The sequence below is a fragment of the Heloderma suspectum genome, chromosome 16 (genome assembly GCF_057233095.1).
Source record: "Heloderma suspectum isolate Gila_16-S chromosome 16, 16-S_ref, whole genome shotgun sequence".
NCBI lineage: Eukaryota > Metazoa > Chordata > Lepidosauria > Squamata > Helodermatidae > Heloderma > Heloderma suspectum.
In genome coordinates this window covers 8,790,989-8,861,980 of record NC_139473.1, presented here as the reverse complement: position 1 = coordinate 8,861,980, position 70,992 = coordinate 8,790,989, and the positions used below count along the sequence as shown (strand labels likewise).

The 70,992-nt window shown below is 46.8% G+C and overlaps 2 protein-coding genes across 2 annotated transcripts in view; both read left to right on the top strand.

Annotated features, from left to right (window-relative positions):
- DYNLL2 (dynein light chain LC8-type 2) overlaps positions 1 to 8,685 on the top strand; it is a 15,591-nt gene extending 6,906 nt beyond the window's left edge. The window contains exons 2-3 of the mRNA XM_084822435.1: positions 3,148 to 3,286; positions 6,623 to 8,685. Of these exons, the coding sequence (XP_084678561.1) occupies positions 3,155 to 3,286; positions 6,623 to 6,760 (270 nt within the window). The 5' untranslated portion in view covers positions 3,148 to 3,154 and the 3' untranslated portion in view covers positions 6,761 to 8,685. The remainder of the gene's footprint in view (positions 1 to 3,147; positions 3,287 to 6,622) is intronic.
- A 25,097-nt stretch (positions 8,686 to 33,782) lies between these two features.
- Positions 33,783 to 68,730, top strand: HEATR6 (HEAT repeat containing 6). The gene is made up of 20 exons (XM_084823076.1): positions 33,783 to 34,046; positions 35,815 to 35,922; positions 37,738 to 37,878; positions 38,911 to 39,026; positions 40,245 to 40,359; positions 41,432 to 41,533; positions 42,638 to 42,775; positions 44,752 to 45,035; positions 46,932 to 47,109; positions 48,046 to 48,252; positions 51,712 to 51,811; positions 52,466 to 52,821; positions 53,521 to 53,643; positions 54,489 to 54,575; positions 55,576 to 55,710; positions 58,237 to 58,359; positions 61,895 to 62,019; positions 62,484 to 62,580; positions 63,302 to 63,506; positions 64,473 to 68,730. The coding sequence occupies exons 1-20, from the start codon at positions 33,813 to 33,815 to the stop codon at positions 65,024 to 65,026; spliced, it is 3,528 nt and encodes a 1,175-aa protein (XP_084679202.1). The 5' UTR covers positions 33,783 to 33,812; the 3' UTR covers positions 65,027 to 68,730.
- Positions 68,731 to 70,992: the final 2,262 nt, after the last annotated feature.

Sequence of the window (70,992 nt, the reverse complement as noted above, 5' to 3'; positions counted from 1 at the left end):
GATGAACTGTTCCTTCTCAGCTGCCACACACATGATAGACGGCATTCATGTTTTGTTTCTTTTGCTCAGCCAAAAGTACACACTGCTCTCGCACGAGTACTCTAGATGCATTAGAGAGAGGGGAACAGCTATTTCCCCCCTCGATGTACTGTTTTCCCATGTGTAGGGAATCTCTCCTCCCTCTCCAGTGGGGCAGCTTTCAGACATGCCAACTCTCACCTGCAGCGGTACAGTCCAGGACAATCCTTACAGTTTGATTCTGCTGGGCATATAGATCAGCCCTAATTCTAGGCCAAGCTGAAAGGACCTTTTTGTCTTGAAATTTGCTGGCTTGGCACAGCTGAACACGCGGATGCTGATGTGGGCTGGACTTGGAGGGGGATGGTTTAGGCTGATGTGGCACGTGGGCTTCGGTGTAGTTGTGGCCTTGGTGGCAGGCTTCGGGTGGGTTCTTGCCTTGGTCTTGCCGCCCCCCTTACCAATGGGTCAAACTAGAAATAATTCTTTCTGCAAACTGTCTCACTTGCCTTTCCAGGTGGCGGCGGCTTTGGACAAAATGCATGAAGCACTTGCAGCTTGGCCAAAGGGTGGGATTTATTATTTATTTGAAGTGTTTTTATCCCACTCAGCCAAAAAAAGGGGGGGGCTCCCAGAGCAGTGGGTGCGTAGTTGGTAGAACAAGGCAGTTCCTGCTCACAGGCTTATAATCCAAAAAGACACAGCACATGAGGAAAGAGGGATGGGGAGGGAAGAGGTAAAAATGAATATGTCCTTCAGCAAGGTGGATGGAATGGCCCCACTTCCCCCGTTACCTCCCTCTGAACGGCCTGTGAGTGGTGATGGTTGAGGGAGGATCATGCGGCAATCCCGTGTCCAACCATGTGCTCAGCTTCGGAGACAGCTCCACATAGCTGTTCCTACTTTCTAACCACCTCCAAGGCTTTTCTCCCAGCGTGACGGTACTGCGCTGTTTGCGAGCCTGCAAGGACTGGCTTGGCTTATGAACTGGCTTTTCCGCGAGCCTCCTCTCCTCCCGCTCGGTCCTCCAAAGCATATAGAGTCTGGGAGGCAGAAAATGTAACGTCTTTCAAATGCTTCCTGAAAACGCGCCTTTGCACAAGGCTTTCCCTGGGCTGTAACCGCTGTTGGGTTTTACCTGGTATTTTAAAACTTTTAGAAGTTTTGTATTATGTTTTCTCCAAGTTGTGAACTGCCCAGAGAGCCTTGGCTATTGGGCAGTATACAAATGTAATAAATAAACATAAATAAAAAGAGGGCTGGAGGGGTGGGAAGGAGTTGGGGAGATCTCGCTTGTGCTGCGGTTTGGGGGTGGCAGGATGGGGCTGCTAAGACCCTGCTGTGATTTGTGCTGCTAGAAATGGTTGTGCGGGCGCTGCCTTGGGAAGGGGAGCGTGCGCTCCAGAGCAACCTTCTGTCAGGGTGGACACTGAGCCCATAGAATCCCAGAGTAGTTCTGATTCCGAGGAAGAGCAGTCGCTCCTGGGAGAGGAGCGTGCTCCTTTTCCCCAGGGCCAACAGCTGACGGAGATTCCTCCCACCGGCATTCCTAGCTTAGATAGCAGTCCTGGGAAGCAGATTTGATGGACGCGCGACGCCGACGCAGAGAGCGGCGCCAAATGGAGGGCGTAGAAAGGAGGCGTAGTGCCCGGTTGGTGCGCAAACAACGGTTGCGCCCAGAGGATCCAAGGGAAAAGGGGAGGGACTCTCTCTAGTCCTTAAGTTCAGGGGTCTGCCAGTAATTCCCTTTCAAACAGGGACCAACTGTTCCAACTTAGGGCATAGGTACTCTGCTGCTCAGATCTAGTTGCAAACGGTAGAGTTAAGTTGTAAAAGAGGAATAAAGCTTTGAAAAGAATCCCTTTGTCTGTGTCTGGACTTGGCTACTGGATTAGACTGAGAGAGGCCTCCAAGGAGCCCCTGACACCTTCCACTCAGGCATCTTGGCCCCCGGCACAGAGAGTTGCATCACGCACACCCAGCGCTGTTGGGCTCAGCCTGCTTGATGTGTGGCCCATCTGGCTGCGCCTAGGATGCATCCTCCTCCCCAGTCACAGGTGGAGGCCCACTTCATAAAACCATCTGCTTGGGCTGTGAAAAATGGTGCAAATGTGGCGAGGCGGTTAGCTGGGAGGCCGGAAGAGGCAGCTGCCGGTCTGTCAACCAATGACTGGCATTCTGCCTAAAGCAGGCGTGTTGCACCTCAGGCCAGTGGGGCAAATCCGGCCCACCTGGGGGGGGCAGATGGCCACACCCCTTTTCACATGGCCACACCCCTTTTCACATGGCCACACCCCCTTTCCCTCTGAGCTGATTGTTTGGTGGCTTCCTGGCCTTTGCTCATTCCTACCCTCCCCAATTCTGAAAGGTTGAAATGCCTCTCCGAAGGCTGAGTTCCTGGCAGGAAGAGCTTTAAGCTGAACTAGGCTGGTGTTTTGGCCACCGCCCCTTTGCTGTTGGTCCACCACTGAGATGCAGCCCCCAAGGGCTCTGAAATGGAGTTCAGCCCTCGGGCCACAAGAGGTTCAACACCTCTGCTATTGGCTGTACGAACAGCAAATGTTTACCCAGCACAGGCAGCTGAGTTTGGTGGCTTCCCACCATTTTGTTTTCCCAGAATGCGCCAGATGCTGCACTGTTCCAGGGAGGAGCATTTTGGGTATGCGATGGCTGCTGTCCTCCCACTCATATACCCCTATGTGCCACCACCTCCAGGGTGTTTTTTTTCCTTTGGCCCACCATTGGAATGCGCGCCACCCGCGAAGGCGTCTCCAGACTGGAATTTGGCCCTTGAGGTTTAACGCCCCGTGTGTACTTTCTTGTGGACTGGTGGCTTTTGTGGGCCTGTTTGTAAAGCTGATGGAGTGAGGCTGCCTGTCTGCTTGGGAAGAATCGCTCTTGGGTTCAACGAGAGTTTAAACTCCCACACCGGTGCATACAACTGTAGCAAGAGGATAAATTGCACAAGTTGGGTGATGAACCAGTTCAGACTCCTCAGAAGTTCTTGAGCTGGACAACCTGTTATGCGATGATGGAGACGGCAAAACGCTGAGCTCTGGGTGCGGCTGGAAGCAGATCTGCAGTGGTTTGGTTCACAGCTTGGGCTTCATCTCTGTTCCCCTCCTGCAGGTCCATCATGTCTGACAGGAAGGCGGTGATCAAGAATGCGGACATGTCTGAGGACATGCAGCAGGATGCTGTAGACTGTGCCACGCAGGCCATGGAGAAGTACAACATAGAGAAGGACATTGCAGCATACATCAAAAAGGTATGTTCAATGATGGCTGGTCTGGGAGATCCCAAGAGGAGCCCTGCTGCGTCAGACCAGGGCTTCACCTCAGCTGGACGTAGCGGAGGAGTTCATCTAAACTTTGAAGGCCTCAAGCAGGAGCATCTAGACCAGGGGTCGGCAGAAAGTTCTCCAGATGGTTTGGACTTCAGCTCTCAGCATTCCTGACCATTGGCCATGCTGGCAGGGGCTTCTGGGAACTGAAATCCCAAAACATCTAGAAATCTCCCTTCTGCCCACTCCTGTTCTAGAATCATAGAGTTGGAGGGGAGTCTTGTGGGCAATCTCCAGATGGTTTGAACTTCAACTCCCAGCATTCCTGAACGTTGGCCATGCTGCAAGGGTTTCTTGGGAGTTGAAGGCAAAAGTATCAGGAGATCTACCTTCTGCCCACCCCGATCTAGATAACAGCAACCCCCTACAACTGGTACCTCAGAATGTGGAGGTTGTTTCTCTCTATTGTGGCTTAAAGGGATTATTATTATTATTAATAATTAATTATATATAATTATTAATTAGAAGGTTTATATACTGCCTACCCAATTTTTAAAAAAATCTCTAAGCAGTTTCCAGAAAAGATTAAAATACATCATAATATATACAAGAACATTAATATAAAACATTATTAAAACCAAGCTTTCACAACAATGTAATTAACAAACTGGCCAGTACAATCAATTAGGGAACACAGTTATTGTGTATTATAACCTATTGTAAACTGCCCTAGACACTTTTTTTAAAATTGAAGGCTGGCTATTTGAAAAAAAAGTGAATTAATAAAATAGGACTGTCAATATAAAGTAGGACTATACTTGCTGGATTTGTCTAATCTGGGTTTATTTCTAGGTTGCCTTCGGCTGGAAACTGTATCCAAAGCAGCTTACAAGAATTCTTTTAAAATAAAGCCCCTTTGAAAGGGTGGGAGTACTGATTGGTTTTGGGCCACGGATGAGCCCTCTGTCTGGGATTGGTTTAGCTGCCTGCCTGTCATATGACAGGCTGGGCAGGAGAACGGCGCAGGCTGGTGGCTGCTGGTGGCTGAGCTGCTGTGATGGACATCTGGGCAGCCAGGAGATTGTAGAAAAGGATTAGTAAAGGGAGCAGGAAACTTTGGAGAAGAAGGCTAAGAAAGAAGTGGTCCAGGTGGGGGTGGGGGGAGGAATAAAAGAAAGTAAAATTGGGAGGTGGACAGGGAAGCACTGCTCATATGCCAGGAGCGGCATTGATAAAGGAGAGTGTATGGATGAGAAGCAACCAACTAAAGTGCTGATTGCAAACCTCTTATTTTTAATATGGACTGCAAATCGCATCATCCCCAACCAGCTAGGCAGCCTAAAAGACAGCCTAGCAATAAAACCAACCTGGCGCCCTCTCGATGTGTTGGATTGCAAGTCCCATAATCTATATTCAGGGCCGTTTAGAATAGGTTATAATACACAATAACTGTGTTCCCTGATTGATTGTGCTGGCCAGTTTGTCAATTATGGTGCTGTGGTTTTAATATGGGACTTGCAGTCCAACATATCCAGCGGGCACCAGGTTGGAGAAGGCTTCGCAAGCCCCTGTTCTGTTGTGGTTTTAAGATTTATGCTTGTTTTGTTTTATGCTGCACTCTGTGGTTTTAATTTTTGTGAACCACCCAGAGAGCTTTGGCTATTGGGCGGTATAGAAATGAAATTAAATAAATAAAACCACGAGTCTGCTCGGTACTTGTGGAACATTTTCTTGGTCCGCGTGGGATAGGGGGCATGAATCTTAATGGCACAAAGGGATCTAGAGGCCAATGCAGAGAGCCAGTGTGGTGTGGTGGTTAGAGTGTTGGACTGAGAGCTGGGAGATCCGGGTTCTAGTCCCCACTTGGCCATGGAAGCACGCTGGGTGACTTCGGGCCAGCCGCAGACTCTCAGCCCAACCTACCTCACAGAGGTGTTGAACCTTTTTCAGCCCAAGGGCAGAATTCCATTTCAGAGAAGGTGTTGGGGGCCACAGCCCAGTGGTGGGTGGGGCCAAAGGCAAAAGAGGTGGGGCCAGAAATACCATCCTATTTTAGCTTAAAGCTCTTACTGCCGGCTGCTAGGCCTTAGAGATGTTTCAGGTGTTTAGAACGGGAGTGGGGGAATAGTGCAAAAACCAGGAAACCACCAAACAACTGGGCAAAGGGGGGAGCGAGGAAGAAGGGGGCATAGGTGTCCGGGGATCTCAGGTGGGCTGGATTTGGCCTGAGGTTCAACTTTCCTGGACTAGATGGCTCTTGGTCTAGCTGTCATCTTATAATCTGCCATAACTATGACTCTTCAGGCTGCCATCAGCGGGAACACAATTAAGTCCCTTTTGTATTTTGTTCTTCCCATATTGCTAATGGGGCCAGTGCTGATGCAATATGTATGGTCTGATGTGTCATAATCGCCATTTCTGAGAATACAATGTTCCCAATCCGTGACACGACAGAACATGCCCACCACATACAGAGATATAAACCTTGCTGGTCACAATTTCTCCAGTGCTTTGTAGCTAAAAGTTGGAAAACTGCAGAACTCCTAACATTGACATCTTGGTATACAGAACTCTGGCAAATAGCCGTGGCAGAAAAATTGATATACCAACTGAAATTAGCTAAAAGCAAAGTCAAAACATCTGACTTCTATAAAACATGGGAGGACTTTACGTTATATACTAATTAGGGACATTCACTGCAGTAATTGTCAAAGCCTTTCTTCAGACTATGAAAAGAAGACTAAAGGTGCAATCCTATGCGTGTTTAGACAGAAGAAAAGTCCTTCAGCTCCCAGCATCCCCCAGCCAGCCATGCTGGCTGGGGGATGCTGGGAGTTGAAGGACTTCTTTCTTTCAAAACATGCATAGAATTGACCCTATTTAATTTTTTATGGTGAAGAATTATAAAGAAAAACTCCAAACCGCCTATAGATTCCACCTATACCTTGCCTTTTAAGATAAAGGGAAAAATATACATATATGTTCAATGTACTACTCTCTGTCAGTAAGTAGACTGAAATCCAGTGTACTTCTAATTTTATTTTTCTTTCTGTTGGCTTGTTTCATCTTGTTTTGGAAAATAATAAAATCTTTAAAATAATAGTAATAATCTGACATAACTAAGCCTATAATTATAATGAATGATAAACACATTGTTTTCTGCTGTTCTACCTGCTAGCTCCTGTGCCAGGTTTTTAGATTGTAACCTCCTTGGGGCAGGGGTCTGCCACACGGCTCTCTATAAAGTGGCTTGGCTTTTGCTGGTGCTGCCTCCGTAACTCTTCCTCTTTCTCCCCGCCTCCCTTTTGCCCATCCCTTCAGGAATTTGACAAGAAATACAATCCCACTTGGCACTGCATTGTGGGCAGGAATTTCGGCAGCTACGTAACGCACGAGACGAAACATTTCATCTATTTCTACTTGGGCCAGGTCGCAATTCTGCTCTTCAAGTCAGGCTAGGAGGTGGGCGACGGTGGGGCGACACGGCGAGCGAGGAACACAGACTGTTAGTGAACTGAAGGCGGGAGCCTATGCTTCCTATACCATGACTGCACCGCTGCATGGACTGTATACTATATTTAATGTGTATATGTTGCAGTAAAAAAAAAAAAACACCTAAAGTTCTTTTTTGTTTTGGTTGCCTGGGGGAAGAAAGGCAGCGACTTCTTTTTCCCTTTTGTTTTCAATTACTGCTTTTTTAATTTAATTTTATTTTTCCTTTTGCACTAGGAGAACTGTAAAATGCTTCAACAATGGCCTTTAAGTGGGAAGAAGAACTAATAAATAATTAAAAAAAGAATCTCTGATTCCACAACAGACATCCTTTGGTTTTAACTTCCTTGAAAAAGTCTCAGAGCTGAACTTGAGTGGGCAAAGAAAAAAGAAAGAAACTAGTGTTATTGGGGGTGGAGTCAGTCTAAAATGAGGTCCCCAAAGCTTTTGAAAAAGATCCTGCCAGACGTTCTCTCCGAAAGTCTACATTATTCTCTTGCAAAGACGCCTTAGTCGTAAAGGGGGTGGTGGTGGTGGTGGCTGCAGAGGGTCCAGTTCTCTCTCCAGTTCGCCCAGTATGGCCTCCAGTACAGATTGGGAAAACAAATCTGGTTATTTAGCTGTAAAATAGAATTAAGCACCATCTTGACTTGTGCTTCTGACCTGGTCCTGCATATGTTCTTGCCATCCACACACCCAAAGCAGGTTCAAGGGAAATACTCTTGTGTTCAGAGTATTGCCTGAGCACACGTGACGTTCCTCATAATCACGGTGATCCGGCCTCTTTCCCATCCCATCTGAATCATCGCTGCCTTATTGCAGTTTGCTTCCGATCGTTATTCTGTGGGCAAGATCCTGTCCAAAATTGGTGGCTTGATATTGCAGTCTTGTTTGTCTGTCTTTACTGGAGACAATCATTTCTAGAGGAGATTCCCAATACCTTGTTTTTCTTGTTCTCCCCTCCCAATGCTTAAGAGTCTTCAGATGTAGATGTGCAGAAGAGCCTGCAACCTGAAACTGCAGAAAAATGTCTCCATCTGGTTTCCTTAGCATCTCTAGTGTACAGTCGTATATTTCAGTCCTATTGCAGAGAGATGTTAGACTGTTTTTTTCTCCCTTTTTTTTCCTGGGTCATCCTTGAAATCCAGTGATGGCTTTTGCAAAATCTCTGGTGGCTTTTGCAGTTAAAGCGTCTACAAATTGAAGGGAGCAGGGAGGTGACGGTTCTCCTTGCCCTCCCTCAGACCAGGGGGTGGGAAGCAGCAAGAAGTGCCATCAGTGGGTTAGTACTGACTCCAGGGCTTGGATCGTGACCACATCGGCATCCATCTATGCTTGCGTGCCTTGGCGTCAGTAGGAAGGGAAGCATGGCAAAAAAACACACCCTTTTTTCTTTTCGGCTGCAAAATAAAGGAAACCCTAGCTGTCTCTTTCTGAAGAACGACGAAGTTCTTGTGTCTGCAAAATCCAAAGTATGCCTAAAACTTTGTACAAAATCTCAATAGAACCATCTTGTTAAAAAAGAAAACAAAACCCCCAAACCAATTTAGAGGTTGGTATAGCTGTTGTATTTCACGTTAGTCTGAAATCTCCCATCTAATGGAGGATGGTGGGGTGGGAGGGAGGGAAGGAAGGAAGGAAGCAGTAATGGGGTGCCTTGGATTAAATGGGGCACTCCGGTGGTTATGTTCATACAGAACTCTGCTCTTGATCTGAAAAAGCGAATGTCTGTTTCTTTTTTCTCTCCCCTCCCCCCCAATGCATGAATCTAACTGTGAATATGCTCACAATTCATGGAGCGCGAAAACAACAAAAGTTTCTTTCCTAACCGCAGTTGCTCAAAATAGACCTTTTTATTTTTTGAAAACATTAAAAAGGAATTGACACATTTAAGAACGGTGTCCTGTTTGGTTCTTTGTGCGTGGTGGGGGAAAGAGCCTTGGGCACAGAATTCCAAGGGGTTGTGGGTTGGGTTTTGCTCTTGATCTCCTCCATCCCCCAGGGTAAACTGGTATGTGGGGGACGTGTGTGGCTGCTTTAAATTGAATTGGCCCATCTCTGGGGGTGTTGAACCTCTTTCAGCCTGAGAACTGAATGCCTTTTCAGAGAAGCTGGGGCCCAGTGTTAGGCCAGGACCAGAGGCAATAGGAGTAGACCTCTTTTAGCTAAAAGCTGTTACAATAACTTAACTGTGTTGCTATACTGCCCAGTAGCCACAGCTCTCTGGGTGGCAACTTAAGGCTTGAGAGAGGCATTTCGACCTTTTAGAATGGGAGAGCAACCAGATGGCACTAGTCTGTCTACTGTGAGTCTGTGGGGTTCAGGACTCCCCAAGCCCTGGTGCTGGACCCTTTTAATTGGAGACATCTTAGAGATCGCGCCTGGAACTTTCTGCGATGCGTGTGCTGTGTTGCAGAACTAGGCTCCCTCTCTGCAAATGGTAGCAATGCTTTCATGGGAATGTAGCAAGCTGCTGTGTCCCGAGGCAGACCGCTGGGGGAATCTTTCAAGGGACTGCCAAATTCTGTCATAGAGCCAGTGTCCCACATGTCTTGGGCAAGGGGTGTGTGTGTTGGAGGGGTAGCATCAACTATTTGCACAACTGAGGTCAAAATACAATCATACTAAGAATATAAGAGCTGTGCTGGATCAGACCAAGGGTCCATCTAGTCCAGCATTTTGTTCACACAGTGGCCAACCCACTGCCCACGGGAAACCCACAAGCAGGGCATGAGCACAACAGCACCCTCCCACCCATGTTCCCCAGCAATTGGTGCACATAGGCATCCTGCCTCTGATCCTGGAGGTAGCATAGAGCCAGCAGGACTGTGGATAGCCTTCTCCTCGAGGAATTTGTACAATTCCCCTTTTGAAGCCAACCAAATTGGTGGCCGTCGCTGGTAGTGGATTCCACAGCTTGACTACATGCTTTGTGAGGAAATCCTTTTATCTGTCTTGAATCTCCCACCCATCAGCTTCATGGGATGACCCCACTCGGTTCTAGTATTTGAGAGAGGGAGAAGAGTGTCTTCCTATCCACTTCTCCACACCATGTATAGTTCTGTACACCTCTATCCTGTCTCCCCTTACTCGCCCTTTTTTCCCCTCAAGCTAAACAAACACAGCTGTTGCAACTTTCCCTCAGAGGGGGGTTGCTCCAGCCCCTTGATCATTTTAGTTGCCCTTTTCTGCACTTTTCCCAAGCCTATAATATCTTTTTTTGAGGTGTGACCAGAACTGTACACGGTATTGCAAGGATGATTGCGCTGATGGACATCTCTTAAATTTTGATATTGACCAGAGCTGGTGCCAAGGGTAAGCACGGTTGGGCACCTACCGAGGGCCTGTACCCCCAGTAGGGACCCACTAATGAGCCCCCTGGAGTTACTCTTGCAGCCTCTTTGTTCACCTGCCTCTCACTCTGGCCCAGACAATGGTGGTGGCGAGAAGGAGAAGCAGATGCCACAGCCTCCTTGCTCGCTGTCTCTGCCTGCCAAGCAAGCAAGTGGTAGCAATGTTGAGAAGGAGGAGGAGGTGTGATAGCAGCTGGTGACAATGGTGGTGGGAAGAAAGCTGATGCTGATATTGGCAAAAAAGCAACACCCTTTGGTGTCTTTCTTTTTTTAAAAAAACACCCCAAAATGGTCTGCATGATGGTTATGGAAATAGCCAAAGGAGCAAATTCCTTAAAACAATGTAGCGTCTGTTTTATTCGTTCTCCTACACAGCCACACCAAACCACATTTCTAAGAGAAAGGGGATGCTACTGTGCTTCTGCCAAAAAAGTATCACGTGGACCTAGTTAACACAGTGGCAGAGAAGGGGACCAAATGGTTCTACCTCCCTCTTAAGCTAGGAAATCGCATTTTTAAATATTAAATGTATTTGATGCCTTTCTCAAAGAAAGACTCAAAAAGACTGGGTTCGTACAACACGCTAACCCATACTCAGTGGCTGAGTTTGGGTTATTTGTTGAACCGTGGGTTAGCATGTTGTCTGAACAGAAGACATTTTCCCCGGTGTGGCTTGTTAACCACACAATGTGGCTTATTTTTCTCGAACAAGCCACCTTGAGACTCCATGGTTTGTTGTTGGGTTGCTCAGGATGGTTAGCAAGCCACCCTGCAGAAAATGTCCTGGGTTCAGACAACACAGTAACCCACAGTTCAGCAACATCTCTCACTCAGCCACTGAGTGTGGGTTAGCGTGTTGCTTGAACAGCCCCAGTGGCCTAGCAGGGATTAAAGCATACAGACATATAAAGCATATTGCAGGAGTGTTGAGTGTTTTAAAAAGAGGCAACCTTACGCACAGCATGCAACTTCATGGAAATATACATAATATATGCAGGTTGCAGAATTCAGTTTTTCAGGATGCAGAATTTCAATTTGGGGGGTTGGGTAGAATAATAGAATAGTAGGGTTGGAAGGGGCCTACAAGACCATCGAGTCCAACCCCCTGCTCACTCCAGGAATCCAAGTCAAAGCATCCCTGACAAGTGGCTGTCCAGCATCGTCTTGAATGCCTCCAGTGTGGGAGAGCCCACCATCTCCCCGGGTCATTGGTTCCATTGTTGTATTGCTCTAACCATCAGGACGTTTCTCCTGGTGTTCAGCCAGAATCTGCCTTCCTGTAACTTGAGTCCATTATTCTGTGTCCTGCACTCTGGGATGATCGAGAAGAGATACTGACCTTCCTCTCTGGGACAACCTTCCAAGGATTTGAAGAGCGCTATCGTATCTCCCCTCAGCCTTCTCTTCTCAAGGCTAAACATGCCCAGTTCTTTCAGTCTCTCTTCATAGGGCTTTGTATCCAGTCCCCTGGTCATCTTTGTTGCCCTCCTCTGAACCCTCTCCAACTTGTCTGCATCCTTCTTAAAGTGTGGTGCCCAGAACTGGACACAGTACTCAAGATGAGGCCTAACCAGTGCTGAGCAGAGGGGAACTCTTCACGGGATTTGGAAGCTGTAGATACACTTAAAAGTGCTTACCTAAGAACTAACAAGAGGTAGCTCAACTCATATTCTCCACTACCCAGAAACCAGCAAATATGAGTAGAAATGAAGGACAGAACAGGTTGGTTGAATGCTCCAAGTGGAAAGGAGCTTGGACAAGAGAGTAAATTCTGGTCTCAGGTTTCAGAATTAGAAGATCTGAACTGGCTGGCAGCAGTGGTGTTAAAGGACTGGGGGGGGAAGTGCAGGACCATAGGACACAACTCTGCATAAAATTTACATATGCTAATTCATATCTATGTATGCAGATTTAGAAATAATTACTAGGTTGTATTTATTTTGCACTGGAAGCAAAGCCAGACAGTTAGTTTCTCACCCCAAATAATCCCCCCCAAAATACATTCTTCATTTGATTTGCCCCCTGACCAAAGAATCCCAAATCAAACAGTGTAAAAAGTTTTTTTTCCTCAGATTAATTGCCATGTGGGGGAGATTTTGGGGGGTGGAGGGTTTGCAGGATGTGGGAAGGGGAGAATCCACCCTTCCCTCCCCAGCTGCAAACTCCCTTGAAAATTGCCCTCTGCTTGGCAATTAAGCTGAGAAAAAAAACCCTTCTTCTACTGGCACCAGTCAACACTCAGGGCTCTGTGGAATAGATCAGAGGCCCAGAGAAACAGATCCGAGGAGCCCTGGTGACAGCTACTCCTGTTCTGTGCAGCTCTAGATGAGCTTGGGGTTTTTTCAAGGTTGCACACTTACGGTGCAACCCTATGCATGTTTAGCCAGAAAAAAGTCCTACAACTCCCAGCATTCCCCAGCCAACCATGACAGGGAATGCTGGGAGCACTCTCCAGCCATGCTGGCTGCAGAATGTTGGGAATTGTAGGATTGTGTCCCTAGGTTCATACAGGGTCATGGAGAGGCCTGAGCAGTGTGCCACAAGAACTGAGTGTGTCCCTGAAACTTTGCCCCACAGTTCTCGGTTCCTTGGCAGCCAAGCTGGTGTAGGAAGGATTCACAGAAAGCATAGATCCTGGAAAACCTCTGTAGCGGCATTTGAAAGCTTGCAAAATGAATGAATGAATGAATGAATGAATGAATGAATTGCAACTACTCAGGCCCAGGAACTGCAACACAGATAAGTCGAGACAAGGAGAATGGAGGGACCTACCTGATGATGGCTGATGTGTTGGCTCTTTGTCTCCTGCCCCTAGCCAAGTTATTCTTGTAGCGTTCAATCTGTGTTGACTGTACCATGTTAGACTGCAGGGGGCAGCTGACATGGCTCAACACGTGTCCATACAGAAACGTAATAAATAAAATAAATATAAAAATATTTCCGTGAGACCATTGGTTCATCCAGCTCTGTTTCGTCAACACAGTAGGCAAACTGGTGACCTCCAGATGTTTTGGACTACATCTCTCAGAAACCCTGAACATTGAGCATGCTGGCTGGGGCTTATGGGAGTTGAAGTCCAAAACATCTGGAGGGCGCCAATTGCCCAAATTCTGGTTTGTACTGATCAGTAGCACCTCTCCAGGGTTTCAGAGAGGGATGGATGAAATGGTCAGTTTTGGTTTCAGTTTCTCCTTTTTCCCATCTTAAGTTTGGTTTATCCAGAACTTCAGGAATTTTTGTTAAAGCTTTCATGAAGATTCATAAGCGTTTTTGTGCATATTTCTCCTAATACATATATTTACGTGTGCACTTTTGCCTAATATACACACTTTTGGCAAGCAATTGTCCTAATATAATGTGCATTTTTAATGTTATTCTCCCTTAGCATACACATTTTTGCATGCATTTTTTGATTGGAGAACTCCATTGCAAAATTCGGAGGAGGGTGAATTTTCAAGGATAACTGAGTTTCGGTTCGCATAGAGGTTCAAAAGTGCTAAATGAGGTATGTTCGCATTTAAATGTGAACCAAACACATTTCTCCCCTACTCCTTGCTTCCCCTATTCCTAATTAGAAATTCCGGGGATTGATCCTGCGGCTTTCTGTCTGCGAAGCAGGTTCTATGGCTAGTCTACCCCCAAAAGCTAGAGAGGCTAGCTAGAATCCTGCCCTCTGTCATGTTAGTGTTCTAGATATCTTGCTTGGGGCACTGTATCAACCAATGCAAAATTAAATCCCAAACTGAATAATGTTGTCTGATAAAAAATACCATTAACAAATGTAACAAAGCACACACACAAGGAATAATAAAGCAACATTGTTGTTGTTGTTGTTGTTCAGTCGTTCAGTCGTGTCCGACTCTTCGTGACCCCATGGACCATAGCACGCCAGGCCTTCCTGTCCTGCGCTCTCTCCCGGAGCGTGCTCAAGTTCATATTCGTTGCATCGGTGATGCTATCTAGCCATCTCATCCTCTGCCATCCCCTTCTCCTTTTGCCTTCAGTCTTTCCCAGCATCAGGGTCTTTTCCAGGGAGTTTTCTCTTCGCATTAGGTGGCCAAAATATTGGAGCTTCAGCTTCATTATCTGTCCTTCCAATGAGCACTCAGGGTTGGTTTCCTTTAGGATGGACCGATTTGACCTCCTTGCAGTCCAGGGCACTCGTAAGAGTCTTCTCCAGCACCACAGTTCGAAAGCATCAATTCTTCGGCACTCAGCCTTCCTTATAGTTCAGCTCTCACAGCCATACATTACTACTGGGAAAACCATAGCTTTGATTAGACAGACCTTTGTCGGCAAGGTGATGTCTCTGCTTCTGACTATGCTGTCTAGGTTTGCCATAGCTTTCCTCCCAAGGAGCAAGCGCCTTTTAATTTCATGGCTACAGTCACCGTCTACGGTGATCTTGGAGCCCAAGAAAGTAAAATCTGTCACTGCTTCCATTTCTTCCCCTTCTATATGCCAGGAAGTGATGGGGCCAGATGACATGATCTTAGTTTTTTTAATGTTGAGTTTCAAACCAGCTTTTGCACTCTCCTCTTTCACCCTCAACAAGAGGCTCTTGAGATCCTCTTCGCTTTCTGCCATTAGGGTGGTATCGTCTGCATATCGGAGGTTGTTGATAATTCTCCCGGCAATCTTAATTCCGACCTCTGATTCATCCAATCCGGCATTTCTCATGATGTACTCTGCATATAAGTTAAATAAGCAGGGTGACAATATGCAGCCTTGTCGTACTCCTTTTCCAATTTTGAACCAATCAGTTGTTCCATGTCCGGTTCTTACTGTTGCTTCTTGACCCTCGTACAGGTTTCTCAGGAGACAGGTAAGGTGGTCTGGTACTCCCATCACTTTAAGAATTTGCCACAGTTTGTTGTGATCCACACAATCAAAGGCTTTAGCGTAGTCAATGAAGCAGAAATAGACGTTTTTCTGGAATTCTCTTGCTTTCTCCATGACGCAGCGAATGTTGGCGATTTGATCTCTAGTTCCTCTGCCTCTTCGAAACCCAGCTTGTACTTCCGGTAGTTCTCGGTTCGCATACTGCTGAAGCCTAGCTTGTCGGATTTTGAGCATCACCTTGCTGGCATGTGAAATGAGCGCAATGGTGCGGTAGTTTGAACACTCTTTGGCGTTGCCCTTCTTTGGAATTGGAATGTAAACTGACCTTTTCCAGTCTTGTGGCCACTGTTGAGTGTTCCAGATTTGTTGGCATATTGAGTGCAGCACTTTAACAGCATCATCTTTTAGGATTTTAAATAGCTCAGCTGGGAGACTGTCATCTCCGCTAGCTTTGTTGTTACTAATGCTTCCTAAGGCCCACTTGACTTCACTCTCGAGGATGTCCGGCTCAAGTTCAGTGACCGCACTATCATGGCTATCAGGGACATTCAGATCTTTCCTGTATAGTTCTTCTGTGTATTCTTGCCACCTCTTCTTCATCTCATCTGCTTCTGTTAGGTCCCTGCCTTCTTTATCCTTTATCATGCCCGTCTTTGCACAAAACGTTCCCTTGAGATCTCCAATTTTCTTGAAGAGATCTCTAGTCTTTCCCATTCTGTTGTTTTCCTCGATTTCTTTGTATTGTTCATTTAAGAAGGCCTTCTTGTCTCTCCTTGCTAGTCTCTGGAACTCTGCATTCAGTTGGATATATCTTCCCCTTTCTCCCTTGCTTTTCGCTTCCCTTCTTTCCTCAGCTACTTGTAAAGCCTCATCAGACAGCCACTTGGCTTTCTTGCATTTCTTTTTCTTTGGGACGGATTTCGTTGCTGCCTCCTGAACAATGTTATGGACCTCCATCCATAGTTCCTCAGGCACTCTGTCTATCAGGTCTAATCCCTGAAATCTATTCCTCACCTCCACTGTATATTCATCAGGGATATGATTTAGGTCATACCTGAATGGTTTAGTGGTTTTCCCGACGTTCTTCAATTTAAGCCGAAATTTTGCAACAAGAAGCTCATGATCTGAGCCACAGTCAGCTCCCGGTCTTGTTTTTACTGACTGTATAGAGCTTCTCCATCTTTGGCTGCAAAGGACATAATCAATCTGATTTCGATATTGACCATCTGGTGACGTCCATGTGTAGAGTCGCCTCTTGTGCTGTTGGAAAAGAGTGTTTGCTATGATCAGCGTGTTCTCTTGGCAAAACTCTATTAGCTTTTGTCCTGCTTCATTTTGTACACCAAGGCCATGCCTGCCTGTTATCCCGGTGATTTCTTGACTTCCTACTTTAGCATTCCAATCCCCTATGATGAAGAGGACATCTTTTTTTGGTGTTAGTTCTAGAAGGTGTTGTAGGTCTTCATAGAACCGATCAACCTCAGCTTCTTCGGCCTCAGTGGTTGGGGCATAGACTTGAATTACTGTGAGGTTGAATGGTTTGCCTTGGATTCGTACTGAGATCATTCTATCATTTTTAAGATTGTACCCCAGTACTGCTTTTCCCACCCTTTTGTTGACTATGAGCGCTACTCCATTTCTTCTAAGGGATTCTTGCCCACAATAGTAGGTATGATGGTCACCTGAATTAAATTCGCCCATGCCTGTCCATTTTAGTTCGCTGATTCCCAAGATGTCGATGTTCAATCTTGCCATCTCATGTTTGACCACCTCCAGCTTACCTGGATTCATTGATCTGACATTCCAGGTTCCTAAACAATATTGTTCTTTACAGCATCGGATTTTCTTTTCACCGCCAGACACATCCACAGCTGAGTGTCCTTTCGGCTTTGGCCCAGCCGCTTCACTCTTTCTGGCGCTACTTGGAAATACCCTCTGCTCTTCCCCAGTAGCATACTGGACACCTTCCGACCTGAGGGGCTCATCTTCCGGCGTCATCTCTTTTAGCCTTGTGATACGTTCCATGGGGTTTTCTTGGCAAGAATACTGGAGTGGGTTGCCATTTCCTTCTCCAGTGGACCACATTTTGTCAGAACTCTCTGCCATGACCTGTCCGTCTTGGGTGGCCCTGCACGGCATAGCTTATGGCTTCACTGAGTTACGCAAGCCCCTTCGCCACAACAAGGCAGTGATCCATGAAGGGGAATAAAGCAACATACCTCTCTCTAAATGACATCAGTGCAACCTACAAAGACAAGATCTCATCCATTGATCAGAGAAACAACAGCTACTGGAAGGCCCCATACTTCAGAGAAGGGACAGCTGCAGCTTTCACACATCCCTGCTAGAAAGAACACCTATAAAAGCTTTGAAACTGAGAACTGGTGCCTGAGTTTTGTTTTTTTCCTCCTCCCTCCCAATTCCTTTTCCTTTTGTGTCATGTCTTTTAGAATATTAGCCTGAGGACAGGGACTGTGTCATGATTAATCTTTGCATAAGCCACTCCGGGACCTTTTTAGTAGTAGTAGTAGTAGTAATTATATTTCTATACTGTCTCCTAGCTGAAGCTCTCTGGGCAGTTTACAGAAGTTAAACCACCCATTCTTTTTCGCTGAAGAATGGGGTAAAAATGCAGTCAATAAATAAGCCAGGAGAAGTATTGTTCTTTTTCTTTTTTTTTAAGGCATTTGAAAAAAAATTGTAAACTAAGCATGTTCCTGACAGCCTTGTATGTACTTGACCAAATCCATATGCTGCTAAAAAGGGAAACCTGGACTACAGCCTTGAGAGACATCAGAAGAATCCAAACCACACTGGTCACGACATATAGGCAAAAACAATGGGCTGGCTGCATAATGGAGGTTATGAAAGGACTCCCAAAAAAGAAAAACACACGAAAGCGTTTAGAAGATTCCCAGCAATAATGTTATATAAGGCACTCTACTGAAAGGAGTCAGATAACTCGCATATTTAAACAGTCATTTGGGGCTTGGACCAAAAGAAGCTACGGATGGCAACCTGACTTGTGCAATCATGCTGAGAGTGTTGGACTAGGGAGAACCAGGTTCCAATCCTCACCCAGCCATGAAGCTCACTGGGTGACCTTGAGCCACTTACTATCTCTCATCCTATCCTACCTCACAGGGTTGTTGTAAAAGCAGTGGGGGGGGGGAGAGAATCACACATGTGATCTAGAGCTTCTTGGAGAAAGGGCAGGAAACAATGTCATAATTCTGCATTTTATTTTATTGCACTTGTTAGTTTATTTGTTGGGTGGGGAAGAAACTCTCCAGCTATCTCTGTTTATCAGGGACACATCCCTATTTCTGCTCCCTGTTCCTGGTAGAGCACAGTCCTTAGAGCATCCCTAATTTGGGCTTTGGGGAATCCTGGCTCTGCTTCTGGACTGCGTAATGTATCTGACTGCTAAACTGAGTCTTGACCATTTGCTTCACTGACCACTCGATTGTTTACATCCATGTAAACAATCCATGGACTGGCTAGCAAAGAGCCAGGACTCAGCTTAGAAGGCACAGCGTTGCCGATCTGAAGGCTGTGCAGCCCAGATCCAGAACAGAAATAAAAAACCAGTAAAGAGATAAAGACGGAAGAACTGGGCCTTGAAGTTGCCCATCAACTGCACCTGGGCTGCACTCTGAGCAGGTAAGCACGCACACAGGTGACCTGGTCCCAGTCTTTTACACCAGGTGGTGTGTTGAGATTAGGGTGATCACCTGTGAATTGTGTCCCGAGAGGAAATGCATCACCAGAGAAGAGGACCCCAGTTTGCATTAAAAAAAAAAGTAAAGGTAAAGGTGTCCCCAAACAGTTGCGTCCGACTCCAGGGTGCGGTGCTCATCCCCATCTCTAAGCTGAAGAGCCAGTGCTGTCCGAAGACGCTTCGGTGGTCACGTGGCCGGCAGGACTGGACACTGAGGTGCACGGAGCGCTGTCACCTTTCCCGCCGAGGCGGTGCCTATTCATCTACTTGCAATTTCTTGCTTTTGAACTGCTAGGTGGGCAGGAGCTGGGACTGAAGACGGGAGCTCACTCCGTCATGCGGCACTCGGGTCTCGAACTACTGTCCTGCCGACCTTCCGGTCTGCAGTTCAGCGTCTTAACCACTGTGTGTGTGTAAAATGTACACACCTGTATATATAGGGGGGGTGTATAAAATGTAAAAAAAGGTAAAGGTAAAGGTGTCCCCAGCCAGTCGTGTCCGCCTCTAGGGTGCGGTGCTCATCCCCGTTTCTAAGCCGAAGAGCCAGCGCTGTCCGAAGACGCTTCCGTGGTCATGTGGCCGGCATGACCGAACACCGAGGTGCACAGAACGCTGCTACCTTTCCCGCCGAGGCGGTACCTATTCATCTACTTGCAATTTCTTGCTTTCGAACTGCTAGGTGGGCAGGAGCTGGGACTGAAGACGGGAGCTCACTCCGTCACACGGCACTCGGGTCTCGAACTGCTGTCCTGCCGACCTTCTGGTCTGCAGTTCAGCGTCTTAACCACTAAGCCACCACGTCCCCACTCATAAAAAATAGCATATGCTAATTTATATGTGTAGCTTCAAATTTAGAAATAATAATGACAATTATTATCATTATCACATTATATTTATATCCCGGCTTTTTTCTTTCTTAAGGAACCCAAGGTGGCATACATAATCCTCCTCCTCTCCATTTTATCCTCACAACAACCCTGTGAGGGAGGTTGGGCTGAGAGTCCGTGACTGGCCCAAAGTCCCCCAGTGAGCTATGTGGCTGAGTGGGGACTAGAACCTGGGTCTCCTGAATCCTTGTCCAGCACTCTAACCACTACACCACACCTGCTCTCCAATTTAAATTAAAATATATATAATTTAAATAAATCTAAATTACATCTCACCATAGTGAGAAAGAGTGTGACCAGGTGACCTGTGTGCCTTGCTCAGTCTGCTGTCCAGGTGTGGTTGGTGGGCATCTTCAAAGCCCATCTCTTCCTTCTTTAGCACTGTTGTTCTTGTTCAGTCGTTCAGTCGTGTCCGACTCTTCGTGACCCCATGGACCATAGCACGCCAGGCCTTCCTGTCCTGTGCTCTCTCCCGGAGCGTGCTCAAGTTCATATTCGTTGCATCGGTGATGCTATCTAGCCATCTCATCCTCTGCCGTCCCCTTCTCCTTTTGCCTTCAGTCTTTCCCAGCATCAGGGTCTTTTCCAGAGAGTTTTCTCTTCGCATTAGGTGGCCAAAATATTGGAGCTTCAGCTTCAGTATCTGTCCTTCCAATGAGCACTCAGGGTTGATTTCCTTTAGGATGGACCGATTTGACCTCCTTGCAGTCCAGGGCACTCGTAAGAGTCTTCTCCAGCACCACAGTTCGAAAGCATCAATTCTTCGGCGCTCAGCCTTCCTTATAGTTCAGCTCTCACAGCCATACATTACTACTGGGAAAACCATAGCTTTGATTAGACAGACCTTTGTCGGCAAGGTGATGTCTCTGCTTCTGACTATGCTGTCTAGGTTTGCCATAGCTTTCCTCCCAAGGAGCAAGCGTCTTTTAATTTCATGGCTACAGTCACCGTCTGCTGTGATCTTGGAGCCCAAGAAAGTAAAATCTGTCACTGCTTCCATTTCTTCCCCTTCTATATGCCAGGAAGTGATGGGGCCAGATGCCGTGATCTTCGTTTTTTTAATGCTGAGTTTCAAACCAGCTTTTGCACTCTCCTCTTTCACCCTCAACAAGAGGCTCTTGAGATCCTCTTCGCTTTCTGCCATTAGGGTGGTATCGTCTGCATATCGGAGGGTGTTGATAATTCTCCCAGCAATCTTAATTCCGACCTCTGATTCATCCAACCCGGCATTTCTCATGATGTACTCTGCATATAAGTTAAATAAGCAGGGTGACAATATGCAGCCTTGTCGTACTCCTTTTCCAATTTTGAACCAATCGGTTGTTCCATGTCTGGTTCTTACTGTTGCTTCTTGACCCTCGTACAGGTTTCTCAGGAGACAGGTAAGGTGGTCTGGTACTCCCATCACTTTAAGAATTTGCCACAGTTTGTTGTGATCCACACAATCAAAGGCTTTAGCGTAGTCAATGAAGCAGAAATAGACATTTTTCTGGAATTCTCTTGCTTTCTCCATGATGCAGCGAATGTTGGCGATTTGATCTCTAGTTCCTCTGCCTCTTCGAAACCCAGCTTGTACTTCCGGTAGTTCTCGGTTCGCATACTGCTGAAGCCTAGCTTGTCGGATTTTGAGCATCACCTTGCTGGCATGTGAAATGAGCGCAATTGTGCGGTAGTTTGAACACTCTTTGGCGTTGCCCTTCTTTGGAATTGGAATGTAAACTGACCTTTTCCAGTCTTGTGGCCACTGTTGAGTGTTCCAAATTCGTTGGTATATTGAATGCAGCACTTTAACAGCATCATCTTTTAGGATTTTACATAGCTCAGCTGGAATACTGTCATCTCCACTAGCTTTGTTGTTAGTAATGCTTCCTAAGGCCCACTTGACTTCACTCTCTAGGATGTCCGGCTCAAGTTCAGTGACCGCACTATCATGGCTATCAGGGACATTCAGATCTTTCCTGTATAGTTCTTCTGTGTATTCTTGCCACCTCTTCTTCATCTCATCTGCATCTGTTAGGTCCCTGCCTTCTTTGTCCTTTATCATGCCCATCTTTGCACAAAAGGTTCCCCTGAGATCTCCGATTTTCTTGAAGAGATCTCTAGTCTTTCCCATTCTGTTGTTTTCCTCGATTTCTTTGCATTGTTCATTTAAGAAGGCCTTCTTGTCTCTCCTTGCTATTCTCTGGAACTCTGCATTCAGTTGGATATATCTTCCCCTTTCTCCCTTGCTTTTCGCTTCCCTTCTTTCCTCAGCTACTTGTAAAGCCTCATCAGACAGCCACTTGGCTTTCTTGCATTTCTTTTTCTTTGGGACGGATTTCGTTGCTGCCTCCTGAACAATGTTACGGACCTCCATCCATAGTTCCTCAGGCACTCTGTCTATCTGGTCTAATCTCTGAAATCTATTCCTCACCTCCACTGTATATTCATCAGGGATATGATTTAGGTCATACCTGAACGGTTTAGTGGTTTTCCAGACGTTCTTCAATTTAAGCCGAAATTTTGCAACAAGAAGCTCATGATCTGAGCCACAGTCAGCTCCCGGTCTTGTTTTTACTGACTGTATAGAGCTTCTCCATCTTTGGCTGCAAAGGACATAATCAATCTGATTTCGATATTGACCATCTGGTGATGTCCATGTGTAGAGTCGCCTCTTGTGCTGTTGGAAAAGAGTGTTTGCTACGATCAGCGTGTTCTCTTGGCAAAACTCTATTAGCTTTTGTCCTGCTTCATTTTGTACACCAAGGCCATGCCTGCCTGTTATCCCGGTGATTTCTTGACTTCCTACTTTAGCATTCCAATCCCCTATGATGAAGAGGACATCTTTTTTTGGTGTTAGTTCTAGAAGGTGTTGTAGGTCTTCATAGAACCGATCAACCTCAGCTTCTTCGGCCTCAGTGGTTGGGGCATAGACTTGAATTACTGTGAGGTTGAATGGTTTGCCTTGGATTCGTACTGAGATCATTCTATCATTTTTAAGATTGTACCCCAGTACTGCTTTTCCCACCCTTTTGTTGACTATGAGTGCTACTCCATTTCTTCTAAGGGATTCTTGCCCACAGTAGTAGATATGATGGTCACCTGAATTAAATTCGCCCATGCCTGTCCATTTTAGTTCGCTGATTCCCAAGATGTCGATGTTCAATCTTGCCATCTCATGTTTGACCACCTCCAGCTTACCTTGATTCATTGATCTGACATTCCAGGTTCCTAGACAATATTGTTCTTTACAGCATCGGATTTTCTTTTCACCGCCAGACACATCCACAGCTGAGTGTCCTTTCGGCTTTGGCCCAGCCGCTTCACTCTTTCTGGCGCTACTTGGAAATACCCTCTGCTCTTCCCCAGTGGTATATTGGACACCTTCCGACCTGAGGGGCTCATCTTCCGGCGTCATCTCTTTTAGCCTTGTGATACGTTCCATGGGGTTTTCTTGGCAAGAATACTGGAGTGGGTTGCCATTTCCTTCTCCAGTGGACCACATTTTGTCAGAACTCTCTGCCATGACCTGTCCGTCTTGGGTGGCCCTGCACGGCATAGCTTATGGCTTCACTGAGTTACGCAAGCCCCTTCGCCACAACAAGGCAGTGATCCATGAAGGGGATCATGGATCATGGATCCCTTTAGCCCTGTACCAGTTCTTTATCTCTATACAGGCCCTGAACAAGACAACACTTCAAATAGAGGACACTTTCAAAACAGAGGACAGTCCTTTGGCAGCCGTTCAAATAGAGGACTGTCCTTTGTATAAAACACACACACACATACACACACCAGGCCACTGTAGGAGATATACTGTATTTCCATTTAAATAATTATTATTATTTCTAAATTTGCATCTACACATCTACAAATGCTATGCTAACAAATATCCACTTTTGTCTTCTTTTTTGGCAGCAATTCACACGTGATCGCCCTGTCCAAGGCCCATTGAGGAAGATAGCACTTGACTCAACACACCTTGCCTTGCTCCATCACAGAATCATAGAATCATAGAATAGGCGGGCTGGAAGGGGCCTGTAAGACCATCGAGTCCAACCCCCTGCTCAGTACAGGAATCCAAGTGAAAGCATCCCTGACAGATGGCTGTCCAGCTTCATCTTGAATGCCTCCAGTGTGGGAGAGCCCACCTCCTCCCTAGGGAATGGGTTCCATTGTCGCATTGCTCTAACAGTCAGGATGATTCTCCTGATGTTCAGCCGGAATCTGGCTTCCTGTCACTTGTGCCCATTATTCCATATCCTGCACTCTGGGCTGATGGAGAAGAGATCCTGGCCTTCCTCTCTGGGACAACCTTTCAAGGACTTGAAGAGCGCTATCCTATCTCCCCTCAGTCTTCTCTTCTCCAGGCTAAACATGCCCAGTTCCTTCAGTCTCTCCTCAAAGGGCTTTGTTTCCAGTCCCCTGATCATCTTTGTCGCCCTCCTCCGAATCCTCCCCAGTTTGTTTGCATCCCTGACTCTTCGTACGTTTTTAAGATGTGCTCCCCTCCAAGTGGCCTACGGTAGCCTTACTGGTCGCAGATCTACAATTCCCTTGGTGCAGCCTTTAGATTGGGCGTGCATGCTGAATATGTACACCCCTTCACATATTGCTTTAATAGAAGGCAAGCGTCAGGCAAACCTTTTGCTTCCTCCGCTCCTTCATCTAGTAAATAACACATCCATGCAAGGTGCGTGCTGCTGTGATGCGAGGGGGCAGGCACCCTTCTGTGACTCCGCATCTTTTTTCTCCGAGCTGACTGAGGCGTTCCTTGTGCCTGGGGTGTGTGTGTGTGTGTGCGCGCGCTTTTTGCAGAACTAACCCGTATGCTCTGCTAAGCAACAGCAGGCCACCAGCTTCTGTCTGCTGAGACTGTCTTGCATCCAGCATAATTTATACAGAATCTTTAAATAGGGAGATCTGGCAGATCATCGAATGGAGTGGTGCTCCGTTGGCGTGGTAAACAGGGCAGCGGGCCTCATAGGATTTAAACCCCCTCCATCCTCTCCCCCCACCCCACCGCCTTCCCTCTCTCTTTGATGCCTACTCAGAATCCAACTGAAATTCCTATTTCAAAATCACTGTAATTATCTCTAATTGCCATGATTATTTCAGATTTTTCGCATGCGCGGTGAGCAAAAAATGGGGAGTGTTCTTTATACAGTTGGGGGTCAGAGATCTGCAGCTAAATTGCTTAGATTGGGCTGTGTGTGTGTGAGAGAGAGAGAGAGAGAGAGAGAGAGATCATTTTATGCAGCTGGGAAGAAAGTGGGTTAGATAAAGCAAATGTGGCTTTGTTTGGTTGGTAAGGGAGCAAATGGGAGTATTTTGCTATCCTTGGAGCAGAGATGCAGAACCTCTGACTCAGGGGCCAAATCTGGCTTTCCAAGGGTCCTGATCTGGATTCCCCTGAAGGCCAGGCCCCTGCCCCACCCCACCCCTTTCCCCAGCAACCGATAATTTGGTGGCTTCCCAGCTTTTCTGAAGTACTTTCCCCATTCTAAAAGATCGAAGTGTCTCTCCTGAGGCTCCGTTACTGGCAGGAAGGGCTTTAAGCAAAAATATGACGGTATTCTTGGCTCCACCCCCTTTGCCTTTGCCTCCACCCCTTTTGCCTTCTGCCCCACCCAGCACTGCAACGTGGCCCCGGAGAGCTCCTCCGAAATGCCCTCAGGCTGAAAAAGGTTCAACACCTCTGCTCTTGGGGGGGAGTGTGACCTCATCGAGGGCCCAGAGAGATTGGTTTCTCCCTAGAGAGACTGCTCTCTCAAAGTGTGAGGCCTTAGTCAGAAGGTTTGGGCAGGTGAGCCTCCTTGCGTGACCCCACACCCATGGTCAGTGTCAGCACCTGAGAGCTGGAGTCCAATAACATTTGAACTGAACATGACAGGTTTCCCCACCCCTGGGTTGGAGTGCCAGAGGAAGACCAGGTTTAAATCTCTGCTCAGCCACAAAACACATTGGGTGTCAGAGCCAGTCAGAACTCTAAAGGAAGCACCTTGGAGAGCTCCTTTAGAGTTCTGACTGGTTCTGACTGAAACCCGGAGCGGATTCACTGCCCCACTGACAACGGACCCACCAGCCTTCCACTGGGTGCCATTCGCCAATTGCTATAGCTCAACCTAACCTTTTCTCATAGAGCTGTTGTGAGAATAATGAGGGAGATGAAGTATGCCACTCTAAGTTCCTTGGAGGAGAAGCGAGATTTATTTATTTTAAAGAAAAGCCTCCCCAACTCCCAATTATCCTTTTGGGTTTTTTTTTAATCTATCGTTTTCCTATTTATGAAATGAGGCTCTCCCATAGCATCCTGTATATATCTCATTAGTCGTCCAGGCTGTGCCGCTTGCAAAATCAAAATTTTCAGGTGGTCATGATCACCTGTGTCATGGCAACTAAGAATGCTATTTTATTGTTGTTTTTGTTTTTGCTTGCTGATCATTTCCCCCTTTTGTCTGCTGCAGTGCTCTCCAAATGCTAACTGGTGAAGGGGGACAATTCTTATGATTCTTTACCCTTAAATTGGAATCAGGCAGGCTAGCTCTTCAAAGAGAGGACAGTCCTCTGTAAAAGAGGACACCTGGCCACCCTATGTAGGTCACCTTTGTTCATTCCTTCCCAGATTGTATTTTACCAGTGAAGTCTCACCGAGAGCAGAGACCCTGTTGCAACAGACAAAACCTAAGCAATGAGAAAGCAAGGAACAGGTGCTTTCCCAGAGATGGACAAAGGATAGAAAGCAATTTACAGGTGTTCCAGGTAGACTTTTTCCAGTTCCTAGCTAAAGAACCATCCATGTGGCTCTCCAATGGGCAGTGGCAGCAGTGGTGAACCCTATCCTCAAAATGGGTTCAGCACCTTGGGTAGCACCTTTCAGCACCTTGGACAGCACAGTTAACATTTTGGCTGGTGGTAACTGATCCCTGAATAGAATCACAGCCCCTCTGGAACTGGAGTCACCAGCCGCCACTGCCAATGGAACGGTTTTCCTCTTGCCCTCTGTTGCTCCTTGGACTCCTCAGATGTTTTGTTTCAGGTCGTGGGTTCCAATGGGTTGCAGGGCATGCGGAAGGAGGTAATTGCTCTCAAGGGATTTCTCTATATGCTTTTCTATATGAGGTATTTATTGTCCCCCCGTCATTCCCTATTCATGGCTATTTATGGGTTCTTTAGATGACGTTGTGACCCTCCAGTTTTGCTTCTGTGTCTAACCAGCATTTGGGGCAATTATTTTTTAAGAGCAGGGAAAGTGCAGCATTTAATTGTTAAAAGCGAAAGGAAGCACGATTTCCTCTTGTGTATTTGGGCTATTCCGCTGCACCACAGTGCCACCTAGGGGTGCTGTAGCAGAAAAGCAGGAAAGGAAATGCTCCTCGTGTAGCACTAGGATCTCAATTCTGCAACAAAACCGAAAGTAAATAGAGCTGATTAAGAGCCTCCTGAAGAAAAGCTCTCAGAGAGGTGACTTGCCCCAGCTTTATCTGGAGATGCTGGGAATTGAACCCACGACCTTCTGCATGCAGTCTCTCCCACATGGTGCTTCCTCTGAATGCATGTCAGCAGCAAACCCATGGTTTCTGCCAAACGGGGCCATAGCTCAGTGTGATAGAGCACATGCTTTGTATGCAAAAGGTCCCAGGTTCGACCCCTGGCTTCTCCAGGTAGAGCTAGGAAAGAATCCTGCCTGAAACCCTGGAGAGCTGCTGCTGCTGCCAGCCAGTGTTGGCAATACTGGGCTCGATGAACCAATGGCCTGGCTCAGTATAAGGCGGCTTCCTATGTTCCTAAATGTGTAATAATCCCATCCTCAGTTTATGTGGGGGGGGGTGGCTGGATGGGGTTGGGGTGGGGATAATTCCATGTCAGTGAGAGTTTCCTGCCCTCCTCACTCCGCTCTGGCCACCTCTCTGCACAAGGCCATCCACGTATTTTGCTGTGACAGTGAACCGTTCGGAGATTCCCCCTCCACCCGCCCTCCAAAGATGTTCCCATTTTTTAATAATAACAGCAAGACGCTCTTCTAAGGCCTGAGAAGCATTCTTTAAATGAATGAAAATTTCATTAGGGGAAAAGAGAACTATTTTGTCTCCCCTGGCAGCTGCCTGGCGCTGCCTCAGTGACATTTTCCTTTGACCTGTGCGATTTCGAATGGCATCTACGTCCTTTGACGTCCGCCAGGGAACTGGAGGCGTGTGCGTGAAGGGAGCACTGCTTATCCTGCAATTGCAAAATTTCGGAATAGTTTGGGGTTTTTTTAAACCACTCTTGCTAGTTGGAGATCGTTACATTGTTTGCGGTGGCTTTTGGCCGAGTGGGCATATACAAGGCCAGTCAGAAGACCGACGGACAGATTTAGCCGAGACCTAGTCCAAGTGGTATGGTTTATTGATGTATTTATTTTATTTCATTCCTATACTGCCCAACAGTCGAAGCCCGCTGAGTGGTTCACAACCATTCTTGGTTACAAAGTTTCGGGTTGGATTCAGATTTAGTCATACTTAGAGTAGACCTATTGAGATCAATGGGACTTAACTTAGTCATGACCAATGTAAGTCCCATTGATTTCAGTGGGTCTACTCTACGGTTGCCTACATCTGGATTCAACCCTATTAAATTAAATTGCCCCATGTCTTCTGGTAAGAGGTCAAAACAGACATTACTTTAAATCAGTATGTATCAGCTACATCTTTCTCTCTCCCCCCGCCTTTTACTCTAGAGTAGGTGCAGGGGGCCAGATCTTTAAAGCCACCCTACCCTCACATTAGGGTCCCAATCCTGACTGGGGGCTCTACTACTCTAGAGTAAAAATGGAAACAAAAAAACATTTAGCTGCTAGATATGGATTTAACGTCTGTGTTGACCTTCAGTCAATCTTTGTTAAGGTTACACATGTTTCAATCTTAGACCACCAAGAGGTGACTCAGGGAGCGATGCAGAAAGGCAACCAATACTGAACGTATATCAAGCCACTCCACACTACTTTGCAGTACAACAAGGAACAATGTAACGTTGCTGGGAAAATTCATTTCCCCCAGCTTCTGTGAGGATCGCAGCTAAACTCAGAGGAATAGGGAATTCTGACGGGGGGGCGGGGGAGGCAGATGACATCAGCGTCCCTGCGAGCCCTGGTTCTGCCAGACCACTGGCGTAGGCAGCATCTGCAAATCCACTTTGCAGCCAATGGGTCGTGGTGGCGGCTTACCCACTTTGCATTGCAAGCCTGAAAGGTCATCTGTGTGAGTCGGTTGAAAAAATAAAATAGAGGCTCTGCTCCTTTGATTCTCCTGATTAAAACTAGGCCGACGGAACATCCCTGCTCCAACGAAGGGGTCCACATGGCAGCCTTCCCAATCTGTCCATCGGCCCTGTGTTCTGCTAGGCAAAGAAGATACAGGCCTCAGAATGATCCTTTGGCCAGGAAGGTAGGAAACGGCTCCGTTCCTACAAACAAGCGTTCCCGCTGCCCTACGTTCCTAGGGAGACGGCTCTCTGGGGCAGGAAGAATCTCTTTGCCATGAGTGTGCCTCGACACACACCAGAGGGACGACCAGCTTGTGGATGTACGCCTCTAGGCCCCGCTGCACTACAAACCATCATTTAAGAGGTAATTGCCCAATTAAAATGCAAAGCTCCCGCAACGAGCGAGCAAGAAGCCGGCAATTTGTCACCTCGAGTCACGGCTGAGAAATCGTGCGGAAGGGCTTTTTGAATGGATGGCTCCTTTTCCACGCGGTCCCCCATTCATAAGAAGCCCAGCCCTATCAGAAAGGGTCGGGGTGGAAGGTCCGGAGCTCATTGGCTGGGAGGGCACCTGCTTTGCATGCGGAAGGTCCCAAGCAGGTGCAGTTCCTGGCATCTCTAGTTAGAAGGAACAGGTAAGTGATGGGAAAGAACCTCTCCCTGAAACCCTGCAGGGCTACTGCCCATCAGGATGGATGACGTTGAGCTAGATGGAGGAAGAGTTTGACCTGCTATAAGGCAGATTCCTATACAACCGGGGCACAGCACTTCAAGCCCAGGGTTCCAGTCCAGCCCTCTGAGGTTTCACAGATGGCTCCGCCCCTTCCCTTTACCCACAACCACTGATTGGTGGATGGTTTCCCAGCTTTTTGTGCTTTTCATTTTCCCAGAATGCACCAGATGCTGCACCATTCAGGGCGGGGGCATTTTGATGGCTGCCACCCTCACACTCACATGCCCCCAAACGCCACCGCCACCACCACCTCCGGGGCATTCTGGAAGGAGGAGGCGAATTCTGGGGCTGTGGGTGATGGGTGCTGTAGTCCAACATGCCAGGATGGGGAAGGCCGACATAATGAGAGCCCTTCTGGATGAAATTAAGGTCCGTGTAGTCCAGCATTCTGTTCACACAGTGGCCAACCAGCTTCCACAGGAAACCCACAAGCAGGACATCTGTGCAACAGCACCCTCCCGCCCATGTTCCCCAGCAACTGGTGTACATAGGCATACTGCCTCTGAGACTGGAGGTAGCATCTAGCCATCAGGACTAGTAGCTGCTGATAGCCTTCTCCTCCAGGAATTTGTCCAACCCCCTTTTAAAGCCATCCAAATTGGTGGCCATCACTATATCTTGTGGTAGCAAGTTCCAGAGTTTAACTATGCACTGTGTGTAGAGAACTCCTTCCTTTGATCAGTCCTGAATCTCCCACCCATCAGCTTCATGGGATGACCCCAGGCTCTAGTATTATGAGAGAGGGAGAAAAATGTCTCCCTATCCACTTTTTCCACACCAGGCATTCTTTTGTACACCTCTGTCATGTCTCCCCTTACTCACCCATTTTCTAAGCTAAACAGGCCCAGATGTTGTAACCTTTCCTCATAGGGGCAACTCCCCTATGTACATAGGGCCCCTTGAACATCCTTTTATTAGAGGAAATTATTCGTCCAACTCGTAAGCACATAGAGAATCAAACATATGATATTGGCAAGCTTTATTTCAAACATATCTGTCTGCATAACATGTCATATGCACTTAATAGCCTGGAAATTTGTAAACATAAGCTTCCATTTTGAGGAGAGAGGGAAAAAAATGAGAATTTCAGATTAATGGCCCCATTTAATCCACTGTGCATCTGCTTGACTTTACATTTCTCTCCGCTACATTAAATATTTTATCATACCACCCCCTAAATTGTCTTTTTTCTTTCTTTCTTTTTTGCTCCTTGTGTCCCCTCCCCCACCCCCAGCTCCAGTTTAGACTCAGACACTAGACACTGGGGCTAATGCAAGCAAAATGCTGTGTGCATGAAATGGATTTGCAACCGTCTATTTGCCTAAGAGCTGCAATTTTGCCTTCACAATACCGTATTACTGATCATTCTTTTCTTTCACATAATGTGAACACTGTGCTACCTCTAGATGTTATGCTACAGCTGCGTGGGCTTTAAATACAGCGGCCATGATCCCTCCAAAGTAAAGTGTTTTTTTTTCACATCCCTTTAATGATTAATATTGTAGTGATTTCTTAGATCTGTTATATGCCTTTCTCAAAAAAAAAAAAAAAAAAAAAAGGAAAGAAGGGGGTGGTCTTGGTGGGGAAGTCTCAAGGCAACTTTCAACAGAATTTGAACATACAAAATTTAAAACAGCAAAGATAGCAATCCTGTGGCCCCTAGACAGCATCTGGGATACTTTGGATTCCCAGATCCAAGGCTGGCAACAGTGCTCCTACCTTGGAGCCGGGAATCCGCACTCCCCACCCTCTCCCCCTTGCAGCTGGCACAGAACTGTGCTGTCTTCCTCCTCAAGGTCGAAAAAGCAACCTTGGAGAGGGGATATAGGGGACGTTCAGGTGGGCGGGGAAGAGAGTGGACTGGAGAGGCTGGGATACAAGTTATCCCGAGGTCTCCCCAACCTCCTTCCCTCCCCGTCTGATGTGCCCCAGCAAAAAAGCCCGTCTAGCTCAAAAGCAGAGTGGGAGGAGCAGCGGCGGTGACAATCGCCTCCCCTGTTCCTCCCATTATGCACTGGATGCTTGCAAGGCTCCAAGCTTGGAGGCTTACGAGCATCGGGCGTGGAAGTAATAGGATCGTGCCCCAAATCAAAAATACAAACACCCCATTAAAGCAACTAAAACATCAGTGACAACCAGAAACCATGAGACTGATGCATTAAACACCCTGTCCTAGTCATCAGATGCCTGGGCACAGCGGTTCTGAAAACCTGGCACTGCAAAGATGACGATGTTAGTGCCAGGTGGATCTTGCTGGTGTGAGCTTCCTGGAAATGGGAGGCTGTGAAGGAGCGCTGGAGCTAGCCCCAATGTCCCTGCAAGGTAGGACAGGTCGAACCTGGCCTGAAGCCCCAAAAGACACCAGTAACCACCCTCTCCTGCCAAGAGGCACTGAATTCAGCACTGAGGTTGAACAGAAAGGATCATAGAATCATAGTACGGCTGGAAGGGGCCTACAAGGCCATCATGTCCAACCCCCCACTCAGTGCAGGAGTCCAAGTCAGAGCATCCCTGACAGATGGCTGTCCAGCTTCATAGAATCATAGAATAGTAGGGTTGGAAGGGGCCTACAAGACCATCGACTCCAACCCCTGCTGAATGCAGGAATCCAAGTCAGAGCATCCCTGACAGATGGCTGTCCAGCTTCATAGAATCATAGCAGGGTTGGAAGGGGCCTATGGGCCACTGAGTCCAACCCCCTGCTCAGTGCAGGAGTCCAAATCAGAGCATCCCCGACAGATGGCTGTCCAGCTTCATAGAATCATAGAATAGTAGGGTTGGAAGGGGCCTATAAGACCATCTTAAAGTGTATCAAATGATACACTATGCTAAACATTTATTTTAGCGTACTTTCCCACATGGCCATAGGCCCTTCCTTGGGCCCTTTCCCATTTTCGCCCAAATGGGAAAATCATTTCCTATTGTTTGGTCATTTTCTGGCGTTTGTGCAGTTTTTCCCCGTGCTAAAAGGTTGTGATGTTTCTCCTAAGGCTTAGTTAGTGGCAATAGGAGCTTTAAGCTAAAATATGCTGGTATTTTTTGTTTTTGGCCCCGCCTGTTTTGCCTTTGGTCCCACCCACCACTGGAACGCAGCCCCTGAGAGCTTCTTCAAAATGGAATTCGGCCCTCCGGCTGAAAGAGGTTCTGCACTCCTGGTGTAAGCACATGGGGCCCTGATTCAGATTGGGACCATGACAGATGGGTGGAACAAACTCTCCCACCAAGCTGCCTCCCCTCTAAATTCCCGCGGCCACCCTGTGTGGGGGCTAAAGAAAAAAAACCCTCCAGTGGCGTCAATGGAGTTTTACTTTCTCTCTTTAGCCCCTGAACATGTACACTGAGGTGGGGGTGAGGTGAATTTAGAGAGAGGAGCTGCTGGGTGGAAAGGCTGAACCCTCCCCGACCCATGCATGGTGGTCCCAGTGCAGACTGCATGCCAGTTCAATCAGAACCATCCAGAACTCTAAAGCTGCTATCCAAGGTTCCCTACATCCCTAAAATGGGTTCAGCACCTTGGATAGCTCCTTTAGAGTTCTGGATGGTTCTGACTGAAACCCAGAATGGATGCACAGCCCCACTTAAATCCGAGCTGAATATATATATATGTATGTATGTATTTCTTGGCTGAGGGCGCAATCCTATGCTTGTTTGTTTATTTATTACATTTATTACATTTCCATACCGTCCAATATCCGAAGCTATCTGGGCAGTTCACTACAATTAAATCCATAAAGTACAACATGACAAAATACAATATAAAAGTTTAAAAGTGTAGGACTACGGCATAAACTAAAATTCCAAACCAAAATAAAACCTGGCAGCGGTGCAAGGAATTAAAATGCAGTAACAGATTTTAAACAACAGAAATTACAGGCCCTCGGAAAAGGTTCAGCATTCCCCACCCGTGCTGGCTGGGGCATGCCGGGCGTTGTAGGACTTCTTTCTGCCTACGCATGCATAGGATTGCAGCCTCAGGTGATTACCCGCATCCTTCCCCGAGCCAGGACAAAGCTGCTGTTTGGGGCTTCCACGCTCCAGGCGTCTATCTGGGCCAACTGACCGCTGCCGCCAGGGGGCGCGCTGCATGCCCAGAGGAGGCCTTCCATCGGCAAGTCCCAACGCAGAGCGGGCTCTCTCACCACCGAGACGAGGAAGGCTAGAGTGGCCCCCACAGAGCCCCACGCAGGCGGCGTTCGGCCCTTGGCCGGAAGTTCCGGGTGCGTCGCTTGCGCGGCCCCGTTGCCGCAGCAACCGGGGGAAGATGGCGGCCGAGGCCGCGGCGGCGAGCGGGGGAGGCGCGGCGGCGATGGCGCTCGAGGCTGGGCCGTCCTTGCAGCGCTACGCGGCCCGGCTCGGCGCTCTGCGGCTCGGGCCCGGCGCCGCCCAGGCCCCGGGGGGCGAGAGCGGGCGCCGCACCGAGCTCCACCTGCTCTTCGACCAGCTCATTTCCGAGACCTGCGGCCCGGGCGGAGCCGCTGCGGCGCCGAGGCCCGAGGCAAGAGCCGAGGAGTGGGGCGGTGGGGCCACAGCTGGGGGAAAGCAGCGGGCGAGGGGTTGTGGGGCAGCCTTCGCCAACCCGGCGCCCGCCGGATGTGTTGGACTGCAGCCCCCAGCCTCCCCTGGCCCTGGGGGCGTCTGGGAATTGTAGTCCGACACATCTGGAGGGCGCCGGGTTGGCGAAGGCTGCGGTGTGGTACATTGGTTAGAGCAGCATTCTCCACGCCGGTGCCCTCTACGTGTGTTGGACTACAACTCCCAGCATCCCCTAGCCCTGGGGGTTGTCGTCCGACACATCTGGAGGGCGCCGGGTTGGCGAAGGCTGCGGTGTGGTACATTGGTTAGAGCAGCATTCTCCACGCCGGTGCCCTCTACGTGTGTTGGACTACAACTCCCAGCATCCCCTAGCCCTGGGGGTTGTCGTCCGACACATCTGGAGGGCGCCGGGTTGGCGAAGGCTGCGGTGTGGTACATTGGTTAGAGCAGCATTCTCCACGCCGGTGCCCTCTACGTGTGTTGGACTACAACTCCCAGCATTCTCTAGCCCCGGGGGTTGTCGTCCGACACATCTGGAGGGCGCCGGGTTGGCGAAGGCTGCGGTGTGGTACATTGGTTAGAGCAGCATTCTCCACGCCGGTGCCCTCTACGTGTGTTGGACTACAACTCCCAGCATTCTCTAGCCCCGGGGGTTGTCGTCCGACACATCTGGAGGGCGCCAGGTTGGCGAAGGCTGCTGTGTGGTACATTGGTTAGAGCAGCATTCTCCACGCCGGTGCCCTCTACGTGTGTTGGACTACAACTCCCAGCATCCTCTGGCCCCGGGGGTTGTCGTCCAACACATCTGGAGGGCGCCGGGTTGGCGAAGGCTGCTGTGTGGTACATTGGTTAGAGCAGCATTCTCCACGCCGGTGCCCTCTACGTATGTTGGACTACAACTCCCAGCATCCTCTGGCCCCGGGGGTTGTAGTCCGACACATCTGGAGGGCGCCGGGTTGGCGAAGGCTGCTGTGTGGTATATTGGTTAGAGCAGCATTCTCCACGCCGGTGCCCTCTACATGTGTTGGACTACAACTCCCAGCATCCTCTAGTCCTGGGGGTTGTAGTCCAACACATCTGGAGGGCGCTGGGTTGGCAAAGGCTGCTGTGTGGTATATTGGTTAGAGCAACGTTCTCCAAGCTGATGCTCTCTACATATGTTGGACTACAACTCCCAGCATCCTCTAGCCCTGAGGGTTGCTTGGAGTTGTAGTCTAACGCATCTGGAGGATGCCAGGGTGAGGAAGGCTGCTGTTGCCAGGTAAGCCTACATATCTGGGGAGTGGATGGGTGCTTTGCTGTAACCTGAAGCCAGTCCTGAAATCAATAGTAACTGTAATAAGTAATAGTAAGAATAAAGCATTGTGGCTAAGAAGTATGAGGGTATGAAAGAGTGTAGAAGAAGGTAAGAATTAGAGGATGGGAGATCATGACAGGATAAAGTTGTAGGGGGTGTTAAATGAGCTGAAATGCTGTGGAGCAATGGCCTTGGACAAGTGACACTTGGGCCATAAGATCACATAATAAGGGTTAAATATTCTGCACCACGTACGGCATGCTCCTGTGCAAGTTTAGACAGAAAAAGGTCCTACAACACCCAGCATTCCCTAGCCAGCCATGTCTAAACATACATAGAATTGCACCCTTCATCTCCCTTGTATACTTGCTGCCATGGTATTAAGGAACAGCTAAAAGTGTCCTCTTCTTTTCTGTCTTGCTTTACTTGACAGGATGTTTGTGAACTACTTGTCCAAGCTTGTAAACTAGTTCAGCTTAACCAAGAGCATCTTGTCAACAAAGTTTGCCAGCTGATTCATCAACTGCTTAACAGATTCCAGGTAAGAATACTAAGTTACTTTGCTCCTTTCTGATCCGGCATGTGGATTGAAGCTACATAATGGGCAACCTGTGCATGCACTTGTGTAAGTATTTGGGGTATATATGCTATAAAATGTGTGCACGCATGATTTTCTCCACATGTTTTTGCTCAACTATTTGTGATCACAAGCCTGAATGGTTGCTGCTGTGGTGTTCCTTGCATTATTCTAAACACTGTGAAGTGAGAAGGGATCAGAGATCTGTGGTAGAGCACAAGCTTTGCATGCAGAAGTATGTAGGTTAATACATTAATAAATTTAATAATAATAATAATAATAATAATAATAATAATTGGTTCAGCCTTTACTTAAAAGGATTGTAGGGCTGGTGATGGGAAAGGCTTCTGCCGGAGAGCCGCTGCCATTCTGAGTAGACAGTCACTCAGTTCACACGTAATGACAACCCATGGGTTGTCAGGGCCTCATTACCACTTGCCACTTCTGCTTTCTTTCCTGGAACCCAGAGTTCCAGGTTGGATGTTGCAGCAAATAACCCAGGATCAGGGTATTCCTGGGTTGTTTTGTAAGCTGGAAAGAAAGCAGAAGCAGCGAGTGGTCGAGAGGCAGTGCACTCTCTTGCTCTCTCACATGGCTCCAACAATCCATGGCATTGGTGTTACGTGTGAACCAGGTCAATATTGGGCTAGATGGACAAGTAGTTTGATCTGGTATAAGGCACCTTCCTATGTTCCTAAGTGGAGAAATTAGCAAATTCAAAGGTCTTTCCTGAAAGCTGGTGGGTTTATTTAAAGCATTTATACCCGTTCTTCAGTCGTAAAGGCTCTCAGAGTGGCTTAGGGTGTCATCCTATGCAGGTTTAGACAGAAAAAGGTCCTACAACTCCCTGCATTCCCCAGCCAGCACGGGAATAAACCTGCATAGGATTGCACCCTTTCAGATCAATAAAAATAAGACAGTCCTAGCCTTCAGGCTTGCAGCTTTAAAAGAGAAAGGAAAAGGGAGGGAAAAGGAGAATAAAAAAAAAAAATCAGGCACTAATTCTTAATGTTATGGTTGTCTCAATAGCAGCATCAGTTTTCCAGAGGTTACACTAAGTGTTCATGATTTGTTGTTTATTTATTCAAAGCATGTATATCCTGCTTTTCTATCAAAAGACTCTTAGAGTGGCTTTCAAGAATCAGGCAGTCCCTGCCCTGAGGCTCATAATCTAAAGACACAAAACACAAGGAAAGGAATTGGGAGGGAGGATCTTAATTATTATTTTAAAAGCATGATGGTGATGCTTGATTCAGTTGTCTGGACGGATGGGAATATATAAATTGAACTCAGGTTTGCACTGCATCTATTATCCATCTGGGCTGGCCTGTTCCTGTTTTTTTTTTAAATTTCATTAGGTACAATTTATAAACCTCACAGGTAACATAGACAGAGTGCATTTCCAGTGTATGTTAATGCTACGTTGAACCTTCCTGGTATGGCTATCATCATACATTACAAGAAAAAAATGCATATATTATAGTGGCGGAAACCACATATACATCGTAAGAGCAGCAAGTCTTCCTCTTTTCTGCCATGAATACTCGGATCGGGCAGCTAGTGCGCCCGTTGGCTGCTGTATCCGCTTGCTTGTGGCAGAATAAATACTGGCATCACACTTAATACATGGATGCACATTTGACTAAATAGGACACTGTGCCTAATGAGGCGGCACTGATTGGGTCAGTGCTTGCCCAGTGAACTTTTGCAGTGTCTTCACCGATGGCAAGGTTGTGCAGCCTTCTTTTTTTCAGTCCTGTTTTCTTTCTGCAATTGCAGGTTATAGTGGATGAAGAAAGTCTGAGGTATCTCCTTCCCTATTTTATCTCTGCGCTGAAGCAGTGCAGCACTTGGACACATGTTGAAATTCTGCAGGCCTTGGCGGCTTCTGTCTACAGCAATGGGCCCAGGTGCCAAAAGGTGAGTTGGAGCCTCTTTAAGGGTGTCTTGCTGAGCCTCTGCTCATTATTCTTTCTGCTCCAATGGAGAGGTGTTTGGAAACCAAGGCAGGGACAACAGGCCCTCCTCCAGGATCACGAACTATGCTTTTCGGCTGGCATAGAGCTGGTAGGGGAGCGGGGAACAGACTGAGAGCTCACTTCCTGTTATTGAAAGCTGCCCTTTGGATAGTAGGGCCATGACACAAGCCGAGTTTGCGCCTTGACGGCGCAATAATGTATTGCCATATATTGTGGTGTCTCCAATCTAACCTGTGTGCTGTCGCACATAATAAGACAGCCCCTGGAATTCAAAGTTTAAATTTAAATTTGAATGTGAGAGCTATCTGATGCGTATCTCCCATTGCACCCTCAGAAAGATCCTAACCTGACGTTAATTGCTGTTTCAGAAGGGTGTTTTAATACAATATCTCACTGTTCTAGATTATGTCCATGCAGCAGTGTGTTGATGAAGGACTTCCTTCATTATTTGTTTTACTGTCCTATTGTCTCTATAGTTCAAAGTTTTTAGATCTTGCCCTTGCAGGGAAAACTGGGTGCTCCAAGCTGGAGAAAATAGGGAGTTTTTCTGATTTACATCTCAAAATAAGGCGATTTTATTTACAGTGGCAGTTTTCTCCCTTTCAGCAACTAAACTTCAAGCTGACTTCCTCCTCTCTATGTGGGAATGACAAATAATTGTTATTGTTTATGAATTGTCTTTGATGTGTTTTTGCTGTTTATATTTTCTTCTTTAGTGGCTGTTATAAACAATGGTTGTAACGATAAAATGCTACTCATTCATTCTGGCCCCATTTGACCAGAAGTGCTAGTCAAACTGTTTTTAGAGCTGGGATACCTCTTTGATGCAGACAGGCTCATCAGTGCCTCCTGTAATTCAAGCACTGATCCTGCCCTCTGGTTTTGTAATGGCTCACTAATGCTTATTTTAAATAATTTACTTACTGGATCACATACCTAGCATGTGTGTGGTGACCGGTGTTTTATGTTTTAGTATCTTCCGGATTTGCTGGGGGAAAATGGACTCCTGGTACAACTCAGCAGCCCAGCTCAAACGGACATTGAGCTCAAGAGGGCTGCAGTGCACAGCATGGCAAACCTTTGCCTCAGGTACAACTTGAGTAATCGAAGTGGTGGCTTGGCCCCATTCATTATGTTATGTTCATTCTAGGCAAGAGAAGCCACTTCGTTCATCTCTGAGAGCCATAGAAATAAGTTGTAAACCTAAATTAGTGGTGGGCAACTTGTGGCCCTCCAGATGTTTTTGCTTGCAGCTCCCATCAGCCCTAACCAACATAGCCAACAGTGAAGGATGACGGGAGTTGTAGGCATCTGGAGGGCCACAAGTTGCCCACCCCTGTCCTAAAGGGACACAACTAAACTGTGCATCTCCAGTTCATTCCAAAGCACATTTACTTGGAATTGAAATTGCATAAATTACACTGGAGCTTACTTCCAAGTAGCTGTCCTTAGAACTGCAGCCCAAGTTTCATGTCTCAATGTAATTACTAGGGTTGTCAGCTAAAATAGTTACCTTTTCACTTGAGTAACTAAGGACACAATCCTATGCATATTTAGACAGAAAACAGTCCTACAACTCCCAGCTGGCTGGGGAGAGCTGGGAGTTATAGGACTGTTTTCTGTCTAAGCATGGATAGGATTGAGCTGCGCATTGCCCAAACCAAAATGCATTTATATATTATAAAAATTTCAGCATAGATGCTTTTTTGACATACTGAAGGAAGAGTAGAATACCTTTTGCAAAAGCGAACACTCATTATTAAGCCATGTTTTAATATGTGTCTTATTTATTCCCCATTTAGTGGACTACATGAGAACCAAAATAGTCTCAAAAAAACAAGCCCGCCTTTCATTTGTATCTCCTACAGTTAAAATTGCCCCATATCAGTTAATCCACTAAAGTGTTAGTTGATTGATCTAGCAATTGACGGTTGAAGCCCCAATAATTGACATGTTGCTTTCATGAATGTGGGACATCTGGTGGACATACTGCATTCTCCTAGAACTATTGTAAATGTCAAACATCTGACTTGGCTCTTGAGAGTGGATTAAATACCAGAAAAGTTGGAAAAATAATGACCTGCCGCAGCTTGTCCTCCCTATTTCATTTCCTTGCCCTCATCTTTCTTGCATTCATGAAACCTCGAGAGTTGTGATCTTTCTGCTTTGAAGAAGCAATTAATACTAGTGTCTGACTCACAGAAGTTGTCTGCTTCCTGTGCAAGTAGAAATTAGGGCTATTTTTCTGCAAATAAATTTCCTTGCCTGTGCCCAGTCTGACTTAAGATTTATCCGCTTGTGTTTTAGCATACCTGGACAACCATACCTGGAGGAACCTTACCGAGAGCTCTGCTTTCAGGTGTTCCTCAAAGTCCTACAGTCTTCAAAAGGATCTGCGGTGGATGATATCACCATCTGCATGGTAGGCATAACTGTGGCCATTTGGGGAATGAGGGCTGTCAACTCATTGAGGCAGGCTTATAAACAGCAATTTGCCCAATCACCTGTGGTGAGTAAACATTTCCTCTAGGCAGCTAGGCAGGGATGCTTTTGTCAGTTGTAAATGCAATGGTTCCTTTTCCTTTTGAGAAATTGATGTGCCACCACTGAGAGATGGATAACTTGTTAACACTGATCATGCATAAAGCTGCCTAGTTCTTCTTGTTTATGATTCTGAAGGCTCCCTCCTGCAGGCCCTATAGGGATATAGGAAGAAAACACGCACTTTCCCTTGGCTTCTCCTGTGCTTCTGGGAAACAGGTTGTCCCAGCCAAGTCATATGCTTATGACCCCCTGCTCAATGCAGGAATCCAAGTTCATGTATGCACATTTGGGCCTAGCACCAGTATGTGGGGAAGGACTACAAGTGGAAGAGACTAGATTAAGGGTGCGGCTTTGCTGGCCAACCCGGATTCATTGGGGCAGTCTCCTCAAATGGTGGTTAACCGATTGGCGGTGGGGATATATGCTTTTTCTGCAAGCATGTTTCAGACAAGCCACAGCAGAATCTCTAGTAGAGGTCTTTTCCTTGTCCTTGGGGCAGAGAATATCCCCTAACTGGAACTGCAAGGGGTTAAAACTGGGCCCTCCGGTGATAGGAAGCACGTGCTCTGCAGCACAGCTGTATCCCTGCCAAGGAGCTCACTTAAATTAGTTAGTTGGCCGCTCTTCTTAGAGTTGTATCTTCCAGTTTAAAATCACAGGTCTTGCTGGTGAAACAATCTGATAACTTCTTAAAATTGATCTCATATGAAGTACACGTCTCTAGGCCAAAGTCATTATCTTTGGTGAAAACCACATGCTGAGCTTGTGACTAGAATTAGGTGTGATATGGAAGAAATCTCTCAAGGTCTGTTCATTTGGGAAGTCTTTGCATATGAATTGTAATCACCTTAAGTGCTTAACGATAATTACATCATCTGCTATAACATTGTGACTTCAGAGGATGTCAAGTTGCTGGGAGAGTAATTTTGTTGTTCCTGTTTCCCCTCTAGTTGTTACAGAATGCCTTGAAAGGAGTCCAGTCACTCTTAAATGGTGGAAAGATTAAGCTGACACAGACCGATCAGCTTGGCTCCCTCCTTGCTGTATTAAAGGTGATTCATTTATTTAAAATGGAAATCCTATCACTTTCTCACAGAGGAAGGCAAGCTCCCCGCCCATGATGCCACCCATAAACCACCCTGGAAAGAAAGCAACACACCTCACCTCCCAAATTTTGCAGCTGGCTATTGTAACTCCTCCACTCTCTAGAACTAGATTTCTGTGGCTGCATGTGAACATCATGATAACCCATGATTTTGACAGGAAAGATCCTAGCCGCTCCATGGCTTGCTTGCTCTCCACCTCTCTTCTTGCTCCAGCCGTGAGGAGGAGTTCAGAAGCTTTTGCTCCTGTTTTTGACTAACCATGGCTCATTGTGTCATCCAAATGGACAACTTGAGGTTAATCTTAACTGTAGTTTGTTTGGAACAAGCCAGCTTCAGATTGTGGTTTATGAAGCTGGCTTATTTCAACAAACCTTAGTTACAGTTGACCAAAGTTTAGTGTCTGGATGCCACACTAAACTATGGCCAATCTAAAATGGAAGTGAAATCTTTCTTATCTTGCAGGCATGCCAGAGGAGGTGGGGGGAATGTGCAAGGCCTGGGGGAGTCTAGGCTCATTCCTGTCATAAGCAGCTCTGGTCTCCTGTGACATCCGAAAGCAGGCTCTGTGTGCAAGGAGACTACAGTTCTTTAAAATGTAATAATAGAGCCCATTGTGAGTGCAAACCGATTGCTCTAAATTGTGTTTATTGTTACTTGCCCTGAGCAAACAAACAGCATGCTGATACTGGAGGCTATTGTGCCACTTCATTGAGTTCTAGTCAGGCATCAGCTGAGTTGGAGTGAATAGTTTTGGTTGGCATCCTTTTTCAAATCCCACAAGGAATTTTAGAGCGGTAAAGCTGACAGAATTTAAAGTGTATGGTAATGGAAGTTTGAATTAATCTAGGAATGTTTAGAAAGATGATTAGGCAGGAGGCGTAACACAGGGATACAGAGATGCCTGAAACATGCCTTGAAGAAGAAAAAGGAGAGTACCTATTGTGGGGCCACTAAAGGAGACAATTTGCAAGAAGACAAGGGACCTGCTGAATATCACCCTGCCACCACCAAATAATATAAATCTAATGTGTGTTTTGTTGCTGATTTTAGAAATGCATGTTTCATGGACTTCCTGGACTGAACATAGAAATGCCAGCCATCTTATACCCAGCAGTGCTTCCTCAGTATGACAGCAGGTCACCAGTCAAACAGGAGAAGTTGGAACTGAGCAATGTAAAGCCAGCTGGGGTAAACCTTTGTAGTGACTTCTCATTTGTGTGTATTAAGGATAATCAAAATTACACCCAGCACAAGCTGGGCATGTTTTGCCTATGCTTGCTGAACTCTGTTTCTGTCTGTTTTAAGGATATGGAATTATTTTGGCAAGGACAGATTGCAGTAGAGCATGGGAAGGGGAAGGAACTGTCTCTAGTACGGGGGCAAGGGAACAGAGAAGATCCAAGCATTGAACAAACCTCTAGTTTGTATGGTTTGTCTATGATGATGAGGATCAGCAGCATTGGTTTTTTTTAAAATACAGTACAGTGCTTTGCAGAGTACAAAAGGATAGGTTGTGTACACTAGAGACACTAGAGTACAAATTTGACACAGGGGAAATGGAAGAAGGGGAAGCGGGATAAACAGGAGCGAAATATGTGAGTTACATGTGCTTAGGCTTACTTATAGGTCAAAGTACAGTAGGTTAGCCCTCCCCAATCTGGTGCCTTCCCGTTGTAGTCCCACACATCTGCAGTAGGACATGGGAACTGGGGGGCCAGGGGCGAGGCGCTAAAGGCTTCCCAGAAAAGGTGGGTCTTGAGGGATATGAATGGAGTAAGAGAAGAGACTGCTTTGGCTAGCTTGCAGGCATAGGGCAAACCTTTCTCATAAAAAAGAGTTTGTATGGTACTGAACACAATAAGCAGTGACCTAAAGGTCCCTGGTTTGAATGGCATCTCAGGCAAGAGTGCCCTGGGTGAGCTTCGCCAAACAATCTTCTCTTGCCCTCCATCCTTCATCTAATATGGGGATTTGGGGGGTGGGGTCCACAGATTTAAGCTGTCTTTGGTACCCAGCTGTAGGCTGGGTTCACACAACATGAAAACCCACACTCACGGTTGAGTATGGGCTGACTGTGGGTTGTCGTTGAACCATGGTTTGTTAACCATGAACAACCCATGAAGAGAAGCCATGTCTTGTTGGGTTGTGAACTGTGGGTTGTTTGTGGTTAACAAACCTTGGTTTGTTATGGACAGGCAACACAACAACCCACATTTCAACAACAGCCCATGATTCAACAACTCGCCCTCAACCTTTACTCAACTTTGAGTGTGGGTTGTCATGTTGTCTGAACCCAGTCATAGACTCATAGGGACGCTCAAGGATTCCATTCAGTCCGTATTTCAAAGTGAACTGACCCGATGCACACATCCTGGACTAATCAGTACACAGTTACCCTTTGGATTTCATCGTTTTCCAAATTTTGTGATGGAGTTCTTTGCTCCAAAATACATTCCAAAAATGCATATAAAAACATGCATTTTAGGATAAAATATATGTAGAAATTTGTCCTTTGAGGAAAAAATATATGCAGAAATGAGCATGTCATGAGAACATGTTAAAAGTACGCATTCCAATACAAAGTTTCATGCCGATTTCTTTTTAAAAAGATTAATGTGGGAATGGGGCTGGACGGACGTAAGAATTAACACATGAAACTGGCACAACCTGGAAATCACACAATCCATCCCTGTCCCCAGCTATGTCTCGCTGCTTCCATGCGCCTCTGAGAAGAGATAGTGTGCTTGGCCAGACTGTCACCAGACACAAAGATATATGGCGGGCTACTGGCTATTGTATTTGTGGACCCCAGCAGATGATCATGTTGACCTGCCTTGCAGAGTTGTCTGGATTACAGAGAAAAAATGCGTGGATGAAGCACTCCAATCTTGTACACCGATGGCATTGTTAATGAGATACACTCTTAAACATGCAGGGATCCAGCTGTTTGTAGCTTCTTAGGTCAGGAAGACCTCCTTAAATTGTACCCAGCAATTTAGGAGAAATCGGTCCACTGGTGTACAATATTTCAGTGTCAGTATTAAAGCTACATAATTGGATTCTTTTTTTATTTCAAAAAAGTGACTCTACACATCTGTAAATAAAACGCACCGTAACAATTCGCCTTTGTGTGTGCGTGTGCATAATCTCCCTGCCCCCAACAGAACAGGAGGAAAAAGCCCAAGGCGAAGCAGAAGAAGGGCAGGTCGGAGGAAGGGCTAAAAGAAGAGCAAGAAGGAGCTGCCGAAGAAGGTGAAATAGAGAATCCAAAGTTACCTGGAGATGTGCAGTGGGGCCCTGGTCTGGATGTCCGTAATTGGGCTTCTGACGACACATGTGCGTCATTGGTGAAGGACCGCTTGTCTTCGCACGCTCTGGGCTGGAAAAGAATCAGCAGCAGCGACTCGGAGTATTCCGATGCTGAAGGCGGAATGCAGAGCAAAACAAGGTTTGTGTTTCCATGTGAAGCCCTCCCTTCCCCCCCCAAAAAAACCCTATTCATGTGCATAACACTGAGGTTTGTGCTTTTTAAGTCTCCCGTGCTTCTTGGATTGTACCTGGCATTCATTGTATACATAGGCAGACCTTTTAAAGTAAATGTAAGGTTTTCACTTCATTTCCCCTGTAGCTCCTCGCTCCACCCCTTTGTAACCTGCATCGCGGGGGTGGGCAACCTGAAGGCTGCATGTGGCCCTCTGCCGCTCTCTGTGTGGCCTGCCGAGTCCTGAGGAGCCCCACCCCTTTTCCTTGCAGCCCAGCTGTTGAGCTCGGCTGTGGGGGGGAAATGCTGGGACAATGATTCCAAACTGGGATGGGGGAAGAAGCTCTCCCCCCCCCCCCCCCGGCAATCCCAATGAAGCCAGGATCGCTGTTTCCCTGCCACTAAGGATTTTAATTTTTGTGAACCGCCCAGAGAGCTTTGGCTATTGGGCGGTATAGAAATGAAATAAATAAATAAGGATGGTGGGCAAACGGTGATCCCTGTTGGCGTTGCTGGTGGGTGGGAGAGGCTTTAATCTCCCCATCCCTTTACAATTGCTGTTTAGTGGCAGGGAAGCAGTGATCTCAGTCGGGATTGCTGGGGGTGGAGAGGTGACACGCACCCCTTCAGTGGTCCTTTGTGCTTCCAGGATTGCCGTTTCCCCGCTGCTAATAGCATCAGGGAATCCGTAATCTCAGAGAAGTTAACCACTCTAACCACTGTGCCCCGCAGCCATCCTGTCTCAGCAGGCACCGAGAAGAGGATTAAACTTCCCCATCCCTGCATGCTGAGACATGCATATGGAGGGACTGTATGTGCGCATGTGGTCTCTGGCCCACCCCCCACCCCCCACCCCGTGGTACCATAAGTGATCCTCAGGGCCAAAACATTGCCCACTCCTAAATTAAGCAACAGTGCCAATAGGGACCAGAACAAACAGCTGTAAGGCTGGAAACCAAAGTCAAAGAAGAAACAGTGGCACCAATTTAGTTCCCAATGTGTTCCAGCACTTCTTTGGAAGAAGCAAGAGAGAGGAAATCCTCCAAAAGACTCTCCAAGAGTTTTTCCCTTGATAAAGGCCAAGCATCAAAACACGTTGGGAATTAAATTGGTCCTGCTGTTTCTTTTTTGACCCACTCCTAAATTAAGCCTAAGATTGCCCTCCCTCTTTCCACTCCCTGTCTTTGGAATGCCCCTCCACTTGATGTCTCTTTTCCCTCTGTGTTGTTTTTTTTTACATTCAAGCACCTCCTTACAATATATCTGTTCACCATGGCGCATCCAAAATGACCATCCTTCCCTGCTATTGTTTCCTCCTTAGCGTGTCTTGCCTTTACATTTCACACTGTAAGCCATTGGACAGGACCATGTTCTTACATCTTACAGTGCTTAGCAGCATCAGGTGCTTTAGAAATAATTTATAATCACTGCCAGCACCTGTTTTCCCTCCAAGAACACCTAAGTGATGGAACATCTCTTCTTCAAAACTTACTTCCACTGTGAAGCCTGAGAGAGCTTTGTGAACCTCCTGGAGACCTTCAGCTATCAGGCGGTATAGAAATATAATAAATGAAATGAAATGAGAGTGGAGTTCCTTTTTAAAATTAAAAAAAACCTGTGGAGTGGGGAACTTATGGCTCTCCAGATCTTGTTGGACTTCCAACTCCCATCATCTCCACTCAACAGCAGGGGTGATGGTAGTTGTAGTCCAACAACATCTGGCGAGCCACACATTCCCCACTCCTGCTTTATACTAAGGTGGCAATGCAAATGTTTCAGGTATAAAACAAACCTCTTCCAAGCTATTAAATCCATGCCTGTTCCATGCACCTATATAGTAATGTCTTCTTCGCTTTGTGCAAGGTCTTTCCAAGCCAAAGTTCGCCAAGGGGCTTTAACCTGCTTCCTTTCCACGGTGAAATCGATCGAGAAGAGAGTCCTCTATGGCTACTGGTCAGCGTTTGTTCCTGATGCTCCTGGGATCGGAAGCCCCCAGTCGGTGTCCTTGATGACTATTGCTTTAAAGGATCCTTCTCCAAAGGTAAGAGTTCACTGGCGGTGGTGAGAACTCTTAATTCTTTAAAGCAGCTATGCTGGCTGTGAATTGTGGCAGTTGCAGTCTGACACCTCTGGAGGGCGCCAGGCTGGGGAAGGCTGCTTTAAACCTTGGTTGAGCAAAGCTCTTGTATCAGAGTGCCCATCCTGAACCCTGCTGAGATGTTCTCTGGCAGCTGAGCTTGTGATATTAGTCCTAAGAAGCTGCCTTATACCAGGTCAGACTATATGTCCATGTAGCTGAATATTATCTACTCCAGGTGTGTTAAGCCTGTTTCAGCCCAAATGCCAACTCTTTATGTATATTATTGATTGATTGAATTCATGTTCTCCTCTTCATAAGGCATCTCAAAATGGTTCTGGTTTTGGAAATGGTTGGAGACAGATTTTGCTCACCTTACAGCAGGGGTGTCGAACCTCTTTCAGCCTGAGTGCTGGATTCCATTTCAGGGGAGCTCTCAGGGGCTGCATTCCAGTGGTGGGTGAGGCCAAGGGCAAAAGGGGGCAGGGCAAAATACGAAAACTACCAGAATATTGCAGCTTCAAGCTCTTGCTGCCTGCATCTAAGCTTTAGGAGAGGCAGTTCAACCTTTTAGAATGTGGAGGCAACTGCACAGAAGCCAGGAAACCATCAAACCATCAGTGGTCAGGGGAAAGGGGGTGGAGTCAAGGAAGGGGGTGTGGCCATATGAGGACTCTGGGTGGGCTGGGTTAGGACCCCAGGTCTGATGTTCTTCATCCCTGGTCTACCTTTACTGGTAGCGGCTCTCCAGGGTCTCAGGAAGAGAAGCGCCTCCCCCCTCCACCGATCCTTCTAAGTGCAGTTGGCAGGAATTGAACCTGGGACCTCCTGCATGCCAAGTGTGTGCTCCACCTCTGACCCATGTTCCTTCCCCATAAACGGCGCCTCTTCCTATTTCAGATGCGGGCCTGCGCCCTCCAAGTTCTCTCGGCCATCTTAGAAAGCTCCAAACAGTTCCTTTCCATTGCTGAAGATGCCAGCGACCACAAGAGAGCGTTCACACCCTTTTCGGTTACCATTGCATCCAGCATCCGAGAGCTTCACCGTTGTCTGCTGTTGGCCCTTGTGGCTGAATCCTCTCCCCAAACCCTCACCCAGATTATCAAGGTTAATGTTTGCCTGCAGAAATTGCTTTTACTTCGCCCACAAATGGATATTTTTAAAGTAGTGTATACAACACATAGTATTTTTCCAGGTTGGTCAGATTGCTTCAGGCAGAGTCTCTTAATCATGACAACATCCCTGTAACGTAGGTCAGGATCATAACCAAATTACAGAAAATACTATTTATGTATTAATGCATTGCATTTATACGCCACCTTTAGCCCAAGGAGTTCAACGTGGCGTATATGGTTATTCCTGCCCCCTTTTCTCCTTCCAACAACCCTGTGAGGTAGGTTAGGCTGAGAGATTGGCCCAGGTCACCTAGTAAACTTCATGACCGAGTGTGGATTTCAACCTGGGTTTCCTCAATCCTGATTTGACACTCTGACCACTACACCACACTGGCTCTCTTTTGTGTAGCACATTGGAGTGTTGGAAGTGCATTGCAAGCATTGCCTCAGTAATCCGTTCCTTTCACTCTAGTGTAGGCCAGTAATACTACCCTCCTGTTGCATGGTATGGTGGCTTCCTTAAGCTTCCTGGCCGAAGTGAAATTGGCACCTCAGAGCTCCTGGCCCACAGCTTATTCAAAGCTCTCAAATGATAATGACCCGGTTTGTATGTGTCAACAGCTCCTGGATTTGGACATCGCATCAAGCAACCCAGGAATGGGACATTCCTGGGTTGTTTGTGAAAGCAGATGCAAAGCGGAAATGGCGTGCAGGAGGCAGCACGCTTGCTCTGGCATGTCCCTGCCAGCGCATGGGTGAAACAACCCATGGATTGGTGTTAGTTGCTAACCCGGTCAATGAATTTCCATTCCTCATTCTTGGCACGGCTTCGTGCTTTTGTTCCGAGTGCACCATCTGAGTTTTTGTTTTTGTAGGATCTGGAATCTTTGTTACACCTAAAAAAGCCAGGAATGTAGTAGCGAGAGTGGAGAAAGTAGTAAAAGATGGGCAGTGGCAGAGGAACAGTTCCAAGGCAAGTGACTCAGAGCTGCGAGAGGGGCTTGCGGTCGTACTGACTGCAGTCTCTGCCCCCATCCCAATCACTGCAGACAGGATTTGCACGTTTTCAGACATTTGAAAAAGTCAAAACCAAGAGTCGTTCAGAGGTGGGGCCAGCCTCCGTGGGCACGTCAGGGGAGTGTGCAGGCCGCTACAGCCAGGGCAGGCTCATGTGAAAGCCCTGTTTGTATGGACTGACGCATTCAGGTGGGTGATCTGTACACGTGGTGGTGGCGCTTCTTCAAGGCCAGTGTGGGGGAGTGGTGTTGGACTGTGACCCAGATTCAGCCATGAAACTCGCTGGGTGAGTTGCGCCGGGGCGGCATGGCTGTGTTCTCTCTCTCACTCTCTCAGCCCAACTTACTTCACAAGGATAAAATGCAGAGAGGATTCCAAGGCTCTTGGAGGAAGGGCTGGATCTAAAATCAAATAGATAAAATAAAGGTCAGCAGCAGCTTTGTGAGATCCAGTAAAGTGTCTAATGCGAGGTAGGCAACCTTTTTGGGCCTGTGAGACATTTGGCGATTTGAGAGCCTGTCCTGGGCATCACCACAAAATGGCTGTCATGGGAGGGGTGGTTAGTCACAAAGGACAAGCAATCTGCCCAAAAGGCTGAGTACAAGGCAAGGGTGAAGTCTGGGCCCCAACACACTAGATTAATTTGTGGCTGCAATGTGGTGTGGCTGCAAAAAAGGCAAATGTTATTTTGGGCTGCATTAATAGAAGTATAGCTTCCAAATCACATGAAGTACTAGTTCTCCTCTAATCAGCGCTGGTTAGGCCTCATCTGGAGTACTGTGTCTGGTTCTGGGCACCACATTTTAAGAAGGACGCAGACAAACTGGAGAGGGTTCAAAGGAGGGCAGTAGAAATGATCTGGAAACAAAGCCCTATGAGGAGAGACTGAAAGAACTGGGCATGTTTAGCCTTGAGAAGAGTGAGGGGAGATAGGATAGCACTCTTCAAGTCCTTGAAAGGTTGTCACAGAGAGGAAGGCCAGGATCTCTTCTCGATCATCCCAGAGTGCAGGACACAGAAGAATGGGCTCAAATGACAGGAAGCCAGATTCCGGCTGAACATCAGGAGAAACGTCCTGACTGTTTGAGCAATACGACAGTGGAACCTATTCCCTAGCGAGGAGGTGGGCTCTCCCACACTGGAGGCGTTCAAGATGAGGCTGGACAGCCACCTGTCAGGGATGCTCTGACTTGGACTTCTGCATTGAGCAGGGGGTTGGACTCGATGGTCTTATAGGTCCCTTCCAAACATACTATTCTATGATTCTATGAATTTGAACCCACGATTCTTCATGGCCTCTGTGCCTGCGCAGAGCCCTGTTTTGGGAAACTTTATAGCTGAGGAGTTTTGGGGGGAACCCTCCCCCACCTTCCAGTGTGCATGCCCCTACTGGGTTCCCCCTTGTTCCCTCAGTTCTCTTTCAACTGCCGTTGTAGTGGCTTCATGAGGGACCATCTCTGTGTTCAGCTTTGCTGAAAGCATCCTTTTTGTATTGAGGTTTTTATTCTATCTATCTCTGTCTATCGTTCTTTCTTTCTACCTATCTATTCTAGCTTTATTTTATTTTCATTTCGTTTCACCTGCCACCTGGCTGCCAACTCATTCCCCCATCTCTTTTTCTCTCTCACCATGGCTTACCACCCATAGATGTGTGTGTGCTCGCTCTCTCTCTCACTCCCCATTCATCCATCCTCCATCCTTTCACATACACAGTGCTTTAAAGTGATCCCAGCGGCCATTAAGAAAATGTGTTAATTTTAAAAAATGCAAGGTAGGAGGGATTTGGCTTGCATCAAAAAAGGTATCCTGGTCTTTTGGTATCCGCATTTCCTACCCCTGGTCTAATGCCCACTCTTATAAGGTTATAGAGTGCAGTGCAAGTAAAGAGAGGGGCATGTAACATTTGGAAAGATCAAGGGAAAGATATAAGTGACAGAAAGGGAGAAAGCTGAGGAAGGAAAGAGAAGAAAGTAAATAGATAAGACATCAGAAAGAAGAAAGAGAGTGAATGTGGGCAACAGAACAAAAAGACTGAAATAAACTTCTTTAGGACAGAGGCAGGGTTCTAGTTCAGCCAGTGACAGACAACTGACACTGTTGCCGTGAAACCAGCTGTGCTTCAAAGTTAGGTCGTTTCAGGAGTTGTATGTTTGCTTGCTTCCAAGTTGCCCCTGTGGGGATTCACAAAATCCCTTGTGAGATCAGCAGACTTAGAGTTTGTTGTAGGTGCACAATGAGCCAATCAGAAATAAGGAATACTTTAAAAAGGAAATATTTGTTGTTGTTATTACTCCTACTGCTATTGTTCCCTGCCCTGAAGAGTCCTTCTGGAGATAATGCCATGCAAGAAACAACTGTGGTATATGAGAGATTTGTGTGTCCAGCTTGTGACTTTGCTCACAGGAACTGTGGTCTGTTGCTTGCCTGTTAACAGTGCCTTGCCAATCTGGTATTGAATGCGCCATACAGCCGTTTAAAGCCTGGACTGCTGACCAGAGCGTGGAACCAGATAAAGCCATACATTAGACACAAAGGTATGCCGAGTGTTGAGCTGCATGGGTTTGTGCAGCAGGTTTGCTGCTAATATGCATTCTACTGAAATGTTCTAAAACTGTCTGTCAGATCACTATTTTGGCAAGGGAGCCAGGAGTGCCGTGTGCTTCAGTTGATGCAGGAGGATGGCATCAGGAGGAGTTTCTGCTCAGGGAATGAGACTTGGGTTCATGGAGGGGGCCCTTCCATGAGCGCAGCTCTGGTTTGGTCAACAAGAGCAGGAACATTGGATGCCGCCCAGTGTTTCCCACAGCCCCAGCATGTAATATTTAGATATGGTATGAGTGGGTGGAAAGCCTCTGAGAAGTATTTTGGGCCGGGATTCCTAGATGTCACATGCACAAGTGTGCAACACCCACACACTGGCCTGGTTTGCACATAACAACAGCCCACGGGTTGTGGGGGCCGTGCGGGTGCTAGCGCACTGTTTTCAAATGACAGAACAGTCCAAGAATGCCCCATTCCTTGGTTGTTTGCTGTGACATAAGCTCTGGGCTGTGGAGGGAGAAACAACCCGACGACAAACCTTAGTGTATTACAGCATCAGCTTTCTCATGCGGGCACTAGTTTGAAATAGACAGACATTGGGCTTACTGTAGCTGCATCACGGGCACTCTCTGCTTTCTTTCCACTAGATGTTAATGTTCGAGTGTCCGGCCTCACGCTGCTGGGAGCCATTGTATCGGCTCAAGCGCCTTTGCCAGAGGTACGCCTCCTTTTGCAACAGCCCAGCTCTTCAGGGCTCGGTGACAGCGGATCCACCTCACCACACCATTCCAGTGCACCTGAATGGCGGAGCGAAGCCCCTCTGGCCCCGGGAGAGCCCCCCTGTACCACGGAGAATGCCCCTGCAGACCCCTGCTGGCTCCTCCGTCTCTGCATCTCTCTGGCTGTGCTGCCCAGGGAAGACTGTTACTTGGACAGCGATGCTGGCTGCCTAGCAACCGTTAGCGCATATGAACCGTCTCCAGTTCGGCTGGAGTCGTTGCAGGTATGTGGGTATCGCTAAGTGGGTGGCTGGCTGGCTTAATATCAAAGCCAGAGCGATAACAAATTTAGTCCATCAGCAAAAACAAGGGAGCCCTCGTAGCACTTTAAGATGTGTGAAGTACTGGGCTAAATGGACAGGGTGGCTCTCCAAGGGAGGTTTGGAAGGTGGCAGCAGGGGAGAAGGCCTTCTCAGTGGTGTCCCCCCTACCGAGGCCTGCCTGGTACCAATACTGTCATCTTTTCGGCGCCAGGTTAAGACTGCCCTCTGTTCCCAGGCATTTAATGGCATGTAATGGGGCACCTGTGTCAGCTGTCTTGAACAGGTCTGATACTGAAATTGTTTTTAGCTATTTAAATTGCTTTTAAAAGTTGTACATTCAGACATTTTTAGATTACGTTTTATTATAACGTTGTAATATATGTGTGTTTTTTTCTGTGTGTGAATTATTGTTAACCACCCAGAGAGCTTCAGCTGTTGGGTGGAATAGAAATGCAATTAATAATAATAATAATAATAATAATAATAATAAACTAATCCTTAGGGCTACTGCTTGAACCTTTATAGATCTATTGCCAGGCAAGAGAACGTAGTACTATGTGAGATGGACCAACTGTCTGACTTAGCATAAAGCACCTGCTTACTTTTCTATGGCTCACTGTGGTGGTCTCCCCACTGTCATCTTTTTTTAATTTATTACAGGTTTTAGCGCTCCTTGTTAAGGGCTATTTTTCGGTCTCTCAAAGCTATTTGCTGGAGCTTGGCGAAGTGGCTTGTAAATGCATGGAGGAAACAGATCCATCTATCCAACTTCACGGGGCGAAAGTAAGAGCCGCTGAGTGACTGTATGTGTGTGTGCATAACGATGACTTGTGTTCAGGCTTTTAGGGGAAATACTTTTCCTAACAGATGCGCTCATTTGGCAGGGATTTCTTGCCTGCTTCTGGGTACGTCTCTTCCATATGGCACAGTTTCTCAGTCTTTTGTCGGATTAGGCTTTCCCAAGGGCATGAAAATAAGTGGCTTAGCCACACCCAGAGTCTGCTTGATCCAGGCAAGGGGGACAGGAGCCTTGATGGGAAAGGAGCATGACTCCATTACTGTCTCCCCAAAAAGGAACTGCCAGGAAGGAGGGGTGTATAAGAACAGCCATGCATAAAAGCAGCAGTTTGATCTATTGTTGGCAGAAAATAGAAACAGCAACTGCAGGAAATTCTTATTTTAAATATATGTACCCTCCTTTTTGTTTTTAATTAATCTAGGTGTGCTACAATTCAAAGCAAGACACTTCCATATCTCTTCTATTGATATTTACAGTGCCGATCCATACTTGTGGGAGCCACACTGAGGGGCCAGGTCTTTTTTCCCCCTTTTTAAAAATAAGCACATTTAGGTTTTGCAGAGAAATGGTACACGTGGCAGAGAAATAAAAAGAATTAAAAAAACTTTCCAAATAAGCAACTAACGAGGAAGGAATCAAAAGCACTCACTGATTTCAGTGCAAAGGCATTTATAGTATGACTGACTCATTTGTTTTTCCTTTTCTTTTTTGCAATAGAAGGGAGAATGGTACCCAGAAAATAAGAAAGTTATTGTCTTGTTTCCATGGTGTCTCGTTTCACAAGCCTGTGAAGTGATTTCTGTTCATTTTCTTCCCTTGCTTTTGACAGCTTTTAGATGAGCTTGGTGTCAGTATAATACAGCAACATAAACCAGATCTGGCTGCCACTCTGGATCAGTGGGTGCCTATCAACCTGGTATGTATATATGCAATGTGCATTTTCCATGCCCTGCCTGTTTCCGGTCTTTTTAAACATTTTTGACCTGCTCCTCAGCTGAAAAAAAGGCTCCCAGAGTTCAGTCCCTGCCCTCAGGCTTATAATCTAAAAGTCATGACACAAAAGGAAAAGGCATTGAGAGGGAGGAGGAAAAAAGCTAACACAATCACAGGGTCTTAGTTACAGAGTTCTTAGGATGGCGAGCTGGAATGGAGAACAGTTCAAGGAGAGGAGCTGCCAATAGCTGCTGGTCTCTCAGCAGAGCTGATGGCGTGCACCTGTGTCCCTTTTCTCCCTCTGCTGCAGCCTGATGGGATGGCTGCTGCCAAGTGGCACTTGAAATTTTGTCTGAACCTTTTAAAATGGGGGTGGACATGCTTCAGGCTTGCGGGGATCTAGGTTAATTTTTACTAGAATCCTGAGGTTCACCACCTGGGATCAAGTGTAAACTAGTACTCAGAATGGCAGTCAGATGCTAAGAATTAAGGAACAGGGTGCCTCTGAGCACTAGCTCAGCCTAGGAATTTTGTGATCGGTACCGGAACCAAGCCCTTTCACACACAAAAACCCACTCCTAGTTTTCCCCCAAGTGTTCTTTTTAGCGTGGGGGGGGCGAAGGGGGAGCTTTTTAACTGCTGCTGACGTTAGACAATTGGGCCTCAGAAACCCTAGCTGATCTGTTGCACATTGCCCAGAAATCTACCAGTAGATCCTGATCTACCTTTTGCCCACCCCTGTTTTAAAACAATAAGGGAGCAATCCTATGCATGTCTAGACAGGGAAAAGGTCCTACAGCTCCCAGCATCCCCCAGCCAGCCATGTTTAGGCAGGACTTTTTTCCTGTCTAAACATGCATAGGATTGTGCCCTAAATGAAGCAGTTTGCTGGAGGGAGAGGATGGCTCTGTCTTGCTGCATTCATGAGAAGGGAAAGTCTCCCCAAGGATATAACTGTAACAAAGCTCTTGCCTGCCCTGTAGGTTGTAACATTCTGGACCAGGATGCTGAATGGAGCCTTACCAGGAGCACTCCAAAACTCCCAACATCCAACGCTTCAGACCAGCACTTGCAATGCTCTCTCCTCTATCTTACCAGAAGCTTTCAGCGGTCTCCCAGTAAGTATGTTGCAGTGGTCTGTGTTGATACTCCTTTTTGAGAATGAGAGGAGAAAAATAGATCCAAGTCATCACTCCTTGGCTTAGATGATAGAAAGAAAGATACCCAACGGGGACTGCGAGACACTTGGGAAAAAGATGTACACTCCACGCAGCGAAGCAATGGTGGGGGGCAAAAGGGAGCCACATACCTGCATAACTCGCTAATGTTTACAGATAGAACTGTGTACACCACCCTGCGCCCCTTGGAGAAAGAACAAGATAAAAAACACATGATGTAAATAAATAATAGAATTTGCATTTTGTGTGGCCTGCCCACAATTTGTGTTTTCTTCCACAAAACAAAAGAAGAACCTAAACATCACAATTAAACCCCCAATATTATCAACCAGCCTACCTGGTGTCCTCCAGATGTTTGGGGCAACAACTCCCATCAGCCCCAGCCAATGGTCAGTGATCAAGAATGGTCAGAGTTGTCATCCAAAACATCTGGAGGGCTCCAGGTTAGGAGAGCTGTTTTAAACTACCGTCTCTTCCCCCGTAGAGGTCTTGAAATCCTTCTACAAAGGTGCTTTGACAGCTCTTCATGGGGGAGAGAGCATGTGGCTCAAGAGGAGATGCTTCAGTTGAATTCAGACATGTTCATGGGATGTAAGAGAAGAGGCAACTACATGGGTCCATTCTGAATTCATGCAGTTATCCGAGAGTGGCTCTTCTACAATGCAAGTGACTGTGTTTGGTTTGATTATCATAGGAAGAAGTTGAGAGAATTTTTGGTTGAATGTGGTAGTGATTGCTTGGTGCTCAAGCACAGCAGACTCCAGGCTTGTGGAATCTGCTTTGTTTGTTTTTCTTAGAACCCAGAGATCAACCAACTGGAGCCTGGTGCAAAAGACATACACTTAGAATTAAAGAATTCTGAGACTAGGAATTATCTCAGATACTACAGCTGAGTCCTTCCACACATAAATCCATTCATGGTTCCCCCAACCTTTCTTCATTTGAGCAGTATAATTTAGGATGAGAGATGGTGGTGAATATTTTGTTGCTGCTATTGTCAAACAATTGGGAGTCAAAAATCCTTGCTGATCTATTGCAAATCATGCAGAAACGTACTGGCAGGTCTAAATCTGTCTTCTTCCCACCCCTACTTGGATTGCACTGGATTTTCTTCCCTTTCTCCCTCGATGTTTAAGGGGGAGAGTGTAAGGAGGAAAAATAGTTCTTGTTACTGTGCTAGCTAATTGTTCCTTTCCAGCTACATTTATTTATTTATTTTATTCATTTATTGCATTTATACCCCGCCTTTTTTCCTCTTGCAAGGAACCCAAGGCCGCTTACATTATCCTCCTCCTCTCCATTTTATCCTCACAACAACAACCCTGTGAGGTGGGTTGGGCTGAGAGTCTGTGACTGGCCCAAAGTCACCCAGTGAGCTCCCATGGCCGAGTGGGGACTAGAACCCGGATCTCCCAGCTCCTAGTCCAACACTCTTGCTGCTACACCACACTGGCTACATGAAGTTGGTCTTAACTTTCATTACACATTATGCTTATATTACGTTCAGACAATTCATTCTAAAATTCGTTATACAAAATACAGCATAGAGAAAATTTTTCCTTTATTACCACATAATGTATCTACCCAGTTAGTCTGTTTGAGATCAGTTCTCTCATTACAATAACGGAAACGTTAATTGAGTTCCCACTATTCATTTGTTGCCTTGGCAATAAGATATCCCAAGTTGTAGACACAGTGGTGCTAAATGAAGTAAGTGAGGATGCACATTCTGGCTACAATCTTATGCATATTTAGACAGAAAGAAGTCCTACAACTTGCAGGGGCATGCTGGGAGTTATAGGACTTCTTTTAGTCTAAACATGCGTAAGATTGTGCCCTAAGAGACGTTACAGCTTTGAGGAAATCTCAAGTTAATACCAACCCAAGATGAGGGGTCTTGAACCAGTCATTTATTTGTGAAATCTAGACATCATGGCCTGATCAGAGCAATGGCCTGCACTGCACTGTCAGTTTAGACATCACACCAAAGTGCGGTTAGTGCAAACCATGGTTTGCAAACCCACTTCAAGCTGTGGTTCCTAATTCTCATTTGCCAGCTGATGTCAAGCCGTGGCTAGTCAGTATACACTGTTCCCTGATTAAGTTTCCTTAACGTGGTGTCTGAATTGAGCCTTTACTCTGTGGTCCTGCCTGCTTCACCATGTCTTGTTGGACTACGATGATCCAAAAGGTATAATGGTTAGCTGGGGCTGTATGGGGCCGCATTGCTGCCCTCGCCCTCTTTTTTTACTCCCCCCCACCCCCACCTGTTGTCAATCAAGGCTTACTGTAATAAGGTGCAGCATGCCGGACTACAGAGTGAAAGCTCAAGTCTTTGAGATCTTTTGGCAGTACCTTCAGTCCTTCGATTGTCCACAGTTCTTTGCATTTTAATTTATTCATCATTAATCCTTTGGCAAAATGGCCAGCATTTGATGAATGACTTCTCTCTGTTGCTGATGGCAGGATGACAAGCAAATCCTCTGTCTTACTATCCTTCTTGGGCTCAGCCACAGCGAGAATCCACTGGTGAAAGCTGCAGCTGTGCGCGCACTCGGGGTGTACGTTGTCTTCCCGTGCCTTCGGCAGGTGAGGGTTTGATTGGTCTCTTCTGCTCCTTTTGTTTTGCTCTGTCTTACCTGTCTTTTTTTGCTGTAAGGTAGGACCAGTGATGTCCTTTAGTCGATTTCTAAGTCCGTCTGCAAGTAGTCTTTCCAATTCTAAGTAGAGGCCATCATCAGGCCATCATCTTTATCAATTCGGTCCTGAAAACAGATTTGAAATTCACAGACAAAATAATGTTGATTAGGGTATCTCCCAGTTTTATGGAACTTTACTTCAGGTCAGCTAAAATGGATTAGTCATGCCCTCTTGGCCATCGAACACATCATTTCTGCAGCACTGGAAAAGCAAACATGGACTAACAGGCCACCAATAGATAGACCTATCCTTCCCCATCATACCTGAACTATGTTTTGTAGAGTACAGAAATTAGATGCTTTCCAAGGCATATGGCAAGCCTGTACCAAATGATATGTGTTTTGTATATGACATCCTAGAAGTTTGAAAATTGGGGAATTAGCAGATCCTAAGAATGCTGATCCAACCCTCCCCTTCCCATTTTTTAAAGATTTTCTGTTGCCATGATTGTATAGGTAGCCTTGTAAATAATTCCAAAACTTACTATACTATAATACAGTGCTAAAGTTACTGTTATGAGTTCTACAAACTCATCTACCTGTGCTAAACCTTTTTGTAAACTTAAAAGAAAAACAAAACGTTTGTAAAGCTTTTCTGCCTGGTCGCCTGGAAGCTCCTTCTGACTCATCCAGGCGATCAGATATGTGGCTTTGTACCAGTCTGATGGAAAGCTTCTGTGGCCCAGCTGCTTGTCCTTTCCTACTCCTTTTCTAGTGTTTTGTTAAACTGGGCAGGTGAATGTGGACATCTTGGAGGCTTCAGAAGTTATTCTGTAGGATGCAAAACCTGCCCCGCGAGGTTTAAGGGAGCAGCTGTGGAGTTGACAAATGTAGTTTTATAAGATTTATTTACAAGAGAAAGGCTAACAGGTTTGGGGCTTTTTAGTTTGGAAGAAAAATTACTAAGGGGCAGCATGATAGAAGTTTATAAAGTTACACATTGTGTGGAGATTACCGAGATGTTCTTTCTCCTATTTTCATAATGCTGGAACTCGGTGGTCATCCAGTGAAATCCAGAAGTAATTCTTCACACAGTACAGAATTAATTTACGGCCACAAGAGGTGGCGATGTCCTCTGCCTGAGATGGCTTTAAAAGGAATTGAGCGGGCTTTTCCTAACCTGGCACCCTCCAGATGTGTTGGACTACATCTCCCAGAATCCCCCAGCCAGCAGAGTTGGAGCCGATTGGTTTAGGCAAATTCATGGAAGAGAAGCAGGCAATCCAAAGGCCATGATAAGTGGGAGAGGGTAACTCTCCAGATGTTTTGGACTTCAACTCCCAGTATTCCTGACCATCGGCCATGCTGGCAGGGACTTCTGGGAGTTGAAGTCCCAAACATTCGGATATCTACCTTCTGCCCACTGCTGAATGCCACTGAGCACCACTTGCTGGGTGGCAACGGCAAGGCCAGGCTATTGCCTTCCAGCCCTGCTTGTGGACTTCCCAGAGCTATCTCTTTGGCTATCAGCAAGATACTGGGCCAGGTGGAACCTTGGTCTGATCCACCAGAGCTCTCCTTACTCATACCATTTTTCTACCAATAGTCTGCAAGGCAGCTTAGAAGCGGAGTTTACAACAATACAACTTGAAGAGCCACATACTGTCCCTTCAGTCTCATAATTTGCCTTGGAGTTGATAGTCTAGTTCTCAGTCACAGTAGAGCTCAGGGTCTTTGCCTTTGTCAAACCTTGGGCTGACCTTTAACTTGCAATTTGGAGTTCCTTGGGTCTTGGACAAAATATCCGTTTTCTCCAATTCGGAATATTTTGCAGCAATGACGATTGATTTGGCTGTCCCTTGACAGCAACATTTTTTGTTGAAGCCCAAAATCTGTGTCATTTCGAAAGCAGGAAGGCTCTGTAACAAGAAGAACGCTGCCAGGTGAAACAGCCGAGCGACTGACGCTGAAAAGTTTTAAGTAAAAGGGAAATCAGTGATGGCATGAAAGGGGAAGATGAGCAGAGCGTGGCACTGAAGAGCAGATTAGAGTTGCAAGGTCACCGGGGAGTATCGAGACGCAATTAATTTAACGATAGGGTGTGATTAGTGCAAGTACAAGATTAGCGGGTTGAGGTAATTGCCCTTGATTCTAAGTAGCTCGAACACCAATTAAATGAAAATGTGCTCGCAGGCCCTTGTAGCATCAGGGGACTGGGGAAATCTGGGCACCTTGTGCAACCCGTTGGTAGTTAAAGATCAATCAAAGTGACAGGGCATACTGGGGAAAATGTAACACCGTGTTTGCTCTGTGTGGCAGAAGGCTGACTTTTAGCGCTTACGTGGCTTTAACAATGGAATCGTGTGGATTCATAGCCATTGGCAGACCTCCCTAGTCAGACGCAGTATACTGTTCAATTCCAGGTGCTGGGGACAAACAAGAGCGGGAGGTTGTTGCCTTTCTTGCCCCACTTGTAGAGTTCCAAGTGCTTGGTGTTGGAGGCAGAATGATGGACTAGATGGATCTTTGGTCTGACTGAGCAGGGTTGTTCTTACAGTACCTGCAGATTTCAGCGCCTTGATGAATCAAGAGGCCAGTAGCCAAAGACTTGTCAGATACTTCAAATTGCCACTGCAGCTCCTGGCCATGCATTCATCTTCTGTTTGCTTATTGCTCTTCCTCTTTGCCCCCACCCCGAACACACATGCCATCTCCTTTTTCAGTCTTCTTCCCTCTTGTTTGCTGCTTTCTCTCGCCCTTGCCAGTTCCCTTCATCAGTCCCTGCTAGGGATGGGCAGAAGGCTTACCTCCGGGTCCGGGCGGCAGTGTCCGTGGGGGGGGGAGGCGATCCGTCCCTCCCCCCTGGAATCCTAGCCGGCTGGCTCCACTGCACAGCAATTCCATGGAGCTGCCGGCCAGCTCCAGAGCACCAGCTATACGGCCGCCGTTGATTGCCGTATTGCTGGCTGGGCAGATTGACTGCAGACACAAATGGCATCCACTACACCATTTGCGGCTGTAAAGGTCTTAGTTTAGTTTAAGCTAAATGCAGCCGTAAATGGCTGCATTTAGCTTAAAGTAAGACCTTTACGGCTGCAAATGGTGTAGTGGATGCCATTTGCGTCCGTGCTTTTTCACGTGATAGACTACGCAAATATTTGCATAGCCTATTGTGCGAAAAAACAGGGACACAAATGGCATAGTGGGCAACCCAGCATAGTGAACAACCCGGGCGTAGTGAGTTCTCAAGGTGGCTTGTTCGAGAAAAATAAGCCACACTGCATGGTTAACAAGCCAGCCTGGCAGTGTTCAGACAACACACTAAGCCACAGTTCAGCAAACAAGCCACGGTTCAAAACAACCCACACTCAGCCACTAAGTGTGGGTTAGTATGCTGTGTTAACAGCCCCATAAAGTCTCCCAGGTGGCAGGGTTCTCGGTGAAGGGTATGGATTAATATGGTAACAACCGATATCTCTCCTTAGGATGTGATGTTTGTTGCTGACACAGCCAACGCGATCCTGAATTCACTCTGCGACAGTTCTCCCAATGTCCGTGCCAAAGCAGCATGGTCCTTGGGCAACCTGACGGACACTCTGATTATCAACATGTAAGTAGCAGTGGGGTTCTGGTCTCCTTTTTTTAAATACTATTTTTGCTTTCTTTAGACATTTAATACTCCAATCCAGGTTCCCTGAGCACAAGTTCCAACACAAAATCATAAAACAATAAGTTACAATGAGTAACAGTTCACAAAACAACCATCACCTGATCACATATTATCAAAGTTTAAAAGAAAGATCTAAAAGATCTGGGAAAATGAAAAGTTTTTTACCTGGTGCCGGAAAGACAACACTGTGACAGGCAGTCCTCTCTGGGGTGCTACCACAGAGAAGGCCCTATTCCTCCAGGTCATCACTTGTCCTACCTCCAGTAGTTGGATCCAAAGAAGAGCCTTGAAGATAGATCTTAGTACATGGGCAGGCTCATGTACTACAAAGGTGTTGCATATATACCTTGCTAAAGTTAGACCTAATCCTGATTTGTTTCCCCTTGTTTTGTGGTGGGGAGCAGGGAGCTAATGGGACAAAACTTCCAGGATGAATTCTCAGATCTGCTGCTACTGAAAATGTTACGGTCGGCAACTGATGCATCAAAGGACAAAGACAAGGCATGTACATCATGATTTGTGTGCGTGCGTGCGTGCGTGTTTGGCAATGCTGTGGGCTTGTGTAGAACTCTTGGTTTCAGATATGATTGAAATATTGGAGCATCAAGGATTTCAGAGTTTGTCAGACAAAACTTGTGATGTTATGTAGAAGCGTGAAAGTGCCGAGGTATCCACTTAACTGTTCATTCAGGACCAGAAAAGAAGGGTGTTGGAGTGGGGGTATTTGTAGAGGACAGATACTCTGGCTCACTGAAGTTGTGAGACTTCTGGTTGAAAGTTGATCTGTCGTGGTGATTCCATCTAGGTCAGCTTTCCCCAACCTGGTGCCCTCCGGATGTATTGGACTACAACTCCGACCATCCCCCAGCGAGCTTGAAGGCTGTGGTGTATCAGACTAAGGGTGTATCCAACCCACATGAAGCCAGGTCTCTTTGCTAGTCTAAAATACAATACAAAAACCAGCATTAGCAGACCTGTTGGTGGGGAAAAAACTTTTTCCGCTTACAGTGAAAAGAAACCTGATGGATCTCCACAGGAAGGTGCTGCTGCCTAAAGAAGGCTCTGCCTCTCATGCTGGCTCACCTAATGGCCCAAAATGACTTCACAGAGAGGAAGGCTGATCTCAGCCCAGGCAGATCTATCTTTGAAGGAAATGACAGCAGTATCTGTTTTGTTTTATTTTGTGGGGACAAGCCACTGAGTTTCAAAATCTCTCTTCCAGGTGAAAAGCAACGCTGTCCGTGCCCTGGGAAACCTCCTTCACTTTCTCCAGCCATCCCACATCGCCAATCCCAGGTTCAGCCAGCCCATTGAGGAATCCGTCCAGGCCCTGATCTCTACCGTGCGGAGCGAAGCCATGATGAAAGTGCGCTGGAACGCATGTTACGCGCTTGGAAACGTCTTTAAAAACCCTGCCTTGCCACTGGGTGAGTGAAGATAATGAAGTGACATTCTTGCCCCTCTTGGCTTTCGCATTTTTGATCCCGGATAGGTGTGCAAGAGTGACGTGGGGTTGTGTGTTCCCCCTCCAAGTATATGTCTGTATTGATTTCCCTTCCCGTCTCTTCGTGGCACCTGGTCATTGTATCTGCTGCCCCCTACAGGCTGCATGGTGTAAGAACATAAGAACTTGGGAAGGGCCTTGGCTCAAGTGGTGGAGCCCCTGCTTTGCATGCAAAGGTCCCATGCTCGATCCCCGGAATCTCTAGGTAGGCCTGGAAGGATCCCTGCCTGAAACCCTGGAGAGCCACTGCTGCCAGTGTCGACAGTACTGGACTTAGATGGACCAATGGTTTGTGTCAGTATACGGCAGCTTTCTGTGTTCCTAAGAGCCCTCATGGATCAGAGCTGAGGGGGTCCATCTTGTCTGGCTTTCCGCAGTGGCCAGCCAGCTGCCTCCAGGAAATTCATCAGCAGGGCTTGAAGAGTATTCCTAAAAGGATCAATCTTTTGATCCTGTTGCTCCCCAACCAAAACAACTCTCATTCAGTGGTATACTGCCTCTGAGCCTGGAGGTTCCATTTAGCTCTTGTTATTCCTGGATAAGAGACTGGTAGAGCATCTGCTTTGCATGCAGAAAGTCCCAGGTTCAGTCCTTGGCATCATCAGGTAAGGCTGGGAAAGACCCATACTGAAGCCCTGGGGCTACTTAGCCGTGCTACTTAGAGTAGACTGGACTGAGTCAGGTGGATGGGTGGTTTGAGTTTCTATAAGGCAGCTTCCTATGCTCCAATTACAGCGATCCTGCAGTCTGTGTGCCCAGAGAACAGGCTGCTCCCAAATGGTGCAGCCGTCAATAAACCCATTTGGATTTTTGGCAAATCATGGCTATGAAATCTCAGAGCACTTTCCTGACTCCCCCAACCTTTGTCTTTTTGGTTTGCATTCCTTAGGGGAAGCCCCATGGACTGCCCAAGCCTATCACGCCCTCATCTCAGTGGTCAAGTCCTGCAAGAATTTCAAAGTCCGCATCAAATCTGCCGCAGCCCTCTCGGTACCAGCCGAAAGGAAGCATTATGGGACTCCCGAGCAGTTCTCCCAGATCTGGAATGCTTTGGTGGTGGCCTTGCAGAGGAGCGAGGACGCCGAAGACTTCGTGGAGTTCAAATACAGCGCCAGCCTCCAGACCCAGCTCTGCCACGCTCTGCTTCATTTGCTGAGCCTGGCAGATGAAACGGACCTGCTGGCCATCAGGAGGACAGCGGCTGAGCACGGAGAAGTCGTCAGGTCCTACATATTGCAGTACATGAAATCGGGAGTCAAAGAGGAGAATATGGGGATAGGCGAGACCTTTCCCCACAGAGGCAAAATCCTGGAAAGGGCTCTGGAGCATGTGCGAGTGATTGAGGAAGTGTCACAAGGATGCCCAGCGAAAAGGGGGATGGTGGCTTATCTAGAAGACATCTTGAAAACCCACAATAGTTCCACAGGGCTTACTGAAGCTTAAGGAGGTGGCATAAATAGAGGAGATGTCGGATATCTGTTTTATACCAGGTATCCAAAAAGAGGCCTACCTTGGGCAATTATTGAATTGTCTTTAGAGCCTTCCCTAACCTTGTGCCCTCCAGATGTGTTGGACTACAACTCCCATCATTCCCAGCCAGCATAGCCTTTCAGTGGAGGCTCCGTCTTGGCTGTCGTGATCCCGCAGAAGAAGCACAGAACAAGTAAAAATAATCCCTTTCTGGTGAACCGACTAGTGTTTTTTAAATGCCTGGTCTGTTTACCATTGCCAGGTGACAAAGAACCGTTCCCTAGATTTAGGTATCTCTCCTTTTTATATTATTTATAAATGTTAATTGTGAAAAAATGCTCTGGACCCAATTTCAGTGAAGGTCAGTATAGAAACATTTTAAAGAAATAACTTCCGTAATGCCCTTCACCAAAATTGGCTCCAGAGCTTTTTGCACACAATTAATATTCATAATACTATATTCATAAGAATATAAAAAAACCTAGGGGTCAAGTAAGAATTTAGATATACAAGAGAGAAAGTCACAGCTTCGTATATAAAAACAAAAGGAATTATCCAGTAATGCCAATGCGGAGAGCTAAACACTCATTCAAATCAAAGAAAGTGGCATTCTCTAAACTTCAGAGTCTAAAGGCACCAGAATAAGAGTTCCCTTCTAAATAATAATAAACAAGCAAATCAATAACACTATTTTTGCCTTTCCATGTATGTTGTATGCAGTTGCCTTATCAAGCCCTCTTTTCTCAATCTCAGGATTATTTTAAGTGTGCGGAAAGGGAGCTTCCCTCATCTCTCCATTTGGTCATGGTGTGGCTTGTCCAGTTTTCAGGTTTTCATCCCTGCTTGCCACTGCAGATGGCAATCTGAGGTTAGTTCAGCAACCTCTGGTTCTGTCATCCACCCCCAACTATTCCATCACATGTGTGGTTTGGCTTACTCTGTGCTAGAGTCTGGGACGTGGTTCATAAGGCAGATTTTTTTTTTAGCCCCCAGTGTTAACAGAGTGAGGAGAGGTGTCCCATTTTCAGAATTTTTTAGTAATCAGCATGTGATAAATTGCCTTAATTCAGGCATCGCATCAAGTCATGGTTAGGGAAGCTTAACTATGGTTTGTCATGGATTAACCAACCATCGTTATTCTATCCCTTTATCCCTGGTATTATGGGATGGGAATAAATTTACAGAATTGAATGGCCAGAGGATAGAAACAAAAGCAGGTAAGCACCCCTAAACCAGTAGTTCAAGCCATGGTTTGGGATCTGTGTGTGCTTGTCACAAACCATGGTTGGGTGTGATGTTGAACTAGCCAAAAAATACCCAGTTTCTATTTGTGCTCTTTCTCTCTGGGAATACCACAATGATTTCTGTACTGCTGGTTTGTCCTTAAGGGGCTTTTTATAATTTCCATCCTACCAGAATGCCTTATTTGTTATTGAAATAGTGTCTGTATTACCTAATGTATGCTGCTTTGTTCTGTGAGTAAAGCAGATGTGTGCAGGTAAAACAGTCCTAACAATGCAGCATCACCACCACTGTACCCAGCATCTAAGCATGGGAAAAAGTCCTATGTCCTGACAGCTTGTACCTAGCCTTTTTTAAATGCCCAGTTTCTCCAAATAAAAGCATCACCTCACTCCCTCTGTTGAAAGAGTTTTGCAAAATGAGTTCTCTCTGGCTTCCATTATAGTCAGGCGTATGTGGTGTAAGATTTTGTAATCATTTCTAGAGTGGGGTGAGTTTGTCTAGCGGACGTATTTTGGACAATTCTAACACAGCCATTGGACTGGATTACACCAGTGTTTGACTGAGAAAGTCACTGTGGCCCGTTCTGAAATATGCCATAGGTGGGCGACTGGGCCCTGGTCATAAAACATAGAATCCAGGAGTTGGTTCACACTACTAATTGAACGGGAGCCAGTGTAGTGGTCAAGCTGTATCCACCTTCCTCAACCCCAGGGCTCTTCAGGCCAGGAATCCTGAGAGTTCCATCCTGAAGGCTGCTCTAGGGTGAATGTGGTGAAGTCCAGGTTCTGGTCCTTGCTTGGCCATTGTGTTTGCTGGTTGGCGTTGGTTAAGTTCCTAGCTCTTGGCTTTAACCTGTTGGCTAAGGCCCGTTGTCTTGCCCAAGGCCTGGCCTCTCCATATAAATGCTTTCTGAATATCCCACTTGTCTCCAGGAGTGTACTCTGGAAAACGTCCCGCCAAGATGTTTTCTTAAGTTTCTTAAAGAGATGTATAGGTGTCTTGGGGAAGTAGTGTGGAGGATTTTTTTTTTTAAAGGAGCATTTAATGACTGTTGAAGCTGAGAATACACCAGGGGGTGTTTAGAGCAAGACTGGGGAACCTGTGATCCTCCATATGTTGTTAGACTCCAACTTCCATCAGCCCCAACCAGCATAGGTGATGGGAGTTGTACTCCAACAATATCTGGAGGGCCAGAGGCCTAAACCCCTGGGTTAGAGCTCCTTTCCCTGAAGGAATGGAGAAGAGTAAAAATCACATCAGAATCGAAAGAAGAATTTTACCGAAGTTCCTGGGAGAAGCAAACTCCATTCATGTGGGCTTGTGCTGGCCTGTGTGTGTGGTGGAAGGGAAGGATCCACATAGATTCTTAGTTCATGTCAAACGGCCTGGGCTTTCACACGAACTTTCTGGAGGCTGGCAGAGGAGGTACACAGGTTTGTTCCTCTTCCAGCAGCCCATAGCATTTCCAAGCTGAGCATGAAGGAGGCCGTTTCCTTCCTCTGCCAGCCCACTTGGTTTCTGCTCCGGATATAAAGAGAGATGGAGCACTCCGTCCCTCCTCCACCATCCTGGTCACTTGCCTGCATGCAGTTGCTTGTCGCCCCTGGTGATCAGGCAAGTGCTCAAATACAAAGCTCGCTCTAAGAGGCCCTGGCTAAGCAGGAGAACCCAAGAGACTAGGCCACCTTGGTGTTGGTGCAGCGTCTTTAGTGTTAATTCGGTGGGCTAGTCTGAGTTTGAATTTGCATCTTTGCAACCCAGTGGGTCAGAGGGTAAATCATGACCAACGTAAAAGACCACAGACTCAGCATTTTGATGGAAACAAATAGTGTACGGATACACAATGCCTGAAAATGGGAAAACATGCAAAAGCGGAAAGCCGCCACATGATTGGCAGCCAGGGGGAAGGGGGTGTGGCCGGGAAGAGGCAGGGCCACTGAGGAACCCAGGAGGGCAGAATTAGGCTCATGGGCCTGAGGTTCCCCACCCCTGGTATAGAAGATGTTCCTATGTCAGTCTTCAAGTTTATAGTGTTATTAGCATTTCGCAAATATTATAAATGCTCAGAGGAAGTCATAAGAAAGTAATCAAGAAACCAACATTTATAATGTCTTCCCTGTGGAGATTCACTTCCCTCTTGTCTTTTTTGTGTGTGTGTGACAGAAAATGAAATCGTTCTTATTCATACAGGCTTTTAATGTTTGGCTTTGGATTTTAATGGCTGCTGCTGTTAATGACTGTGGGCATTTGTGGTTCTACTATTGTGTATTGCATTGCTGCTCTTGGTATTCATAGAATAGAAGAGTGGGCTAAAATGATTGAACAATAATTTCTGATTGTAATTCTCACCGCAGGCATCCTTCATAGGGAACCATATATTGGCAGAGATCTGACCGAGGAAACCCAACAGAAATTACAGTCTTTCCCAACAGAAACTTGGCCTAGAGTTTGATTTGCGCAGTATTTACAATTTCTTCTGTAAATACTGTACCAGGGTAATAGGAGCTTCTTGTGACCATCACATGACTTGCTGAGCCTAATTTGAATACCTGCAGACCCCTCCCTTGGGACTAGTTTGAACTTGCAGACTATGTGACTTTGCCATGTAGCCACTTTTCCCCTCCTGCCCCCCAACCTGCCTTTTATAACCTCTTGCCTGATGAAGAGATCTGAGGATCTCGAAAGGTCGTACCATTTTTTGGCAGTCTTTTCAGTAGTGTAATGGAGCCAGGGCTCACAGGGTCAAAGCGCTGGGGCTTTGATCAGCGTGGATGCTGATGTCATCTGCCACCCCCTCACACTTCCGTCTGAGCTGTGCTGCAATCCTCACAGCTGGAAAAGTAGAGAAACAGGCAACTAAAATGATCAAGGGGCTGGAGCAACTCACCTATGAGGAAAGGTTACAACGTTTGGGGCTCTTTAGTTTAGAAAAAAGGTGGGTAAAGGGAAACGTGATAGAGGTGTATAAAATTATGCCTGGTGTGGAGAAAGTGGAGAGGGAGACACTTTTCTCCCCCATAATACTTGAACCCAGTGGGGTCATCCCACGAAGCTGGGGGGAGATTCAGGACAGAAAAAAGGATTTCTTCACACAACACAGAGTTAAACTATAGAATTCACTACCACAAGACATAGCGATGGCCAACAATTTGGATGGCGTTAAAAGGGGATTGAACAAATTCAAGAGGATAAGGCTACAATGGCTACTAGGCCAGATGGCTCTATGTTACCTCCAGTATCAGAGGCATGCTTGCTGGGGAACCTGGGCGGGAGGGTGCAGTTGCACTCATGTCCTGCTTGTGGGTTTCCTGTGGGCAGCTGTTTGGCCACTCTGGGAACAGAATGCTGGACTAGATGGACCCGTGGTCTGATCCAGCGGGGCTCTTCTGTTCTCAGTAGCTTGGGGCGGATGAATTGTCCCAGCAACAATATGTTGTTCCCTCTTATAATGGAAAGTATTTTGGGGTGGCTTGGTCTTGAATGAACAATTACAATCCATTAGCTTGAAAAGAGAAAAAAGACCTGCTTCTGGTGGAGATGAACGTTTTGGACTCTCCTTTGGGGTGTGGTGATGGGGGCTGCCAGAAGCACATTCACCTCAAAATTTACCACCACACCATTGGTTCTTTTGGTTGGCCTAACGAAGGTATTGCAGCGACATGGATTGTGAAATAGACTTATTTCTGAAATAAGTGTGGGTATTTCACCTCCCCCAATAGATTTCTCCAGTGCTACTGCTGGTGTAACTAAGAGCACCCCCTGAAACATGCTAGAGAACTCTTGGGGTTCCTCTGCAAACCAGTCGCTCTGCAAAGAGATCTTTCAGAGGTTGAAAACAGCTTGGGCTGCTGGAGCTTCTCTCCTCTTGTCTTGCTCTCAAGGAAAGGGCCTGTCTGCGCACGCACGCGCTCTCTCTTACACACACACACACACACACACACACACACACACACACCCCAGCCATCTCCTTCCAGACCTCAAGCAATCAGAAGTCCAAAGCTCAAGTTGCAGCTTCAAGTTATACAACCCAATTTTACAGCATGACCCACGTAGGTCAACACACCGCTTTCCTGTCTCGAAAGGAGCGAGATTGTTCTTTTCTTGACGGGGAGGCCTTTCCCGGTTGCGTTGCATCGAAACCCACAGCCAGAAGGGTTACAGCAACTGCTTCAGAGTTTGCGAAGGTTGGAACTCTGTTCCTGGGTTTGCCTTTTAAACGTTGGGTGGGAAAGGGCAGGAGCCATAGCTCAGTGGCAGAGCACGTACATACCTTGCGTGCAGAAGGTCCCGGGTTCAGTCCCTGACATTTCCAGTCAGAGCTGGCATCAAGGGTAGGCATGATTGGGCACTTGCCAAGGGCCCACACCCCAGCAGGGGCCCACTGACGAGAGCCCCCTGGACTTGCTCCTCCTCTTCCTCCACCATTGTTCACCAGCCTCTCGCTCTGACCCAGAGAAAGGTGGTGATGAGAAGCAGAAGTAGGAGTTTGCATGGCCTACCTGCTCCCTGGCTGTCTGCCTGTCAAGCAAGCAAGTGGTAGCAATGATGACAAGGGGGAAGAGCAAAAGGAGCTGGTGAGAAGGTTGACGGCCCATGGAGGGTGTCTTTCCCAAGGGGCCTCCAAAACCTGGAGCCGTGAGAGGTGGGAAAGACCTTTTTCTGTCTGAGACCTTGGCAAACCGCTGCTAGTTGAA

Excerpts from the sequence above, each read along its gene's own strand:
- HEATR6 (XM_084823076.1), top strand. The coding sequence starts at position 33,813 with ATGGCGGCCGAGGCCGCGGCGGCGAGCGGGGGAGGCGCGGCGGCGATG. Across the intron at positions 35,923-37,737 it reads AACTGCTTAACAGATTCCAG|GTTATAGTGGATGAAGAAAG; the intron begins GTAAGAATACTA and ends CTGCAATTGCAG. Across the intron at positions 58,360-61,894 it reads TCTTCCCGTGCCTTCGGCAG|GATGTGATGTTTGTTGCTGA; the intron begins GTGAGGGTTTGA and ends ATCTCTCCTTAG.